General features: G+C 34.7%; 5 protein-coding genes across 5 annotated transcripts; 3 read left to right on the forward strand and 2 right to left on the reverse strand.

Annotated features, from left to right (window-relative positions):
- The first annotated feature begins 1,721 nt into the window (after window positions 1-1,721).
- Window positions 1,722-27,343, forward strand: LOC133327879 (uncharacterized). Its single transcript, XM_061536413.1, has 6 exons — window positions 1,722-1,950; window positions 20,769-21,001; window positions 21,348-21,570; window positions 23,077-23,221; window positions 23,360-23,791; window positions 26,066-27,343. Exons 1-6 carry the CDS (start codon window positions 1,737-1,739, stop codon window positions 27,324-27,326), a joined length of 2,508 nt encoding a protein of 835 aa, XP_061392397.1. The 5' UTR covers window positions 1,722-1,736; the 3' UTR covers window positions 27,327-27,343.
- A 9,968-nt stretch (window positions 27,344-37,311) lies between these two features.
- LOC133327880 (putative odorant receptor 85e) lies at window positions 37,312-39,024 on the reverse strand. Its single transcript, XM_061536414.1, has 5 exons — window positions 38,443-39,024; window positions 38,186-38,385; window positions 37,750-38,032; window positions 37,431-37,691; window positions 37,312-37,374 (listed from the first exon to the last, which is right to left on the reverse strand). The coding sequence occupies exons 1-5, from the start codon at window positions 39,022-39,024 to the stop codon at window positions 37,312-37,314; spliced, it is 1,389 nt and encodes a 462-aa protein (XP_061392398.1).
- A 4,808-nt stretch (window positions 39,025-43,832) lies between these two features.
- LOC133327881 (probable cytochrome P450 313b1) lies at window positions 43,833-46,931 on the forward strand. The gene is given in 7 exon segments (XM_061536415.1): window positions 43,833-43,989; window positions 44,057-44,254; window positions 44,372-44,554; window positions 44,818-44,887; window positions 45,855-46,030; window positions 46,131-46,249; window positions 46,308-46,931. Coding segments are annotated over 7 exon segments (1,527 nt in total).
- A 14,715-nt stretch (window positions 46,932-61,646) lies between these two features.
- On the reverse strand, window positions 61,647-64,131 carry LOC133327876 (dual specificity mitogen-activated protein kinase kinase 4). The gene is made up of 5 exons (XM_061536410.1): window positions 64,053-64,131; window positions 63,240-63,991; window positions 63,033-63,173; window positions 62,894-62,970; window positions 61,647-61,846 (listed from the first exon to the last, which is right to left on the reverse strand). Exons 1-5 carry the CDS (start codon window positions 64,081-64,083, stop codon window positions 61,672-61,674), a joined length of 1,176 nt encoding a protein of 391 aa, XP_061392394.1. The 5' UTR covers window positions 64,084-64,131; the 3' UTR covers window positions 61,647-61,671.
- A 1,961-nt stretch (window positions 64,132-66,092) lies between these two features.
- Window positions 66,093-69,646, forward strand: LOC133327870 (BLOC-2 complex member HPS5 homolog). Its single transcript, XM_061536404.1, has 4 exons — window positions 66,093-66,176; window positions 66,256-66,612; window positions 67,482-67,628; window positions 67,690-69,646. The coding sequence occupies exons 1-4, from the start codon at window positions 66,096-66,098 to the stop codon at window positions 69,640-69,642; spliced, it is 2,538 nt and encodes an 845-aa protein (XP_061392388.1). The 5' UTR covers window positions 66,093-66,095; the 3' UTR covers window positions 69,643-69,646.
- Window positions 69,647-72,089: the final 2,443 nt, after the last annotated feature.

Here is a 72,089-nt window from a genome sequence, read left to right on the forward strand (position 1 = left end):
ATTAGCCATACTTCGATGCATGGCGGGAAATGGTATGAGGAATATACAACCTATCATAGAATTGAAAACACTACAAATAAGTATTTTACAAATATATGTACACCTTCGTTTACGTTGTAGTGATGTAAACAAATTAAAAAATACATCAGCAGTTTCTTAGCCAGATTTGAAATTAATATTATATTATATAATAATATTATATATTTAAAAAAATAATAATAATAATAAACAAAAAATACATAATATTTACGCTAACAAATTAATTGACACAATACATGCATGAATGTTTGAAATTAATATTATATTATATAATAATATTATATATTTAAAAAAAAAACTCCATTTGAAGGCAGGGGGGCTGATAATGAAGAAAAGGTAATGATGGAAACAAATTCAGAATTCAAATATTCGACACAAAACCATTAGTCATATTATTCCCAGCATAGTCATTAAGTCGTAAAAGAACAAATATGAATGAATAGATGCAAAGGTGAAAGCACAGCTGAACCTAGCTGCCTTCCTTTCACATAGCCAGATGAGGAAAACCGCCCAGCGGTCGTTGTAAAAATAAGGAAAGCGTAACAAAACAGGGTTAAGTGTAAAACCATGCAAAACAAAAACCAAAGATGACTATGTCAAGAGAGAGGGAGTGGAGTGGAGTGCGTAGAAAATACTTGCCCGACAATGAAACATTAAAATCAAGGTACACATTTACGAGGCTATAATCGTGAATAAATTATTTATATTCCAATGTTTATTTGAAGATGAGGCTCTTCGCCCACCATCATCTTCTGAAAAACAAACATGACTCCTTCGTACTTTTGATATTTTTATTAACTTCTCATTTTGCAGATGAATATTCAAGTGTCTTGCTCGGTACTCATCACATTCCTTTCGATGGAAATCTGTTTAATTTATTTTTATTATTTATTTTGTGAAGCCTTCTTGGCACCCTAAGCGATTACTTTCTATTTTCCTCTTCCAAAATGCCAGGACAAGGAAGACGTTGATTTAATTTCATTATTTTTCGTTTGCAATTTCAGGTAAAACGTGGCTAAAGTGCCAACATTTAAATGCCCCTTCCAACGATGACAGGCAAGCATGCTTAGATTAGAAGAAGTTTGAAGAGCTCAGCACAACGGCACAATTTTCAGTGCATTGCATAACATTCTGAATGGGCATTTAGCGAGTCCTTACCGCCACAGTGCACACGATGTTAGAGCAAATCAAAAAGGTTAATTACGAAATTGCCACGACGATTACAGCAGTCAACAGCCGGAACATGGTCTTACAATATTAAACAACACACTTTCAAAATAGTTGCAAAGGTCGTTAAATAATGACGTTGCTGCGGGGATGATGTCGAATGAATTCAAACCCATTTCTACCACTCCAACCAGCGAAAGGTCACGCACGAACAATATGGCCTACAAACTTTGGTAGAGTTTACGCAAAAACTGACCTAAGCAAATAACATGGCGGAACTTTTTAAATACGAAACGAGTAAGGAAATTTATGTAATCTATAACAATAGCAATAGCCACCCGCAGCTGGATTCTGAATACAAATCGTTGCTTGACAATCTGGCCAGTTTCAATAGCAATAGCAGTTATTTTGACTTTGATTACGATTCTTACTACAGAGCGACTGAATCTGATGCGAGTATTGCGACGACCCTTGTCCCCAATGCCATCGAAGCACCGGGGGGACAGCGGACATCCATTCCGCCAGATGATATGCTCATCGACGGCCATTTCAATAATTATTGGGCATTATTGGCTCTGATATTGGTGATAGGCACAGCTGCTGGCAACATTCTCGTTTGCTTGGCAATAGCCTGGGAACGTCGTTTGCAAAATGTCACCAACTATTTTTTGATGTCGCTGGCCATAACGGATCTAATGGTGGCCGTACTGGTGATGCCCTTAGGAATATTGACTTTAGTAAAAGGTAAGCAACGTCCTGTTAGGAATGTACGGACCAATTCACTTAATATATAAATCAATTTTACTCCTCCTAAGACTGAAAAGTTAAGTTTGATCTGCAAAAATTCATTTTAAGCAAAACAAGAGAAAGAAGTCAAATGTTCATTTGCTTTCAAGTCAGTATTTCGTAAGATATGATATTAAATTATATATATATATACAGATATATATGTATATGCATACTTTCCGTTCAATTCAATAAATGTTTCCATCATAAAGCGGAATTCAGTTTAATTTGAAAAATGTACTATAAGAAGTAATGCCTAGATCTTTAGATAAATACATTTCTATTCGAGATCGAAGGAAACAAGCCATAAACATGAATGGCCAAATAATAAGTAGATTTTGGAAATCAATTAATATTAGTATATGGAATTGTTTTAGCATAGATTGTAGTTTGGGATGTTTATATTGTTATTTGAGAAGCGATATTTATTCAGTTAAATGACATGCACGTTAAATGAAGTTTCATCTATGTGAAATAAGGCCTCCCCTCTCCTTTTTGATTTATTCCGGCCTTGCAAATGAGCGATATGGGAATGTGTGTTTTGGGCCATAGTTCTGCTGACAAATCCATTTAAGAAGCTACATTTATTGGGTTACTTCTGTTGTTACTTCTGAGGATATTCCTATAATCAGTTTCTCGGTCAATATAAATATGTCTGTCCGGTCAATATAAATATGTCTATATTTTTGTAAACAAAATGGAGATCGCATATATCATGGCACAATGATAAAGGTAGAATTACTTGACGAAATTAATAAAAGTGGAATGTCTTGTAATGTCAAAGTTAAACATTACTACTTATTACTTCTATTAAAATATATCGCGAAAAATGAATATAATGTCAATTGAATTGAAATTTGACGAATTTTTATTTGAAATTTGACGAAAAATATTTTTATGCTTTGTTTTTTTATGTTTTTTGGAGTAGTTCTAATTCAATTAAATTTTTTAATGTACGTATGTATGTTTAATTTTTTTATATTTGTGATACAAATTATTTAGATAAAAACACAACTCATTTTTATATATATATATATATATATATATAATAATTTTCCATTCCATTCCTACTGGAGTAGTCATAATCCAATTAATCAAATTTTTTAATCATAATCTATAAAAATCAAAAACTTTTTTTTGTCATTTAATCGGTATAATATTCTTTAGTAGTTCAATATCCCTCCCTTTTACATTTAAGCCGCTTAATACGATAAAATTTATATTTAATTGTGAAATGTACCTTACAGCCTTAAGGTCGAAAGACTGGGCACTATGAAATATATAAATAAATAAAATAAATAAATAAAATAGATTACTGTAGATTTGCCATGTTGTGTCATAGAAATGTGAAGGTATCATAACCTGAATATGTTGCAAGTGGGAATTTCGGATTTCTGGTTACATCGATAACCAGATGTTTGTTATCGAAGTACAACTCTCCTCCAAAATATCAATTTGATTTTTGCTTGTAGATGCTCTTATACAAATTAATCACTAGTCGCCAAATATTTACGTGTATTTTATTCGGTAATGGTCAGATAATGGCGACTAACTCAATTTGTTAAATTGTCTCTCTCTAGTTCGGTACACATAATCAGAATGGGATTGTATTTGCAGTGCAAAGTGAAATGGGTAGCAAAAGGCTGCGCTGTGCCTTATTTAGCTGTGTCTGGTGTTTTTTTTTCCACCCACAGACGATTCCACTGAATTATGGTTAAGTGTTACACAAAAACGAGGCACTACCAGCACTGTCAATGTGAAGAAGCCAGTCCGTGCGAAGGACAATGCTCTGGAAATGTAGATGGGTGTGTTTCTTGTGTGAACCAACATCAGAAATACGAATATTTTTCATACGTCACTTTAATTTCGTAAAGAGTCCTTCAAAAGCCGTCAATTGTTAGCATTTTGCCTCTTTTGTGCGAATTGGATTGAAAACGGGCTACCTTTTTATGTTGCTTCCATTCACAGTTTCATAAATCATTCAGCCGCTTTTTGTGTGCGACTTTGTGCCACAATATATTCCCTTCGCATGCCCTCTCTACGTCTGGGCATTTTGTTCGTATTTGTTGTTTGTTTGTAAGGCAAGCTGACGACGAAACCCTTTTGTTGCAACACGAGATTTGGAGGCTGTTCCTCTTTCCTAGTTACCGATACAAGCATTGAGATCAACGAGGTTTGTTGGCTTCGGTGAAACATCTTAGGCATTCATCTTGGCTAAGTCATCAATTATCTGTGTTTTTGTAAGATTTTTTTTATAATCCCCCAAAAGCAAACCCAGCTCTCCTCAGCATTGTCTGCTTAATGTGTGACGTCTAAGGAGTTTTCATTTGACACCGCAGCCTGTATCTGTGATTCGAATACCCGCTTTTCATTAAGTGTGTCATTTGTATTGGTGACGCTAACCACCAACATAAAGAATATTGTGCCCGTTGTTGAAGTAAATAAAAACGTCAATTTTATTTTGACAGTTCTTCGTCTGGTAATTGATGACGATATCTAACAATGCAAACTTTCCATATAGACCCTTGAATTCTCCTTATTACTAAAATGGGTTTAATGATTGTTGCCGGATCAACCGGGAAATCTGGTGAAACTGGACTTCAAAAAAGTTATACGTCACTTTGAACAGTTATACGTTACTAAACTAAATCACAAAAACAACAGCTGCCCTACAATAGAGCTGATCCCATTTCCTACATCACGATAGTAGAAAAAGCCAAGTCGCCAAATTGACGAAGTTTATATTTATGGCTAGAAATACAATTTATTTGAAAAACCATTAATGTTGTACAAAAAAAGCCAATGAATACACACCACGAATAAATAAATTTCAGCTAACAAAACTTAAGTGCTTGCTGCCAAACAGACTCTAATTTTCGAGAAACAATTTGATTGTCTTCTTACTTTGGATATATTAAACATAAAACATTGTATTATTCCAACCATATGTATTATTCTGACAAATTATTATTCCAACAAATAAGAATTACTATTTTTATCCAGTTATTCTTTTAGTTTATTTTGTTTGATTCTGATTTAGTTTTTACTGATTAATTTCTACTGGAAACCGGTCACGAGAACGGCAATGGATTATTTAGTAGCCATACGAGATAAAATCAGGCCTTAAATAATGTAGGTGTCACCTAAAATTATCCAATGTGTACCCTAACCTTTAATTAAGAAATGCTTTACGGTTTCTATGTCTTCGATACATGTCAATAGAAGTAATTCTTTCCAACTATTTCTTTCTTGCTTTATATCCAAGTTTGAAATTAATCACGCGCCTGAAAATTAAAAATTTTCTCTCTTTCTCCTGGTAATAGTATGAACTTATAGCTAAATACTTTACATTGATGTTTTTAATTTTTACAAACATTTTTGTTGTTTTAAATATATTTTTATTTATATTTTGTGTCACATATCAAAAAAATGTTATTATATATTTTATTTTTATCCATGTTTTATACACTAATTTTGTTTATCCTAATTTTGTTTATCCTTGTTTTATACACTAATTAGAATCGAATATAAAATGAATGCATGTTAAATAAGGTAGATAACAAAATGTACTACCCTTGTACCCTTGCATCTAACATTGTGAATGATATTAATTTGCTCACGCTGCCAAAATTATTATTATTTTATTTATTTTTTTGATATTGTTAGGAATGTACTATAGGTAATTTGACCTCTTTCTGAGCGGCGGAGTGAACAGGTTTATTAACTTATTAAATGATTTATATATCAGTGAGAGAAAACACAAATTTCCACAGTGGATAGAACGAACCATTTTTTATATTACACGTTTGCATTTCTAAGCAATGCTGGAAATTTCACGGGCAAATCTGTAACATGACAAATATTTTTTGACAGAATCTCATTATCTTTTCTTCTCATAATCTTTGCATGGACAACCGACTTGGAAGTTACGAGTAACACTATGTGTTTTGTAGTCAAAATTCGAGTTTAGAATGTTCTTGGTTTTTTTCATGAAAATGTTCTATCTTTCTATGACATTTGATCTATTTTGATGACAAATGCATGTAGACAACAATGTGTATGTTTCTTTGATTTATTTCTTTTCTCAAACCAAATATATATGCAAATTTATTAAGATCTTTCTATCTGTTGCAAAGACAAAGACAAAACACAAGACTCGACAAAATACATTTTGACAAAATAGTTTATGAAATCATATCTAGCGAACATTTGTGAATTGTTTTTTGCCTAATCAACTGCCCAAATTATGGGGCGAATTTCGTTGTTATTTATCAATGCTGTTAACTGTTGACAAGTCCGTTATAGTCAGCTAATTGGGTAGAAACAAAGTATTTAGCCAAAAGCCTAGTTAAATGTGTTAGCATGTTACACGTTAACTTGTATAAAGATTTGGAAAAGTGAAAATATTTTATAAACCCAGTTGTGTTCAGGTATATTTATTTTTTCAATGATATTTATTATTAGAAATAACATGTTTGATCCATCTGAGAATTAGATAACACTGCTATTCCGTAGAATGTGTATCTTTGGTCTCCCTATTGCTTTTTTAGAATTATCTGGACTAGTGGATTTCAAAATAACTAAGGCTTGAAGTCCTTTAGAAAGCCCTCTTATTATATGTGTTCAAAACCTCTTGGCATATACATATATGTATTGTGTTGCAACATTAAAACATACCTTCGATTCATTATATGGAGATGGAGATTTTCTCTTTAATTGTTCTTAGATATGTGAAGTTACGCCTAGAAGTACAAAGAAAGACAACATTTGTAATGTTTTCTACTTGTTCTTATCATAAAAACTAATTTGGCGCAGAAATAAAAGCTGCAAAACCAAAAATGTCGCTTGAGTGACCCAGCAAAATCCTTCTCAAAAAGGCCATATTCTGAAAGTTTGAACAAGGCTTGGCATTTTTGTACGGCACTGTTTTTTACAGTATGTCCAATAATATCTTAAGTATATATATATATTATATACATACAAACAAACAAAATAAGAGATGGATCATAGAATCGTTGAACATTTGACGTTTTTATTTACAATTCATTTTGAATCGATTGCATTTCTTTGTATTGAATGCTGATACCTTTTATGATTTTCTTAATTCTGGTTAATTGCTTAAAATGACTTTTTTTTTCAAAAATTCGTATAAATTCATAAATAAAAAATATTCAAATGATTTTGGTTTTTATAGACGTTTTCATAGAATCTCCTAATCATTAAGATCTTGTCATATGTAAAAACTCTTAAACTATCATACTTTCTTTTGTTCGTTTTTGTTTCTTCCAAAATTTGTCTTTGAGAGTATGTGCAGATAGATTACTCGAAAAACAATCGGAAATAAATAATATCGAAAATGCAGAGATAACCCTTTCAGTGTTAAAAAAAAAAATTGTCGGAATAAAAATCTAAAATTTTGTATTTAAATTCATATAAAGGCATAGAATTTAGGAAAAAAAGTATTTGTCATTTTAAACCTCGGACAGTTTTGCCTGTTTTTCAGCAAAAACAAAAAAAAAAAACAATATTAACGGTACATAGGATAACCGAAAAATCGCAAAGAAAGAGAGTACTTTTAAATGTCGAATATATTCGACAAAAACACTGAAAGGGTTAAAGTTCAGCTGACATAAAATTTTTGACATAATAATAGTTTTTGTAATTTTGATTGGAGATAGATTGAAGAGTCTACTAGACACTACTTACTCTCACACGTACACAAGGGTTCATAAGGCCCGCCCATGCCTAAGGTGTATGCGTCAATCGATACCAAGAGTGTAATACCTCAAAGCGACTCAGTGTGGGTCAGTGTTATTGCAACTTGCAATTTGCCATCGATTACTCGAAGGCGTCTGTATTGTTCTCGGTTGTTTGATGCACACCCACACATACTTTGTTGAGGGTTGTAAGTGCTATTCCCCTCATACGATTTTCCTGGCATTGCTAATAACGGTAGTTACTTTGGAGCACAGACAGTGTTCTTGAAAACGTGGCGAATGACATTCAGCCAAGTTGAAATACAAGGACATTGCAATTATTTGTATATCGATTGAACGAAAGCAAAACCCTGTGTCAATGCATAATTCGACTGTCTGTGCGAACGAGGACAGTTCGGGTTAATCCCTCCTGAACTTGATAATAGGTTGTACTAACGCGTAAGTGGCGCAGTTAGATTGAGCGATAGGACATGATTTTATGTCGAACATTTTCCCCGCAGTAGGATAATGAATGACGACGAACTATTGGGTGCACACATCGGAACATAAAGTGAAATACTTTTTTATATTTATTTATCGGGTATGTTCTGGAATACACGGCGTGTTCTTTACAGTTCACACATACACTTCACCTATAGTAGTAAGCTCTTTAATCTGTACTTGCTTTTCAAGAATGGCCTATAAAATTATTTGAGGACTTACATAATGGGTCATTTATTCTCTGATTCCTTTGACTGTATTATTAAACTAGCATTTTTTAATTCGTTTAAAAGTTGATTTAATCGAAATAGGGGACACATGTTGTATCATGCTCACCTGTTTTGTAGTACATTATATGTGTTGATGCGCTGGTGGTTGAAGCTGAACATTTAGTACCAGGGGAATAATGAGAATTTGTTCAAAGAACGAACATGATTTTTTAATTGTTGTTGGTTAAGTCCCAACATTCGACAGTACCCACAGAAGCTGCAGTTGCTCAACAACATATTCACATAAAAACAGACAGACAGACAGGTTTCTGCCCTGGAAGTCCTAACAGTGTTTCAGATGTCATTGTCATTACAGTGCTTAGGAATGCTTGCTGTGGAAAGCCGTTGGATTAAGCTACGCAATGGAACCTTGAATGGAATTTCAGTTATGTCTAGCATTCATTTAGTTCAGTAGGTTGGGTCTGGAAACAAGAATGGCATTCTTAATAAAAAGAAAAGTAGCTATAAGTGCGGGCAAAGTGCCTCTACCGTAATGTTTTCAAGAAGCACAGTGGATGGTATTGAACGAATTACAAATAAACAGTTCATATTTAAACTTTTTCCTATACATTAATAACATTAATTTCGAAGGACATTGCATGCATAATTGTATATATTGGTGCTGCATTGGAACTTTCCTATTTTTTGTTTTAATGTTTGGCAACTTGCTCTACGCTGTACTGTAGTGGCAATAACGGCATACGCTTACTTTCAAGCAACACTCCGTGTACAATTTTCACTGTTTAGATGAGAAAAGAATTTGCCCTTGAAAATGCTAAAGTGACAGGATATTAAGGGGACCCCCCCCATTCTCGGTGTCAAAATTTTTGTTGATATAATTCGAATCTACACTGATTAAGGAATGTCTCTACAAAATTTCAAGTGAAAATCTCAAGAAGTCTTGAAGATATATCCGATTTATTGTATCAACATTAAGTGACGGCTAAAGGGCTTCTCAAACTTTAAACGCGTTTTACTCTAAACATTTTTTTGTGAATGGCGGGCACGATAACTCAAAAACCAATAATCCAATCGGTTCCAAATTTTGCAGCGTTTCTCTGAGAGTGTATAGCTCTCGTATGAACTAGGATAAAGCCAATCGGTGAAGATCTTCCTTATTTTTTAACATGGTTTTTGGTAAAAAATCGGCGATTTTCCAAAAAAAATTTTTCAAAGGTCCACCATTTTGTTAATTTTAGAGCGAAGTCAATAATCCTAGTTCATACGAGAGCCAGACATGCCCTCTTTCTAACACAGTTGGAATTTTCGGATTCCGATGTTCCAGTGAGGAGTTATCATGCCCGCCATCGAAAATGTGGACTTTTCTTTGCACCCAAAAAACAACAACAAAACAACAACAACAAATTTTTGTAAATTATTTTTCTTCCTTTTTAAATCTTCAAATATATATGTGCCAAGTTACAAACCTTAACAAGCATTGGTATTCATTTACCAGCCCATTTAAAATCTTAAAAATAAAAAATCGAGAATGGGGGGGGTTATTAAATGATAACGACGAAGATGGAATAACACCGAATAACTTCTTCGCCTTTGCCTTTGTCTGTTGACAGCAATTCCTGTATCCGCAAAACCGAAACAATGTTGGTAATAAAGTTTCACCTTCAAAGTATTAAAATGCTAAGCGGGGGATGAAAAGGAAAAGTCACGCTGCCTTAGTCACACTCATACAACATATACAGACACACTCATAGAACGTATGCCCGAAATCAAACGTTATTGCTGAACATTTTCTTTGGCTTGATTCGATACATATTTCAACATTGTAACAGGGATAGTCGTACGTATGTGCATGGTTCACCATGAAAGTATCTGCACCTGCTAATAAGGTCAATCAGTATACATACGAACATAGTCGAATGCCGAAATGTAGACCACTAAACACAAATACATACAAGAGAGTTCTCATCATCAATTTCTTCACTCTACGGCACATTTCCCACCCGGGGTGTTTTGTAATACGTCAGTCAAGTACTAAGGGAGAAGCACGCACGACGTCAACGTCTGACAAAGGAACAAACATTTATTGTATTCCGTATGCCGTATTCACATTTCCATAATTACGTCGGTTCCATCCGCATCTCCCAATCCCTTCACGCGTCTGTTCAACGACCCTGAGACCTAAAATAGACAAGTAAATGCCGTGACTGGATTTTTGGAACACATCTCGTTCCACGAATTCGACAAGTACTAATTCAAGAGTGTTGTCGCTATGAACAATTGTGAATAGAAATTGCACATTTGATTTGTTCAAAGGCAGAACTCTGAAGAGGCAATTGCATGAAATTCAAATTCGGGTTTCTACGAAAGCGTTCTCAAGCCCTTATTGGCAATAGGTACATGCTGCATATTAGTTGGTAATTACACCCGTCTATATTTAGGTCCAAGACGGGTATTAGTTCGATACAACCACTCAATATGATAATTATGACATGGCAAGAAAGAAAGTTATTGAAGCAAAACAAAAATCCTAAAAGTTCAAAATTTATATCAAATGATGTGAAAAAATATAAAAAATAAAGGGCAATATTGAAGATATTTTCGGCGCAACAACAACATTTTGATAGAAAATGTAGATGCAGAGTTGGTCAGGGAGACCTGCTATTTAGATCATGCTTTTTAAATGTCAATAGCTTCTCTTTCACAACGTTTCATAATTGATCAATTGTATTGATCAATGTTTATTTAAGGGATATATTAAAATCAGTACTGCCACACTACAGGATCCAAATATGGGACAATATCACGATTTTTTCTGCAGAAAATTAAATGCCAGACTAATACACTACGATTGTTGGTTTTGCCTCCTGCAACACCTCTTAACTGTTTAGACCCAGCATAATATCTACAACATAAGGATAAATAGGGTCAGCGAATCAAATGGAAATAAAAGGTCTATCGTTACAGGTCGACTAAATCGAATCGTATTATTGAATATTCCAGACATTTTCAAACAATGGCCGATCATAAAGCCAAAATACTGATTCGTAATATTCGAACAGAAATTCGACCACGCTTTGTAAAAATACATAATTATTGCAGAAGTATAATTTTGGTGATGCAATGGGTCTAGGTTTGACTTATGAAAAGCCTACTTTACTTGCACGAACATTATAACGAATTGAGCTAAAATAGGTTAAATTGGTGACACGCGTCGTTTCTTAATACATTTTTTTACTTTTTTAGATTGCAACACTTCAGGCGGTTTAAAATAAAAGTTTTACCTATGACCTCCCACATCACCAAGGACACTCACTGTAAATTATAATTTCATCCCACAAATTTGTTGTGTCTCAGCGTATTTTGGTAATACATGGACGTAATTCACGGGCCACCACAAGCGTTACTGTGCGCTCCGTCTGTATGAATATTTTATTTATATTTAGACATGATTTGGTTAAACGACAATTTTATTAACTCAAATTTAGTACCTGGCGTGCACGCAACATCCTTTCAAAGCCTTAACATTAATACACTTGATTAATTACCACCTGTATATATGTTTTTTTCAGTAACAATGTATGTCTTATGATGACGTTATGCTCGCAAATGAAATTCAAATTTTTGTCGTTTTACTTCCTGCTTCTGCCATTACGTATCCGATTACATGTCGCCATGTTAGTCTATTTAGAATTAAACGTCGGATTTGACAACTTCTCTGATAGTTACAAACATATTTGCCAAAGACAATATTTATTAGTATGACTTATCAATGAAGTCACATGTTCTGATTTTCGAGTTGTGCTCAAAATCCAGACTAAATTCGAAACGGAGTATCCGATTTTGTAAAAACCCTGCACATCGTAATGTCTTTGTTTCTTTGTTATCCTGTCAACATAGTTTACAAATGGTTTAACAACTTAGTCTGACAGATTACGAATGACAGTCCCATACTTTTGAAACTACGAAATCGATAACCCTATACAAAATATAAAATTGAATATTTTCAAGATTGACAGTGCGTATTTTAAATGTTTTGAGTTTCTATGCGTGCGTAACTAGGCAGAGTAGATTAGTAGGTAACTACTGACGGTTTCAAAGAACCAGGGAAATCGTTAATTTGGAACTAGTTACTCGAACCTCTGATAAATGCGTCTATTTTTTATTTGTGTGTGTATGTGAACAACTTGACACACACCCACAGCCCATATGACCCATACATTCCGCCCTATAGTGTGGTAATGATAACACTAAACAATATCAGCATAGTTAGACCCCTGTAAATATTAACGTGTTACTCCCACATCCGAGTAAGTAGAACAATAGAACAACAAATTTGTATCAATCTAAAAGTCAACTCCACTCCTCTTGGATACGTTGTCCACTTATTCAATTTATGTCCTTCTGGGGTAAATATATACGCCATAAAATTCAAATTTTGGCACTTTTCAAACAAAAGTCAGGGTCCATTTGATCCGCTAAATATTTATCGATCCTTATCAAAACAGACATGCTTATTCTTTGGCCTTATCCCCTTCTACATGTTTAGATTAACTCAGCTAGTCGAGATATTACTAAAAGCTGGGCCAAGGACCACACGAAGCTATAATACCCTCACAACATAGTCGGGTATGGTATAAAAATGAAATAAAAAGCTATGTAAAATAAGTATTCTACAAAAAATATTACATTTAATTCTTTAAAATTCATTGCTTTTGTTGGCGACTGTCATGATGATACAATTGTCATATCGGTGACATCTGTGAACATGAGCTACTCTTTACAGTCACAATTTAAAAATGATGCCGGACGACATTCACGAAAAAGCAACTTTCTTTCAGAAGGCAGTGACGACAAGTGTTTGAATTCATAGCCGTTCAAACAGGCTTCTTAATGTTCATTGCTGTCACATCAAAGAATTCCTTTAGATATTGATTGGATGTGACTGATTCCAAGTTCTCTATGTGAGCTACAAATGTATCTCATGTGCAGTCTATTGAAGTTCGTATTGTACTTCGATTGCATAGTTTACCGAGTTGAGTATAGAGCGAGTCAAAATCAGTATGAAAGAATTTGTGTAAAGTTTGTTCCAAACATATAAATATTATATATGTGAACAGCGGTGGTCACACAATTAAAATCCCCTGCAGTCAAAATGGCAACAAAACGGTGCATATTTTGCCCAAACCGGACATTCCGAAGCATGTTAAATTAATTCTTATAGTTCATATAAAAATAATGGATTTAGTTTTCCCCAACCTAATATATATTTTGATATACTTTAGTCACTACATAGATTACTGGTTTATCATTTATCAGATTTTCATAACATACATCAGGAATATTAAAATACTGTTTTCTAGAATGTAAGATATAATATCTTCCATGTGATAATTTCGGGCCGTTATTTTAGGGTTGTTCAAGGATATAACAGGGTCGGATTGTGATATAAAATGCGGAAACAAATGCTAATTTGACTTAGCTCTACCAGAATACCGGGTTGTTCCTAATACAGTCGAGAATGCTAATAATACCGGTTATAACTAATTTTGTTTATAGCGAACACATTTCCTGGTCCCGAAGTTTTAAGACTTAATGTTCATACAAATTTTTAGTCTTATATCGAACTTTTTTATAACGAACTATTTACTCGGCCCAAACATTCAGTTTTCATATATTTTAATTTGGTTATGACGAACTTGCTACAAATTTACTGAACGATGACAATATTTTTCTGCTTATCCTATGTTAGGACTGCCCGTGGATATAAGGAACAAATATGCTGGGTCCCTACTAGTTCGCTATAACCGTACTTTACTGTAATTTACTGTTAGCATCTTGTGAAAGTTCTCCAAAGATAAAGTACGGTACTGTACATATCCAATGTGATGAATGAACAATTTTTGAACGACCTTTCCACAAAAGTAATACGTGTTCGTACTCTATGTCACATTACAATTTTCCTAAAGAAGTCCCAAATAATTCGTTAAATAAGTATAATCTTCAAACTTACCATATGTAATTCTATGTAGCCATGTAAAGCAATATTTAAAAACAAATTCTACTTATTTTTGCTTTTGATAACATTTTTCCAAGTAGAAAATGTACATATCTATTCTAATTGGAATATTTTCTATAAATTCCCATCAATAAATATTGACTCGGTCGCGACACTGTGCGTAGTCGGGCAGCTACCGCTTGCACCCCATAGTTTGCACTTTAGTAAAAACTAGCCATTGGAAAACGTAGTTTATGAATAGAAGTATCCTAAATCTATATTCTGCATAACATTACATATGTGTGTCCGTAGCGTATGACATTCATTGAGGATATTACGCACGTTTTGTGTTTGAAAGATAAACGATTATCGTGTAATGTAAATTTTGTGAATGTTGTTATGGTTTCAATAAAACTGTACATTGACACACGGCGTAACGACATTTCTACGAAAGGCATATACCGATGGTGGAAATACCATGGAATATTTTAGTAGTAGTAGTAATATTATTATATTATAATCAATTCACTATCTACACCACAACTCTATGTGTAAACGGTATTTCCAGCTTATCTCAATATACGATATTTATCCAAACAAACACTAGTCCGGAATTTCGCTCAGGACTTTAAAATATTTGTATAACCCCTGAAGGACGATTATATTTGTGTGTGCGTCGTGAGTGGTGGTCGTGTATGAGGGACGACGAAGCACACAAATGCATTTAAGCATTTGTGTTGATGACTGGGAATGTTGGAAGGGGTTTAGAATTAGTCCGAAAAAGGATTAATGACACGCAGAGAAATTGGGAGCTATTTCTCCAATAAATACAAATATATTGTTCAATAAAATTACATAATTGTTTTATGTTTTCGTTTGATGATATAAATGAAAATATGATCATCCCATTATACTTCAAAACGATCAAATACTATTAAACACTTATTTTAGTACAGCCTTCGGTCATTAAATGGTGTCGGTGTACAAGGCAAGTTTAGTATTGTCTTCAAGATCAAACGCATCAGTGTGTCGACAACACCGAACATTTATATTGCGGAACTGACCAAAACATTTACAGGCGCACAGTAAAGTATCGTTTGATTTAGTTTGAAATACGGCAATGATTATCCATAACAGGTATAAACCGGCCATCCACCGGCCAGAGTTCCGAATATGAATCAACATATACGAACGCTGTAAACAATCTTCCATAAATATGCTTGACGTACGGGTGTGTGTGTTTACCATGGCAAAACAAACATAAATGCCATGTCATTAGAACATGGGGGAGCAGCACGTGTGATGCTTCACACACTACTGGCAAATAGATATACGTATCCATTCATTCACGATACGAAAGAGAAACCGCAACACCTCTAAACTGTCGGCCAATATGATGGGAATGACATGGTAATCCTTTAGAAGAACGGGGCTCGACGAGCTTCAAATGCTATCTGTTCGGGGTAATTCTTGTGTTCGGCGTTATATAAAACGTGTTGTTATACTGCCACAGATGCAGAGAAAAAAAAAGAACTTGTACACATACATTTATACGTGTGTATGGGTAAGCACATAGAATCATCCCATTGAAGAATGCTGAGTGAAAGGGTTTTTGTATTCTATCGTTCGTATTCTCTTGGTATTCGTCGCACATTGAGGCCTGTTATAAAACGTGGACTTTCAATACACACATGTTCTCAATGTGTGGTGTATGATAACTTTGTGTATGAAGTACCACGTCAATGTGTGCCATCATTGAGCATCATAAAAGTATGTGTCAATAAATTCCTCCATGGAATACAGTATCCACTTAAAAGTACTCAGTGGACTCTTTCAGCAGACAGGATTACCAAAGATGAGTGTGTAATTGTGTACTTATTGTTTGAATAGAAGGTCCCTTTAGTGGAAGGGCAGCCGAAACATGGTAAACTGAAACATGTAAAGTGTCTACAGTTTACTGAAATTACAAAGCAATCCTGGGATAGATAGAAATCGCGGAATAAAGCACAGGTAATGAAGACAGACAAACGGTCACAATCCGAAAAAAACCACAATATGAATAAAACCTCAAATATTGAATACTTGTATTCCAGAGATGGTCCGTCGGAAACAGTGACGTAAATGACATATATTTCCGACGACTAATACATAAGAAACGTCGAAAACCCATGCAAAACCATTAGGTTTTCGACAAAAGAGTTATTTCCATTTGTAAACATAGACATCACATAAGAGTAAGCTTTAATGAATCCCATTACAAATTTCAAAGTTTTCTTCTCAAAAAAAGTTTAGTATTGTTTGTATGGACTAGTAATTGTCAGAACTATGTAAAAATATTATATATTCTGCAAACATTGTCAACGTTTGCAGAAAAAAATTTTTAATAAAGTTCCATGCATGAATGCCATGTACAGACGAGCGTTGTTCCCTCTCTCATTCGTTGTTCGACCCTTAATTATGAAGTAATTACTTAGTTCCCCATACAAAATTTGCTGAGCGAACACCGACTTTTGTAGATTGTTCAATTCGAATCACTCTCTGAATAACCAAAAAATTTGTCCCATCCCTAACAATCGAGAGTACTTATCGAAAACAAATTAATGTTGACAGTTTGAAAATATTTATGAAATTTTCAAACTTTTTCAGTAAAATTGAAAATGATGAATGAAAAGTAACAAATTGTCTAGTTTTTATAGTTGCAGTAGGATGTAAATTTTGTAATCTACATAATGCAATATGCATTTCTTTCCCTTTTGTTCTAATTAGCGTACAAAACGAAAAACAAATGTGGGGAAACCCAAACAAAATTTCTCAAATTTTTTTATATGTGACATTTGAATTGAGAAAATATAAAAATGTATTCAAAACAGCAATATTTTCAGAAAAAAATGGAAAACATGAATTAAAAGTAAATAGATGTGGGTTCATACTACAGTCAGGAGAAAGAGAATTCACGCAAATATGTTAGGATTTTGTTGTAAAACTAGAAACAAAAAGTTTTGAAAAATAAACTCCGATGACATGAGTTAAGAATAGTAATGTGAGAGCGAACTACGTTGTTCGAATGCCCGTCAGAACATGGCATTAATGCCATGTACAGACGAGCGTTGTTCGCTCTCTCATTCGTTGTTCGACCCTAAATTATGAAGTAATTACTTAGTTCCCCATACAAAATTGTCTGAGCGAACACCGACTTTTGTACGTTGTTCAATTCGAATCACTCTCTGAATCACCAAGAATTTTGTCCCATCTCTAACAATTGAGAGAATTTATCGAAAATAAATTAATTTTGACATCATGAAAAATTTTTTAAAATTTTCAAACTTTTTCAGTAAAATTGAAAATGATGAATGAAAAGTAACCACAATTCTAGTTTTTATATATGCAGAAGGATGTAAATTTTGTTGTCTACATAATGCAATGTGCATTTCTTTCCCCTTGGTTCTAATTAGCGTACAAAACGAGAAACAAAAGTGGGGAAACCCAAACAAAAATTCTCCCATTTTTTAAATGTGACATTTGAGTTGAGAAAATATAAAAATATATTGAAAACAACAACATTTTCAGAAAAAATGGAAAACATGAATTAAAAGTTAAGAGATAGGGGTTGATATTATAGTCAGGAGAAAGAGAATTATTTTTTCTATTTAGATCCATATGTGATTCACGCAAATATGTTACAATTTTGGTGTGAAACAAGAAAGAAAAAGTTTGAAATAAAAAAACTCTGATGACATGAATTAAGAATAGTGTTGTATGAACGGGTTAATTCATATACGTAATTCTGAGAGCGAACTACGTTGTTCGAATGCCCGTCAGAACATGGCATAAGAGGATAGTTTTACATGTGTGTCAATTGAAAATTGATTAAATCATTTTTTAATTAATCGAAACACGTTTATAGAAACAAAACAATGAGTGGAATTCTATTTCCAAAAAAGCAAACAATCTAAATTATGCACTGTCAATGTTCAATATGTTCAAAGCAAACCGTTTAATTGAAAAATACATTTTTGGAAATAATACTTTATTAAATTTTTCACACATTTGCGCCGCTTAATCGAAACCCCGAAACAAAAATAATATTATTTGCAATATATAATATATTTTGCAATTAACTTCATTTGGTCAATTTTATTTAAGCTGATTTGACTGTATGTACATTTTGAGGTAACGTCCGCATGAATTTACGTACGAGACTAAAAATGAACTGTTTTCAGGATTGCCATCGTTATGTATTGAGTATATCCAATTAATAAGGTATACCAGGAGGCGAATTTGCCTTAGTCTTTCCTTCCTTGCTGTAAACTTTTTTATTCGCGATGACAAAGTAACAAGAAACACCATTTGTTCCACACGACCAATATTCAGCACACTTTTGCAGAACATCATTCATTGGCCACATGTTGCGAATGATTCAAATCACAATTGTTAAATAAAGAAACAAGAAAAAAGGTATCCATATAAATACAGAAGATAAGTCATAAAACTTGAGTGAAGTTGGCGACAGTTTGCAATGCCATTGAAAGGTGGATGCAAAATATGATTTGCGTAGCCCTGATGCAATATTAAGTACTTATTTATCCCATTAAAACATATAAACAATACGTCCAGATGTATTTTCTGTCCGTTCCAATGTAGTGTTTTTTTTTTTTGTACCCATTTCCAAAAAAGTTTCTAAAACTATGCGCCCATCTGTGGTAAGATATTTGGTACCTTCTGGAACAAACCTCTAATAACACTGTGCTACAAAATAACAAAAATTTTTTTTTCAGGGGTTCTAATGTACCAATTCTGTTTAGTTGAAGTCCCTGGACCACGAAAATACCTTTGGTTTTCCTTGGTCACTTCGAAAATTAATGTTATAACGGTAAATATGAAGAAAAACGTGGTTTCATGGATTTTCTTTCGAAGAGTAGAATTTTTCCTTTCAACCAAGATATATATTTGGTACATCGGTTAAGGATTGGCTGAGTTACAGTGGTTGAAATGTAAAAAATACGCATAAAAAGACAAAATTTATTTTTCTTCGGCCTGTACGATGAAATTATGATATAAAGCCGTATAAGTTTTATTATATTACGGGAAAGAAAATTAAATAAGCATTAAGAAAATGATAAAAATCAAAAAAATCGGTTAAAAAATGGAGGATTTATACACATTTTTGTAGTGATTCTATGCATATTCTCTAAAGGAAATATGGATTTATCCCGTTTCCATTTTACTGTTACAAACATAATATGGAAATGAGGAAACGAGATAGACACATATTTCCTTTAGAGAATATGCATAGAATCACTACAAAACCGATTTTTTTATTTTTATCATTTTCGAATGCTTATTTAATTTTCTTTCCCGTAATATAATAAAACTTATACGGCTTCATATCATAATTTCATCGTAGAGGAAACTCAGGATTGGCTGAGCCGATTTACCAAATATATATATATATTGTTTGAAAGGAAAAATTCTACTCTTCGAAAGAAAAAAATAATATAAATCCGTTAGAAATAAAAGAAGTTATTCGAGTTTCAAATTGAAAATCCATGAAACCACGTTTTTCTCTATATTTACCGTTATAAAATTAATTTTCGAACTGACCCAGGAAAATCAAAGGTATTTTCGTGGTCCAGGGACTCCACCAGAATTGGTGCATTAGAACCCCTGAAAATGTTCGTGTCGCACAGTGTAATCAACTGTATATATCCGGATCGTCTTGTGTGCTAGTGCTTCCACCACACTCCTTAACACGTGCGTCTGTGTGTCGATTCATTTTTGCCACTCGAAATTAATCCTCCAAATCCCTGTTTGTATTTTTTAGGAGTGAGTGCTCCGCTGGTATGTGTGTGTATGTTCATCATAGATGTGTTCAGTTCAGTTTCATTTCCGTAGCTTTCAGTTTTGTTTTGTTCAGAACACCACCGTCAACATAAATTGTATTTTCAATTGTATTTTATGAAGGGAAATAACTTTTCACGCTATTTCGTTGTTATTGTCATAAAGGAAATCAATCATGTCGGTAATGAAATTCTAAATCCATTTGAAGAAAAAAACATTCAAACATTTCGATTGTCATCGACGGACAACCCTGCCGACAGTGACTGGCGTCTAAGATTACTCTAATGTTGTCATCAAACATGGACCAATAAAATAACGCATGTACAAATGCAACATTTGCCAAATTACATTCACGCCATCGAACATCCACTACACAGAACTGTGCCCCGTCAACACTCAACTATGCTTAACAAAAATTTATTCTTGACCCTTGGTCAAATGTCAATACACATGTACCGGAGATGGACTTTTATTAACTGGTTTTCTATTTTTTTCTTGCTTGTGTTCATTTCACAGGATACTTTCCGCTGGGCTCGGAACATTGCCTGACTTGGATTTGTTTGGATGTGCTATTTTGTACGGCCAGTATAATGCATTTGTGTACAATTTCTGTGGATCGATATCTGTCCCTACGTTATCCGATGCGCTTCGGCCGAAACAAGACACGTAGACGGGTCACTTTGAAGATAGTGTTTGTGTGGCTCCTATCAATTGCCATGAGTCTGCCACTGAGTTTGATGTATTCGAAGGTGAGTCCTTTGTGGAGGCGGTGCTGTCCTCAACTGTGAGGCTATAGCGGTTAATCAAGCATATCAGCACTATTATTTACATTGGTAGCACTGCTCAAAAAAAAAAAACCTCATAATAAGTATACAATTTTTGAAAACGCTCCACCTCGTGACATATGGGATTAAGAACAAACGTCCTCCAATATTTTTCTAAAAACGTTAACGATTGATTTGTGTTTATTTTTTCGTGACCCATCTAATGTGCTACAACCACTGTGCTTGATAAGGAAATATCAATATACAATGTTTGGCGTTTGTATAGATGTAAAAGCCACTTTTTAATCTGAGTCCTTTCTTTGGTGTCTAGAATCACGCTTCAGTTCTGGTTAATGGTACATGCCAGATACCGGATCCTGTGTACAAATTAGTTGGATCGATTGTCTGCTTCTACATACCGCTGGGCGTCATGCTGTTGACGTATTGCCTCACGGTGAGGTTGCTGGCACAGCAACGTCAGAATCTCGGTGGTCACAACCAAACAGCCGCACCCGGCTGGGCAAGTGGATGGCTAGGTCAAACACCAGCTCTAGGTAAGTTAAATCGCATACACTCAATGCCACTCATCCAATCCATTCACGTTTGTGGGACGAATAAATGTCAACTTCAGATGGGATGTGTCCTTTGTAAGAAGACAATATTGTGTGCACTAAATTCACGCTAATCGGCACACATCTCACAATGTTTGCACAGTGATGACCTGACTTGGTACGTATATGTATACATGTGTGTATGTGCCTACTATTGAAAAATGTAACTACAAACTGTTAAAAATGTATAGGAGGTAACCGGTTACATCCGTTGTATATTTTAAAGGAACGATTGTTGGAAACACAAATTCCTTGTTTATACAAAACATGGATACGAGTAAATATAAACTTGTGGAAAAGCATTTGTGGGAAACATGCAACAAATGCTGCCTTCAATGGCAATATTTTACGTACGCAACCGCTACATATGGAGTAGAACACGGTTTTAACGCACCCAAAGGAACCTGACAATTTAGTTCGTTATAGACGTAGCAGGCAATTTTGTCAAATCCATATACATATGAATGTAGTGGGAGTAAATATTTGTTTAAGTGCATAGCGTTTTAAACCTTTAAATGATACCATGTTCACATGGTTGTAGAGCACTTGTTGTATTTGGTGCAAAGAAGAAAATCTGAACAAATTCACGACGCGTTAGCATTTGTATACGTTATATTACGTTTTTCCTAGTTCGTTATAAGCGTTGAATTACAAGTCGAAATTCAATCTGTGGGTCATAAAAACTGGTTCGCTTTAAAATAGTTAGTTATAAGCGTAGTGATTTGTATGAAACATAGGTGCAAAGCTATTGGGACCGGAGACAGTGACAACAACTTTTAAGACTTGAGAAAACTCGTTTTGAAAAAGTCCCAAAACAGGGTCAATATCTCGCTCAAAAAATACATTAATAATATCATAGGAACGGGTTATCTGTTTAGATCCCAGTGTTACCCAATCTAATATTGCTACGAATTATGTGGGAATTATTTGTACCTCGCCCACAAAACTTGACATTTGTTAATCTGTTATAATGTGAGAAGCTATACAAAATACGATGCGAGTAATTTGCCAAAAAATGTCGTCAAATATTTTACTGTACAAGTGCTGAATTCAAAAGGGAATAACTGAATACCTATTGTCATTAACATAAAAGTTTAATCGAAATCTTAGTAAAAAAAGTATCCTTAAGCGATATGATGAAAATAATTTTCACATTTTATTTTTTGATTTGACTTATGATTTTTGACTTTTGCGCCGCTAAATCGATGGTTTCGGTTACTGTTGGCCGTAAAAAACAATTGTGTTGGAGAAACAGGAAATGGAAGTAGGCAAAATATGTACTTGAATATATCTTCAAATCCGCCTTTCCATTCCAGCAAAAAATGCGTTCAATAAACTACTCATTCCTTATAAAACAAATCACTAGCTTTATTTAGGTTTGCTTCAATGCGTTCTTTAAGTAGCCGAAAGTAAGTAGGTAATAAACTATGCTTATTTATTTTGGAACAGAACGTCGTTGTACCTGGCGTCGCCTATTGAAAACAGGACATAATACAAATGCAACGACAACTTCTTTGCATGGACACTCTGCAAATTCCACCGATACCGAATTGTCAACACTGGATAATCACGAGCTGTGGCTGCCAGAATCAAGGTAAGTTTCAAACCAGCATACCACATTCTTGTATAGATCCCACATTGTTCACATACCTTGAACTCAGAGGAGCTGGCGTTCATTGTGTGTGCAAGTATATGTGTGTTTCAATGCCTTCCACTTTTCTGTTTTACACAGTATACCCGAGCCGACACCAACAACTATGACGGCATTACATCAATTTGGAGCCGAGATGTTGAAACTATCCCGCGGCTTGGAGTCGGTTGTGTCATCATCGACAGGATCGCCCACTAAATCTGAATTGTCGTCCGCAAATATATTGCCCTTTATGCACAGTCCTCTGCAGAAACAAAATTCGTTGCAGTCCGCCACCAGTCAACAGAACTCTCTATACCCGTCGCACTCACAAACTCAGCATCAAGATGTGCGGTTGCCCCCCACCTCAAGTCTGCAAGCCACAAAACCCTTCTACCATCCGAGTCACCCATACATCCTTCAGTCACATCTCCCACAGTCGACGGATCTTAGTGCCTATAATAAAATTAACACATTTTCTCTGCTGAACACTCCTGCCTTTGATTTTATGAAGGACACAAAAGCTCGGAAGCGGTAAGTGTAGAAACTCCCGTTCAGTTTTCTTACAGTCTATTCCATGGTATAGTAAGGGAGGTAGTGTCGTGCACCCAGAAGTTGTATGGACCCACGTCTAATGATAAGGGAAATGAGCATTGATAAGTTTCAACATAAAAAATATGCTTCGTTAGTACTCGTCAACCTCTTAGTCGGTGGTCGGCGTGAAGGTCCCTTCCCGACATTTATTCAAAGACATAGAAACCGCAGACTCGACAAAATGAATTTTGACGAAATAGTTTATGAAAACATATCAGAGATCTGCACTCAAAATATATGCTTTCATTTTATAAGCTTGCGATATTGCGCTTAAACGTTTCACATTATTAGCTCTGTTGTGATGAATTAAAACATAAAGATACGACAACCCTAGTGTGTATACCCTGCAATACCCATCTAACTCATCCTCGTGTAGAAATGTAAATGAACATGAACGTGTCTAAAGTAGCAATGTTTGTAAATTTCCATTGCATCTGCAAATAGAATAAATTCATAATGGCGTTTTTTAAATGTTTGTTATTATATACTGGGCTGTGCCGTTCCATGCGTATTTCCGTATAACATGCAGGAGACATGAATGTGAATAATTTTCCACAGCTGTGGAACTGTGGAAAAACAAAGATTACATTCATATGCGTCACAAAACTTCGAGAACAGTGGGGGTAGTCACATGCCACCGAGAAACACTCTTGTCCTTAAGGTCTTAGTGTCCGATATTAAAATCCGTTTAGGCAAAGACAAAACACAAACAATTCGTTCATATTCTTGCGAACGTATACAAGGAATATTGTTATTTCATCTTCTACTAAAAATATTTGCACATATATTTTTAGAATAGCTACCAAGTGAGGTCAAGGTGGAATGGAAGGACACAGCTTTAAATAATGAAACTTTTTGAAAGAAATTAAGTATTCCTAATTTTATGTATTACTAGCCCCTCACTTTATTGAGAATAAAATTATCGACGATTTCGAAGGAGTGTCTTCCCAATCGCTCCTTAATGGAAATTTTGTGTCATAAATACCCGGTCATATATGACGCACATACGAACAGATTTCAGAATTTTGAAGCTTTCGTGAATCCAATGTGTACTTGGGGGTACATGTGTGGACAAAATCAGTGACTGAGCTTAACGTCCTTGAAGAAACCTACGATTGTCACTTACACCTTGCCTTCTACAGAAACAAAAATGGTACAATGATACAATTAATTTCTTCTTACAAACAAAGTATTTTAAAACGAAAGACAATGACTTCTGACTTACGAATCAAGACTAGAATTTAGCTCAATTATAATCCATTTTTAGCTGTAATGTAAAAGTCGATAAACATATTTTTGTTTTTTTTTTCATTTTCTGCAATAATATACAACTTCTTCACAATTGTAATAGCATTTCCGAATGTTATATATTTTAAAAAATTCACATTTCTTACGTGGAATCAAGGTGTATTAAATAAGGTGTATGCATCAGATACAACAACAAATATTTTACAAAAACAACATTGTTGTTATAGAAATTAAATTGTCATGCTGACAATAAATTTTTGACAAAAATAAACAAAAACAATTATTAATTTTTTTTGTCAAGAACTATTCTTCGTGGTCAGTGTTTGAGACCTGGTCGCGATTTATTTTAAGTTTCCCACATGCAGCCCATGGCTCCTTGTGATGTTGTGATGAATTACAATCTATTTTTCTATGGAGTAGTGTCTTTCAATTTTCTTGCCTTCTTAAAGAATATTGAAAGACATAAATCCCCGGCCAAAGGCTAAATCATGGAAATTGTGTTGATCGTATAAAATCTTTCCAAAGGCGTATTTAACCTTCGCCGAGAATTGTCACAAGATCCAAGGGGCCGATTCCAACATAGGCTAACATAATATCCTCGATTTTATGAGTATCAGGAATTTATGGACAGATTTCCACACATAACATAAAAATATGTGGACCATTCGGTGAGCGGGGTTATAACTGATTTCGTGAGGCGGGCGGAAAGGAACGTCCGCCTCATGAATGCAGTTTTCTCAATTTTTATATTAAAAAATTAAAGACCATTTTTGAAATCGAAATGTAATATTGAAAATGTTTTTCACAATTTGCTTTACAAACAATAAAGAAAAAAGTTTAAAACCATATGACTGTCACTTACACCTGAATATTGAACAAATCCAGTTTTGTTTATATAGTTGTGTGACATATGGGATTGTTGTTGCGGTTATTCGAGAATTAATTGATTTCTTCTAACTGTTCTAGGTCGCCGTCAGATGCCCGAGAGAGACGCAGTAGATTGTGTGTATATGCCAAGAAACGTAGAGCCTCTATGGCGGCCTGTATGCAGCCACCAAATACACCGACAACCCCATCAGAATGGCAAAGAAATCGTTTTTATAGCTTACCTCAGAACATTCTCTTTCGACGACAATCAACAATGTCCCTGTGTCGTAACTCTTCCGAGGAAAACATTGCCTGCAAAGGTTCAGGGAATTCTCCTAACAAAGCCTGCCACTCTGACACGGAAATGGATGACGGAGATGAACACCAAAATTGCTCAGAAAGTGGGACCGATGGCGAGTACCTCCAATTTCCACCCATATGCACGTGTCCCTATTTCGGAAATAGACCGCTGCCTAATTGCATAAAACCGGCAGATGTGAAAATTATTTCAACGACTTTCAAATTAACCACTAGCACACCATGTGATGTTGCCCCAACAATTGTGGGAGAGAACAAACTAAATATGATCAAGGCCCACACGTCATCCAGCCTGAGTCCACACACTGTGTCCATTTTGAACAGCAACCATTCGTCAAGTACCCTGACATTTGAGTCTAGCAGCGATGGCTGTTATCTCGCAGCGCCGCAGACACCAAAGAGGAAACTCAGCATTTCAAAAACTGCCTCCATTGTGACTTGGGATTCCGGCAGACACAGGCGACGCGGATCAAGTTTCGGTGGGGCGCGCACCTCTCTACTGCTTACGCCTACCAAGACTGGCGGTTTAACTACGTCAACTTCGGCGACGCCTCTAAGAAGATCGGCCACACTAAGGAGCCACAATAATATGAACTATGCCGGAGGCGATGTCACAAGCGCGACTGGCATGAAAATAAAATCAAAATCACCACATTCATCGCCGTGTTTGTTACAACGCAATCAAACTGTCCGTTCCCACCATTCGCGCAACTCCAGTGTAATCTCAAGAAACTCTTCGCGCCACGGACGTATAATTAGGCTGGAACAAAAGGCAACCAAAGTGCTGGGTGTCGTGTTCTTCACGTTCGTCATTCTTTGGTCGCCATTCTTTGTGCTCAACCTGCTGCCCACAGTGTGCGGTGATTGTGAGGAGCGAATAGACCACTGGGTGTTCGATGTCGTAACCTGGTTAGGTTATGCCAGTTCCATGGTCAACCCAATTTTCTACACAATCTTCAATAAAGTATTCAGACAGGCTTTTAAGAAAGTTCTTTTGTGTAGATACTCGGGCACTTCGTCCAGTTGGCGACCTCACAGGTAGCACACCCCACGTACGTTGCCCATACATATGCCATTGGGAAATAAGGGTATGGTAATGACACTAGGTCCAATTGAACGCAGTTGCCGCAAGACAAAGACACACAAGCGTTCAACAAGATCATTTAAATGGCACACATTTTCCAAAAGTTTTAACAGTCGTGGCAGATGAAAGGGATGGTAAGTACACCAACTATCGGAAGCGGTAAACGGAACGGTTGCCGCGCGTACGATACGCTCTTAGTGACACGTTTGTATGCAAAACTAAATCACAAGTTGATCAGATTTCCTTAATATCACATCCGACCAAATGCCAGCTCAACAGCAAAAGGTTTCATGGTACCTTGTATTATGGTAACTGCAAAACCCAACTGATTTACGATTTGAGAACTATTTTTTTTTTTTTTTTGAGTACGACTTGAATTCGAAATTGTGCAGCTGACGCGATTTCCACACACTGAAACGTCCAAACTCAAAAAATCCCAAGCGATTAGAAATAGTACATATCTGGCCCTGGCATGCACTAGGTTTATTAACACTGACCATTTTAATAGAAACGGTTTGTTTGGCAACGTCAAGGTATGGTAACATCTTAAACTTGGAATCGATTGTGTAATCGCGTTTGCCAGTTTCGAATGTATTAACCCTGCTACTATGTTAGAAAAAACACATATGTTACGTTGGGGTCATATTTTGACCCCCACTTTTTTATTGATGAAATTTAAATCTGTTAATTTTAAAGAAGTTTTTTTAAGGCTTGTGATTTTTGCAATATGTCTTTGTTGCAGTAATTTTTTGTCGGTGAGACGGACATACTGGTTTTTTGCAAGTTATGCACTCAGTGAACGTTTTTCGTTCCTTCCTCGATGGACAAAATTTACACCTTTTCCGGTTACTAAAGCGTTGTCGTTCTAGAGAAGGCGAACTCGTAGATGGTGATTCTTCTCGAATTCTTTGTACTATAGTTGCAGGGGCTTCTGCGCGGGGAAGTCGACAACGTCTTTTGATGTGCTCTAAAAATAGGCGCCTTTTGTCCAATTTATTTCTTTGCGTTGAGAGCAGAAATATCTACTAAATTAGAGAACAGAGCAACAGGCCACCGATTGGTTTTTCTTTTGCATGAGTATGTAAGAACCATTTGGTCCAAAGTGTCGACTCCTCCTTTTGTCGAGTTGTAATATTCAATTATTTCCGGTATTTTTTTGGATGATTTTCCAAAATTTTGCTGTTATGGTGAAGAGTGCTAAGCAAATAAACCATTTTGTATTTTTTAGGTATATACAAAAAAATTACTTGAATGTACTGGAAGCTTACGCAATTGTTGTGTTGTAGCATGATCCGGTAAAAAGCGTTTATTTTTTCTGACTGTGCCAACAATAGTAATTTTATGCTTTAGCAGTTCTATTGCAAGTTTCTGACTTGTAAAAAAATTGTCGGTTGTCACATTGCGTCCACGATATTGAGTAACCAAGTCTAGAACAACGCGTTCTCGTTGATTCCTTTCAGCATTGTCTCCCAATTTGCACAAGTAAATTTGGAACTGTAAGCAAAACGCAGTATCAGAATCGGCTGCTATCCAGGCTTTCATGCCATATTTCCCAGGCTTACTTGATATATATACTTCGAATGGGCATCTACCTCTGAAAGGAATAAGCTGTTCATCAACCGTTATATTAGCGTTTGGAACGTAAAGCAGTTGCAAGTTTTGAGTCCATTGTTCATAAAAGTTTCGAATAGGGGCAAGTTTATCTCCTCTTTGTGCTGATCTTCTTCTTTGTCTATCGTCAAATGCAAGAACGCGTGAAATATTGCTAAATCGTTCCAAAGACATGATTGCTCTCAAAAAAGGGCGCCCATGAAATTCATCCCACAGAGAGTTCAAACTTTCTCCGTATGACCTGTAGGCTCCTAAAAGAATAATATATCCATTATACAATTATAATAGACAACACAAATTGAACACAAATACCAATGAGTATAAGAAGTCCCAAGTAAGCATCGAACTCAAAATCATATATATCTTCAAAATGTTCGAAAATAGAATTTCCTTCCAAGTTACTATAGTGAATTATTTCCCTTTTCATAGCTTCGGTTAGACATAAATCAAAGCCATCACGAATTTTAGAAATTCGATGAATAGCGTAAGCAGTCACTCCAGGTTTTGTGTGAAGAATATTTCCACTGGGTGCACGACTTAGACGTTGTGATGGAGGAACTGTCAGTGCCATTATTTACGGCTGATGAACTGCTGGATCCTATATCACTCGAAATTGATTGCTCTGAAGATAAACATTCTTCTTCCTCAATTACAAAGTTAGGATCGAAGTCATCACTTGCTTCATCTTCAATGCCACTCAAGAGTTCTTCCATTTCATGCTCGCTCATTTGTTCTCTCTGGCATTATATTCACGAAATAAAAATTGTCGTACATAAACTATGAATTTGGAAAATGTAGTAGCAGGGTTAAATAAAATCGAGAAATGATTGCCTACCCTTAAAATCACGACACATTCATATATTTGCGAAACTGGTTAACATTTGTGTTGAATTCAAACGAGAAAAATGAAAAAAATTGGCAAAAAGGAACTGTGAACTGTTGTGAATGAGGGAATCGATTGATAACTTACTACATATTTTTTTATATCTTTATGTGTGTACGTTTGGGTATTCGGAGATATAATTCCTAATTTCGAAAAACACACACACACACGCATTTCTTCACTACGAATATGTATGGAATAACTTTAACTCACCCTTACAGCTTTCCGACTAAAGAAAGAAATCAAAAAGTGTGTAATAGGAAAAGTTTCTTTTCGTTTCTTGGGTAAGCAAAAGTTCGAAAAGAATTTATGGCCTCATAAAGGCGTAAAAAGGAAATCGATCGTTTTATTGAGAACCAAGTTAAATATAAAGCAATTTTAATATATATATATATATATATATGAAATTACAGTTTTTAAATTGGTTAATATTTTATTAAACTAATAATAATTTAAATACTTTTATGTTATTATTAAAAAATAAAATTATCATTGAAAAAATATGAAATAATACAGTACAATTTTCACTAAAAAAGATAAAGTTTTGTGTGGCCTCTTTAGTGAAAGCGCCGTGCAAAACTAATTCTACGTAGTTTCGTGTCATGTTACAATTTCTCTATCCATAAAAATATGGCATCTACAATGTACACAATCCATATTATAGAACGCGCAATGAGTTGTGAGGATTCATTCAAAACTCTTCCAAATTTTGGTTTCTTGCCATAAAAAAATGTTCATCGAAAATTATCTCTAACAAAATTATGTGGTTTGAATTATTTTAACAATTTTATATATCTTTTGCATTTGTAATTTCAGTAATCCCGTGTCGGCTGTTCAACCGATTTTTGTGCGAGCGCCCAGTGCTCTATCTATGAAACAGGGACAAAATGAGCGATAGACAATGACAACTCTGAGGACTCTGAGGAATCCTTGTAAATACCTACTAATATTAGTGTACCTTTTTGGAGAATATACATAAATATATACCAAATACATCTGCTGTGTACATACATAAATATACGATTTTATAGATTAAGTAATTTTATACTTCCTACGACTCATAATGTTAGAACGTACAATCAGAACCTGCCCCTTATTTCTTACCTGGAAAAATGAAGAGTGTGAAAATGAAAATTACAATCGAAAAAATATGCATATTTTCCGTAAGAAGTTCGCTAGTAATTTCCAGCTCAACCCTCCTTTTTCACACACAGACACACACCATGGCAGACACATTAAAAGTGTGTCCAATTAGTTATCAAGAAATCATTGATTGTGACTCGGTTTTGGGTAGTTGCCCGAATCTAATCAATAATGTCATCAAAGTTTTTGATTCCACCAGGGAGTAAATGGAATACTTCAATAGGATAAGGAATTGAAAATCCATAACGTTGTTGTACCTTGAGTTTCAGTGGATGTCATATGTTCTCTACGGTCGAGTGCCAGGCATCTACACATATACATACATATCTGTCCGTAGTTCCTGTTGTTCCTAGCGTTACACCATTCGCCACACGCCATCATTTATTATTTCAAAATATTTTTATTTTGTTTTCCCCTTGTACAGTCTGGTTTCGATATGGGGGGTTGGGGCTGTGTTTGCGTTTGTGTTTTTTTTTTAAAGCACTTTGATTATAAAACAGAAAAATGTGTATTTATATATGATTGTTATTGTATTTATGTATGTAGCGAAACTCTTTTTGTTTTTTGATATTTTGTTGTAGACGTTTGTTTTCCAAAAACAAAAGAACTCATTGAACAATACAATAAATGTTTATATAGAAGTGAATGGAAAAAGTAGAATAAAAAGTAATAGACGAAAAAGAGAAAAATAAATATAATTGTCGCTGGTCGTTTTATTCCCGGGTCTCATCCAGATAATTGTCAGGTAAGTACGCGTCAAGTAATGAAGTTGAGATGGGAATTTAATGACACCAATTTGTTTGTTTTGGTCATGACATACTCTCTAGAGGGTTCGGGATTGATTCAAATTGGGTTAGTTTCCATTGTGACTAGAGGAAAGTGGCGTTTGGCGATATACATATGTATGTCTAATATGTTGTGTGAACATGTAGTTTGATAAAACGAACAATAATAGAACAACAACTCAATTTCGAATTCGTATGTAGTTACAACTGTTTGCATTTTAGGTGACGTAATACAGCCATTATTAAAAATGTATACAATTCTTATACATTTTTGGCAACATGTTTGAGCAGAAAATGCTGACATATAATAGTTACTTTTGCATTGTGGCAATTTCCATCAAAAGGAAAGGAAAAGGAACTGGCTCTTTTGCCCGTTCAATCTCAGCTCTACTATTTTTGACATTGTTATCAATAAAAGCATCGAAAATGCATTCAGCTGTGGTTTTTCTATTTTCTTTGTGGCACAGTGTTATTGGTGCATAATGCGGTGTGATCTACAATACCTATATTCGTTTTACTTTCTTTTATGGAAAACGTCAATATTATACTAATACATACATATATAGTTAATCGGGATGAAAAACTATATTATTGTCGTTTTATTATCGAGACACAAGGACGTACGACCCCATACGAAGCAAACTAGGAGGTTTTAAAATTCAATTTGCCACATCACCATGAGCGAAATAAATTTGCTGAGTTGATATTTCTGGCAAGTTTTTACAGACAAAGGCAAATCCGAAGTGATGCGGCACTTTTTATGGGAACACAAAATGCCGGACGTGAAAATATTAATTTGCCAAACTTTTTGTATGTCTCTTTTTTGTTCGTCCATTAAGCCAATCACTGCTCCTGCAATGGAAAATGCTACATCATTTCTGTATTGTTTTTGTTAATGCTCGGTCATAATGACTTCCTTTCAATTGTATTTCATGAAAAGTGTGTTGTTGTTGTTATCGTTGATTAAGCAACTCCAGATCTGAACGAAGCCATATCTAATTGACAGGAATATTATAACTCTTTTATTTGTTATCTGGCTGCCGCATTGAAGCACATCGTACTTTCACACTTAACAAAGCGTATGCTTTCTTTACGAAGTTATGTGGGTCAAATGAATTTCGAAAAAGCATGCCATATAATGCCGGCAATGTTGAACAACTCTGCAGTAGTGAAGGACTTTCGCGCACACATTCCAATGGATGTGCCTTTGTATGTTCGAGGAAGGAATTGCCTGCCAAACTAGTTTGCTAATGTCGCGGTCACATCTCAACGGTGTAGTTTTATTCACTGGCATAGCATTGTTGATTAGTTCAACAACTTTGCCCACAAATGTGAGAATGCTGGCGAATATTGCCAATTAAAATGGCTACAGCGCGGAATGCCATGGACGAATGGCCTATCTACAACAACCAACGACAAACACTGTAAACTGTTGGCTGGCGTAAATCAAATTCCTAAGTATTTCAAGCGAAACATAACACTTTATTGATTGTTTCCAATTAAAACTTCCCTCCACGTCGGTGGTTTAATCATCCAAGCATGTAAAGCATTACTGCTGGTCATAGCACTGTTATTTCATTAAATTCTTAGCATTCTGATCATGATTAATAAATAAGGCGAAACACATTTTTTTTAGTTTTAAGTGGCATCAGCTCAAATTTTGCTCAGTCTGGATATGGGCATTTCCGGGAAAAGATCAACCAAAGCCGTAAAAAGACGTCTATCATTATTTTGTCTTATTCTTTGTATAAATATTAAAAAAAAAATCCTAATGAAAAGGTCGCGCAACATCAATGATGTCTAATGTCACGTATATTTTAAGTCGCGCGAGTGACCGCTCTTGTGATTTTTATGCCAAAAGATAAAAACCGGTGGCTTTCAATTTATTTACCACTATTAAAAAATACTACAAAATAGTATTAAGAGCGAATTTAAAAATATAATTGTGTTTGATTTACTTAACATTTAAATTTTTATTTTGCTTCCGGAAGTCGACTTTCGCCCGTATGGTATTGTGCGTATGAGTGATAAAACGCCATAATAATTATAAATCATTCGCCGCCAATACTTTTTTTAATGATTTTGGAATAAATGTGTACAGGTGTTCACATACGAATATGCCTCAAAAATCGGGAAATGCAGACAACGCCCGGTATAACGAGTGATCGATTGCCAACGAGTGATCGATTTCGCCTGTTTGAAATGACAACACGAAGTTCGTCGAGTCTGCTAGTTATCCGTCTACCCTTTGACCTCACAGTATCTAGCAAACTTGTTCACATATATGGACACTTCCGCAAAAAGGTAAACCAAAGTCGAAGAATTTGTTTCTTTAATTGTGCTTAAATACGCAAAATAAAGCCAAAAAATACAAGGAAAGGTCACTTTTATTATTTTTTCCTCTAATTTAATGGCTATAAATGCAGACACTGCAGAAATAATAACAGCAAAATCTAAAATGTCACGTGAGTTACGTCGCGTGAGTGACCGAGAAAAATCCTTCGCAAATAAAGGATATGTCAGATTTTGAAATTTTGAGAGTTCAATAAAAATGCTTGGTATCTCTTATTCATGTAAAGAATATTAAAAGTTCAAAATATTCACACAATTCGCAGAGTTTTCCCATTATTAGTAGTGATGTTTAAAGTCATGTATATTTGAAGTCGTTAAAAACTAGAGGCTCTCAAATTTTTTACCACTGATAGTACTCCTAAAGTTCTACAAAAAAGTATTAAGGGGGGATTGTAAAAAAAATTAATTGTTTTCGATTTATTTATGATTTAAAATTTGATTTTGCCTCTGAAAGTAGTGTAAGTGACTGCGCAAGTGCCCATATATTAAGATGAAATGTTGTTCATTTTGCCTTCATACAGTCGGCCCAAAACCTAAGCACCACCAGTACTTTTTTATTTCATAATGTTTTTATGTGGAATTTGTTTATAAGAATGCTATTAACTGGTTCGGTCATAACATAACAACACAACCCACAATAAGGAAGTGTTCACGCGCTGAATTCCTTACTGATTGCCATGGGATCAAAACCAGTTACAAAACAACACATAAGTGAACAACCAATGGATCTTAATGACTTCAAAAGTTTGGCTATTTCTGAGAGTTCCGTTGTTAGGGTACATGACATTAAAACTTTTCCATTTCGTATACGTGCATAAGAAATAGGACTGCGTGACCGCACACACACACACACATTTATTTGCGAAAACTTTGGAACTCACGTGATTGGCTAATCGACCGCTTTAACAAAGTGGTTATGTCTTTTTTGCAACCCCGTCTCCCAGTATCATTTTTGATGAGTTTCTACATAAAATTTGCCAAAATCTTAATGATTAGGACATTCAATAAAATCCCCACATAAAAAGTCATTTGAATTTCTATTTCCAATGTCTCATTTTATTCGTGAGTTCTGTGACTTTTCGTGGAAGTTAAAAATGTATACCTCTTTCGCTATATTTTTTACAATCACGTAATATTTTTTAGAATAAATAAATAGTACAATCCTTATTTTAGTCATTCATAGGCAAAAGTTCATTCATTATTAAGATTTGAGATCGGTTTTGGGGAAAACGAATTCAAAAGTCATAATGTACAATATGTGCGATAAAGCAAATTGAAATTGGGAAACCACATTGCAACATGAGAATTTCGTGGTTAGCGGACAAGCAATATAAAATTCCAATCGCAGGTTGAAAATTATAAATAAAATTATTAAAATTTTATGGTTACGCAATTAGGGTTTATGTTTTATATTGAACTCGCATATATTTGATTATTCTAAGTTCGAAATGAACGACTAAAGTTTCGTGACAAATCGGCGCAAGTTGTTATACCCTGAAACAGAAAATACACGACTATTTTCTATCCAAAGGAGAAATTCCAAAACTATGCTCTTAAGGGAAACCCCCCCCCCAATTCACGATTTTAGTTTTTCAAGATTTTCAATGGGCTAGTAAATCAATACCAATGCTTCTTAAGGTTTGTAACTTTGCACATATATATTTGAAGATTTAAAAGAGAAGAAAAAAAATTTACACAAAAATTTTGTAATTGTTTTGTTGTTGTTTTTTATAATTAAAAAGAAGTCGTTATTTTTGATGGCGGGCATAATAACGCCTCACTGGAACATCGGTATCCGAAAATCCCAACGGTGTTAGAAAGAGTATATGTCTGGATCTCGTATGAACTAGGATTATTGACTTCGCTCTAAAATTAACAAAATGGCGGACCTTTGAAAAAATATTTTTGGAAAATCGCCAATTTTTGGCCAAAAACCAAGTTAAAAAATAAGAAAGATCATCGAAAGATTGGCCTTATCCTAGATCATACGATAGCTATACACTCAAAGAGAAACGTGTACAAATTTGAAATCGATTGAGTTATTAGTTTTTGAGTTATCGTGCCCGCCATTCGCAAAAGAGAAAAACGCGTTCAAAGTTTGAAAAGCCCTTTAGCCTTCACTTGAAGTTGACACAATAAATCGGCTATATGTTCACGAATTCTTGAAATGTTCACTTGAAATTTTGTAGGGACATTCTTGAATTAGAGTAGATTAGAATTAAATCAAAAACAATTTTTGACCCCAAGAATGGGTGGGGTCCCCTTAAATAAGAAAATTGCTAATAGGTCCTTCTTTAACTCAATAAAAATTCGGTGATACCGTCATGTGTGTGCCTGATATATCACCAATCATATCAAACACACAACAACACCCGCAATATGGCAATGGAATTAAGTGTCTTGAAAATTGAAATTCGTATCTTCAGTTTGAAAGTTGGTTGCTTTAATGTGTACCTGAATGTCACAGAATCCTATTTCACATTCTCATTTCCACTGATATGAGATGCCATGAATGCTGAGCAGGTAATATAACTATGGGAAAATGCACCTGAACAAGCTGTAAACTTTGCTTGTTTACCTTTCGTCTATTTGCTGTTAACGCTCCCAGTTTATTTCTGTTTGCCAACAATTTAATGCTTTGCGATACACCAAAGTAAAGTCTCGATGGTGAGTTTTTTCCTGATAAATTATTCCGTTTGGATGGGGGAAGGGCAACTGCTTATCCACACAAATCGCAATCGCTTTTCTTCTGCAAACATTCAACATTTAATTTTAATTTTAATTTAATTTGGATACCTAAATTACACCGTGATTTGTGTAACTATCCATTTCAGAGTTCTGATATCTATTTCCTTTGAACGGTGACTAGGTCGACTACAGGTCTCTGATATCGCTACTTGTCAAGACTTAAGTAGTTGCTTGTTTCAAAATATCCCTAAATTGAAAATATGAAATGAAAACACTTTGAATGTCTGACAGAGCACTGTGCCACCCGAATAATTTATTGATATTTGTATTGGTATAATTTGCGTATAATTAATTTTGAGCGTTCAGTGAAATACTATGCTAATAAAGAGGATGCTGCTGCGGCTTCGCGTGGAGGGATGATGCCTAGAAGTGTGATTTACATAAAATTAATAAATGCTTGTGAAAAAGAACGATTAGTTGATTATTGGTTCTTTTCTGCCAACTTTTGCAGTAATGTAAGGAACGAGAAGGCCTGCGTTATTACCTGCAAAATGAAACGAAATTTGAATTTGAATCCACAGCCACAGAGGCACATGTTACCGAACGAAGTCTCTGCACATCCATACGATAAAATTTACCGGCTGTGACAGTTACAATTCGCTTGCTGTTGACTAGAAATATTAAAATATCCCGCTTGACGAGATGACCGTTGGACCACCACTGAGAACGCCAGAATGCTTCGCCAACACGAATGCTGTGGCTGCTGAGCAGTTCGCCGCAATATGTAAACATAAGCAGTTCCGGTAGGGTCAGCGCCAGGTACTGAACCAAGTTGATGATTCTCATGGTGGAACGTTCACCCTTAAATGATACCGCATTAAAACCAGCATACAAAAGCTTGGTCGCGAGGGTTTCTTACCGCCACACCCACAAATGCCAGTAGGCACAGCTGGAGAGTAATCTGAAGTGATTTGATAAGGCAATATGGACTGAACAGTTCCTCCAAAGTATCGCAACTCCTCAGAATAAATTGGTGCAAAAGAACGCACTCGACAAGAGAGCTATGTAGCGCATCCTTTAGGTTGGGTCGGCAATTCGGTTTCGATGCCTTAAGAGCTTTTAAATTCGTTAAATGTTCCTCCAGAAGGGCATACTGATTCAATTCGTTATCTTCGCGCCTTGGTAGGTCCCATTGCAGTTTGCTATTTCAAGTATTATATTGCATATTTTACATATTTCTTACATATATGAACTTAAGTTGTTGTTCGATATTATTGAATACAAAGGAAGAAAGTCGAATTCATTCTAAAATATATTCAAGTTCTTCGCCAACTTTAATTTACACTTTGTCTTACCGCAATTCATTGAGATCTTCCCCTGTTAACAGTTGTGCATTATAATCCACGTTCTTTAGGCTGCAATAGAGGACGTCGAATTGACCCAGCATTATTAAAACCACCGACACAAAAAGGGCTGAACCATTGCCAAAAATGCAACCCATTAGAATTTGACACCACAGTTGGGTGGCATACACGATTTCGTAAACTCTGGGCTTCTAAAAGGGGCAGCATCAAAACAACATGCAAATCGAAGGACAACTTGTAATACAAACCAAAGCATCGAAGGGATACCAACAACGAAGCGGCAGTGTGTGGGAGCGCAGCAAAAGAGGTGCTAATGCCCAACAAATTACTCCAACATTGCAAGCAATAAGCCAATACAAAGTCACTTTGTGGGCCAGACGAATCGAATAATGGGCGCTGACAAAAGTCAGGCCAGCCATCGAGTGATGCCGATAGTTGGTATTTATGTCGGCAATAAATCTCTTCAGCGTCCCAGACTTAAAAAACCAGTAACAGGTTGCGTAGGTCGAGAAGGAAAATATAATAACCATGGTCAATGCATCCGTAATCTCTTCTAGTTCACCATTTTGCAGCATATCAAATGTTGTCTTTACGTACAGGAGCGCCAAATGCAAATTTGAAACAACACAAAATATGCAGTAGCCCTTGGCCAAGGCGTTGGCGATGTTCTTCCAACTGGAGGGCAGGTGTCGGTCCAACTGCACTGGCACTTGACCCATAAACTTCATAAAAAATATTTGAAGCTCGAAAACATCCTTCTCTCGTTTGCTATCATGTTCCGAGTACAAAACATCCGAATCGCCAACGTAAACATTTGACGAAGGCATCATCTTTTTCCGATTCAGGTTGACTCACGTTTGAATTAATTGTTATCCAAGGACCATTTATATATGTTCGCATTGCGTCTGTGTCTTTGTGCATGTGGGTCGCCTGGTGAGCAATCAATTAGTAAACTTTACATACGATTCACTAACTCGGTTTAATATTTAATAGAATACTAAAGTGACCCTGTACGAACGGATTCATTAAGCCAGGTGTAGTGTTGTGGCACGTCTATAATTGTTTAATTGTCACACACTGGTACACTTGCCCACATCATCCACCAATCTTTAGAGGGAGAGAAAGAGAGAGTGGAAATGAATTGTTGGCCCAAAGTTTAATTGATAAAGGAAAAGTTTCGGTCAACACCCACTGCATCCTAAATCAGAAAGCGCAAATTTAATCATACACCACCCTAATTTACCAAACGAAAGCTAACAGCATTCAACCAATTCTCAGTGGAAATAGTTCCAAACAGGAATAACAAATTAAAAGTTGTTGATCATGTGGTGAAGAATAGGCTTAAATATTTGGTAGACTATGGGTGAGCCAATGTATAAACGGACCTATTTTATTAAGCTTTCCAACCTTTTGCAAAACATTGTTTTTCGGTTACACGGTAACTCTTAAAATATTTTGCAAAATAAAGCCAGATATGCCGCCCGATAATCCATTTCTTAATGAATTACAGAGCTAGCTTTGGGTGGGTACAAATATACCACGGCTATTGATCTACGCATACTTTTTGGTTATTGACCGTAGGGTTAATTAACAAAAATGTTCGGAAAATTAACGACAAATATAAAGTAGTTGCTATTTATTTTATTTAAACACGAAAGCTGTTTATCGATATTTGACGATAACGACAAAAATGTTACACAATCACAAAAGTGGCCATTTTGAGAAAAAAAAATTGTACTCAGGTGGTAGCTGTGCCGTACCATGTAATAATTATACCATGATTTATAAGTACGTATTTGCTATAAATTCTCATAAATAAAAAAAGATGATTTTGTGCGTGAAATTTTATATATAATAACCTAATCATTTGATTCTGTATAATTTAATTTAAAAACTAATCAAAATATGATACAGAATATTTCGGTTAATTGACCCTACGGTTAATTGGTTTCCCCGCTTAATTGAACCACATGATGGGGCAAAAAAAATATTGAATACGAAAACACATGTAAATTTCCTCGGATAATTAAGCCCTGTTTATTGATTTTCCCGTTTAATTGGTTCAAAATTCATGTCATCAAAAATAAACTTCCTCTTATTTTTCACCGGTTAATTGCATTATTATTGAAAAATAATCTGGCATTTTCATAGACCCATGGTTCCTTTTGAGAATTTGCAAAGAATCACTTTCTGAGTCGATTTATGCATGTTCGTCCGTCTGTTGAATTTAAATTGCAAAGAAAGTGCAGGTCGCATTTATAATCCGATTTAGATGCAATTTGGTACACCTAATTTATTCGGCCCAAGGACGAACCCTTTGAAATCGAGAAAAACGCTTCAAATTTAGATATAGCTCCCATATATATTTTCATCCGATTTGGTGTAAATGGTGCACCGAAGTCCCTATATATTTTTCGATTTTTACAAAATTTGGCATAGCATACTGAATTATGACTAGCATATTGTGTGCTCAATTTCGTGAAAATGGGTACAGATTTAGATATGGCTCCCATATATATTTCGTCCGATTTGATGTAAATGGTGCAGCAAAGCCACTATATATTTTTCGATTTGCACGAAATTTTGCATAGCGTTTTGATTTAAGTCTAGCATGACGCGTGTTATGTTTCGTGAAAACCGGTTCAGATTTAGATATATCACAGACTTGTGTACCATGTACTGAAGTTAACATAAATTAATTTCTGACAAGTTTCGTTGAAATTGCTTCAAAGTTAGATATAGCGCCCGTATATATTTTTGTCCGGTTGTAGGTAAATGGTGCACCGAAGTTCCAATTTGAAAATTAGCCTAGGTTGTAGAATGGCATACGTATAGATTGATGTTAGTCGGTTCACATAAATACAGATAGATAAAGATCACATATTAAAGTTGTGCAATTTCATGTCAATGTTCTTTCAAACTGCGACGTCTGTTAGGATGCATATGTAGAATACATCGAAGTGGTGAAGGGTATCATATAGTCGGCCCAGTCCGGCTTTATTACCTTTCTTACTGGTTTTACAAACATATTTGACATCATTTATGAAAAACATTAGGGTACATCTCTACTAATCGAAAACATATGTTTATCGCTAAGGAATTCCTTGCAGAGGATTTAGAAATACAAGAATAAATGTTTTAGTTTGAACTTTAAATGCAAGATTGTCATTATTTGTCAGTGAATTTTTGTTCTGGCAATTCTGGCAGTTTCTACTTATCAAATATCAACGAATGAAAGTTTCACAATTGAGAGCAACCGAAATGCCGGGTAATTTATGATGATAAAATAAATGTTGAATGAAAACAAAAAATTGAAAATAATGAACAGGGAAAAAATCGTGGTTTCGAAATGCAAAACCCAATCAAGTTGGTAAGAAGTCTAAAGTCGGTGACGGAAGTGGGCATCATAATGTGCCCAAGGACAAAAAAACGTTGGTCGGGTCAGCTGGTAATATATATTGACAGAAGATTCTCAAATTATATCATATTTAATCGATTGCGTATTTGTGAATGAATGAATATGTGAAGAAAACAATTGAACATACATGGATATTTGCCGACAAATTCCATGTATTTCGTAACTGTCATCCCTAGTTTTTAGTGGACAAAAGTTGTGCGAAACAAAGCCACGCAATAGTAGAGACTAAGAGCATTCCATTGTGTGTAGTGCGGTCGATTTGTTGTCAAAACTTGCCAATTTATCTACAAATTAAGTTAACTTGTTTGTGCCCAACACGGCCATTGTTGTTAACCTAGTAGACAGCCATTCTCAAACCGTATTTTTCGTGCACAACTTTATTTTATTTAGACTTCTCTCCTTGTTCGAAGTTACAAAGAAAGTTTTACCAAAATTATACTTTGTTGAGTAGCTTGACGTTGTTTTTTTTCAATCGTCACATTCCGTTATGCCCTTCATTCTTATTTGCTTACAGTTTGGAAAAGTAATGTTATAAATTGTGCAAGCATAATATGGAATTATTAAATTGATTATTGATTTGATTGTGAGTGGCTATGATTAACCCTGAACGATGACAATCCTCAACACAGTTAGTGTTTAGGCTAACGCTGAACACTTTTACAAAAAAAAATCCAGGTTCATCAAAGAAACGGAGAAGCATCATAAGAATTGTCAAAAATGACAGAAAACCAATTTCTAACTGAATATATATTTTTTTCTGCTAAGTCTATGTTTTCCTTTACCTTGGGTATAACGAACTAATTTCCTGGTCCCTGCGAGTTCGCTATAACCGTACTTGACTGTGCGTACATACAGTTGTGTACACTGTCGGCCAACACCGAAGCACCCCTTCAGTACATTTTATAAATGATGTTTTTTTGATTGACCTTTTAATTAAGAACTCTTCACGCTGCGATGTGTTATGTTCGTATGAAACAATTGGCCGATTTTCATACAGAAAAAGTGAGAAACTTTTCAAATGCATAAGGAGGAAATTGAAACCAATTTCGATTAATATATGATTATTATAGGTTTTGGAACAGAGAACGCATCTGGTGGCATGTACAGACGGGCGTTGTTCGACCTTGAATTATGAAATAATTACATTGTTTCCCATTTGATCGAACAATGACTTTTGTACATTGTTCAACTCGAACCAATCCCTAAACTACAAGGGAGTTGGTCGCTAATAATTGAGAGAATTTATCGAAAAATAATGAATGAAAAGTAAAAAAATCTGAACGGATTTAGAAATAAAAAATTAAAACCATGAATGAGGAGTAATTAACAATAGGTTCTATCTGTAATCAGGAGAAAGAGCAAACAATGCGTTTCTTAAATCCCAAACTGAATTTATCGTCATTTAAAATTGGTTGTTTGTCACAGAATAAAACAATTGTTAAGCCTTTACGAAAACCACTATTCAGCACTAAATAAACTTTGAATTTCAATTGTTCAGAAAGTCTGTATTTCTCGAATGCCAGGATATAGTGTAGTGTTCATATCCGAACTAATTCGGGGCTCAAAGGGTTAATACACCTAACGTCGTACCTACATGCACTAACATACACATATGTATGTTTTTTGTGTTTAACAATTCAATTGCCAATTGTCAATATATTTGACATAGTGGACTGCAGCAGTCCACTAACAAAAGCTCTTAATCATAAATTGAACCTCGAGCATTTGACAAATGGACTTACGTCAGATTGTCAAATGCTTACAAATTGCTTTATTAATCTTGCCTTTGGCTAATTTTCTTGACTTTGTGAGCAATTGTGCGTACGTGAGAACTCATGGTATGGACGGAATATGGTATGTATAGGGTGTCCAACTGCATTTTAATTGAAAGCTTGTACAATTCGAATGTATATTTTCCTTGCTCACATGGAAGACGGGGAATGTTTATCCAATTTTTAGATAATACTCAACATTTGAAGACGGAATGACCAATTGCTGAACACACTAACCATTATTTACTTTATTTACTAGCATTTAGACACCCTATTATTTCCACTTTCCAGATACAAAAGCAATCTGTTTCCAAACCATTATCTACTTTATTTACAAGCATTTATACACCCTATTATTTCCAGTTTCCAGATATAAAAGCAATCTGTTCATTGAGCGCCTTAAGCAGTTCGAGTTTAGATTTTGCTTTGCCATTAACAGTTGTCGGCGATGCTGATAAGTACAGAAGTGTTGCTAACATCAATATTCTTGCTATGGATATATGTCTTGTGGTCCCGCCGAAAATTCTACAAGGTATTTCTTCAACTACGCGGTCCTTTGGGGTTGCCATTTGTGGGCGTGGCATTCAAAATGATGAAACCAGAAAGTCGGTGACAACTATTGACAATTACAATCTGCTTTAACTCACTTGTTTCCATGTCTTATTCCATTAGACTTTTTACAGAATATGGAGAACATGTCAAAACAGTACAACAGCCCTTTCATTTCTTGGATGGGTACTCAATGTTTTCTCTACGTCAATGATCCGGAAACAATGGAAACTATTTTCAATTCACCATGCTGCACAAACAAAGGCGACGTGTATAGATTTATGGCCAATGCCATAGGGGATGGTCTATTCACATCGAGCTGTAAGTTGACTGTAGCTAAGAACACACAAGAGACTGTGTTACCAATCTACAACACATCCCCTACGCCATTCGCCATCGGAATTTAATTGCAATTGTTTCATTTGCCCAAACTTATAGCCCCACGGTGGAATAAACACAGACGTCTTCTGAATCCTGCCTTCGGCCGCAAGGCCGTTCAAGCCTTCCTGCCCGTTTTCAATAGAGAAGCAAATACCCTTGTCCAAACACTGACCGTGTCTCTGGGTCAAAAGCTAGAGATTTATGGACTGTTGAAGAAAATTGTCCTGGATTTAGCATGTCGTAAGTACAAATACACGGCCATACCACCCATCTCAGCCACCCACTTCTATCTTTCAATTGAACGAAAATATTGATTGTTTGTAATCTATTAACTTTGGCCTAACGGTATTGTTTGATTCATTCATAAAAGTAATTTGTAACGTCTTGGGTGATTTCATTATTCCGGCTTATTGTTTACTTCTCGTTTTTGACATAACCGAATTCCTCCCATCCCGAATAAAAAAATCATTTATGCCGCAACAATGATGCTCTTTTTGGCTAAGAAACAACAATGGGACAAAAGACGAATATCCCAAACGATAGTTCAGATGCAGTATTCCAAGCATACAATGGGTAAGTTACTATGAACGATAACACCACCTCGTGTTTAAGGTGTATTCTATTATTTTATATTACTTGCCCATTGCATAGGGATATATGTAACTAGTCATACAAAATAGACTGCTGGATTCATTTGCCAACTGAAAAAGTTGTCTAGGTACATCATACCAACTCAGTAGTTACTGGTAAGCAATAGGTAATGAATCGACTATTTTATATTTAATGTTGTTCTCTTCGATATACATTATCAATGGAAAAACAGAAAGATTGCTTTGTCATTCGACTTTGATTTTTGTGCAATTTTGGGAGCAAAACTCGATTAGAAATTTCTTTCCCTAAAAATATATTCGTGAAATATTAAAATATGTGCTGTAGAACCTGATCATGATAAGTTCTGATATTGTAACATAATAAAGACAAATGTAATTCTTCTGCAGGCTTCATTTCCAGACAGAGAGAACACAACAAATATAGAGACGATGCAGGAAGAGATATCGCAACACATCAATAAATTATAAGAGGTATTCTACCGATTTCATATAGGCAACAAAGAAGACTTTATGTAGGACTTTTAACATTAGTTATTTCTGAATAGTCTATTCGAACTAAATTATTCGTGCACAATACTATAACTTTTTTAACAGACAGATAAACGGACATGTCTGTCCATCCGTGAATAGACACAGACCTACAGAATCTACATATAAAATTTGATACAAATTAGTCAAACTGTTTAGGAGGGGCATTTATACGAACGCTGTGCCAAGAGAATTTTATATAAAAAATATAACATAGACTATATGGTACATAAGGTATATAAGTACGAATCCTCGTGTCCCTTATACATCGTGTAGCTCGCGTTCCTTATCCACGCGATCCTTCCACATAATTATGTATCGATCGATGATAAAAATAAATATTTATAGCGATATTGGACGCCATTTGAATTGTATTATTTTATATTTTCTTGACTTTTTAGCATTACGGAAGCGTGTGTGACGCGGATGTTATCTCCCTGGTTGTATTCGGATTCAGTTTATCAATTTTCAACTTTATACAAAAGGCAGCAGCAGTTCAGCACATTCCTACAAGACTTTGTGGAGCAAGTAAGAGAGTACATATGATATACGTTATTTGTATCTTACTGCAATAGTTGTTTACCAAAAAATCTCCCTTTCCGAACAGTTCCTTCCGTTCGAAGGTAATATATCTACACAACGGTTTCTGGGCCGTATGTTTGAAATAGCCGATGAAGATGATGATATTCAAAAATCAAAACCTCACAATTTTTTATGCAAAATCCGAGAGCACATTTCAACGGGACAATTGACATATCAAGACGCAAGAGACGAAGCAAATGTTATTGTGGCAGCGGTTAGTAAAATGCTCCAGACCTAATTAACATATAGTAATTTGTATTTTTATAACTTAGACGTTCGAGACTACAGCAACTGCTCTTTATTTTGTCTGCTTGTGTCTAGCTATTCATCCCGATTGTCAGGATAAATTATATAACGAATTAGTGGAAATTTTCCCAAAATTATCCAATGGTGGTGATGCCAACATAACATTTGAGCAACTGGAACGCATGTCATACACCGAAATGGTGATAAATGAGTCAATGCGACTCTTTTCCCCCGTCCCAATGGTACTGCGACGTGTTTCCGAAGATTTCTACTTACGAAATGGGTCGGGCCATGCTATTCTATTGCCAAAAGGTATCCAGGTTGCGCTGGATATTTTTAATATGCATCGCAATGAAGTATTTTGGGGCCCTCATGCTCGTTCATTCGCGCCCGAGCTGCATTTTGGACCCACAGCAGAGAGGCATTCGTTTGCGTTTGTGCCCTTCACCAAAGGACTTCGCATGTGCATTGGTTACCGGTATGCCCTGATGCTGATGAAGGTAATGTTGGCACATCTATTCCGCAACTTTCGAATACACACGGAAGTAAAGCTGAAGGATTTGAATATAAAGGGCACGATATCGTTAAAGCTAAGTGATTACCCATTGTGTACAATAAAAGCAAGAAGTGAAAACGTATCTTCTATATAATATAGCAATGCGATGTGAAACTACATAATTGAGGCAATTAAAATTACCTGATGTAAATCATGACTAAATAAAAACATCACAACAGTAGTGCGATGGAGGAAATTAAATAAAAAAAATCACTTTTAAACCTGCTACTATATTAGAAAAAATCACATATGATATGTTTGGGTCATATTTTGACCCCCCACCTTTTTATAGGTGAAATTTTAATATGCACTTTTTTAAAATGTGCAGTGAGTAGTTAGAACGTTCAATATATTCCACCAGTAAGAAATAGTGTGATGATAAAAATCGATGCGTCACCAAATTACCCTTAAGGTAGTAACAGGGCTAACTCATTTGGCGCCACCGTCCTTTTAAAATAACGCCAAAAATAACAATAATAATAACAAAAATAATAAAACAAACGTTGGCGTTATCTGGGTTAATATTTATTTATTCCTTTATCAGATCAAAGCGTTTTGTTGGTTGTTGTGTTCGGGAACAACCTTAGTGGTTGTGTTCTTTTGTGCAACAAAATAAACCATATATTCAAATATAAATGTTTGTCACATATTAATTGATTTGAACTTTTTCCATTACCATTATCCGATGAACTGTGATAGTTTTCCAAGTTGCCTTATCGGCACTTTAAAGCATAAGTACTACCAAAACTTGGTCAAACGGAATGTGATAGACCTATTTCGTAAACGGATGGTGACTGGATATAAGAAATGGATCACATACGACAACCATGCGCGAAAACGATCGTGGTCAAAGCAGGACTAACGGCCAGGAACGTTCTGCTATGCGTTTGGGATTGGAAGGGGATTATTTATTATGAGTTGCTTCCATATGGCCCAACGCTAAATTCTGATCTCTACTGTCAACAACTGGAATGTTTGAGGAAAACAATTGACCAGAAACAGTCAGAATTGGCCAACAGGAGAGCTGTCGTGTTCCACCAGGACAAGGCTAGGCCAAACACATCTACAGTGACTCGCCAGAAACTTCGGGAGCTTGGTTGGGAAGGTTTAATGCATCCGCCATACAGTCCGGACATGGCACCAAGCGATTCCCATTTTTCTTGCATTGCAACATTTCTTTAATGATAAAAAATTGGTATATAGGAAGGATTGTGAAAATCGACTACTAGAGTTTTTTTGCAAATAGAGAGCAGGACTTCTATAAGAGAGACATTATGAAGTTATCTTTAAAACGGCAATACATTTTACGACAAAACGGTGCATATTTGACCCAAATCGGACAGCATGTTAAATAAAGTCCGTTTTTTAGTCAATTGTCTAAAAAACTGATGTTCCTACTAATAAGCATTTGAGGTTAGATCCGTAAACTAATGCAAAATGAGGTTAGAGCAAAAAACTCTGGTATGATTTTGGCTAATATTTATACCAATTATTTGCATATATAATATATGTAATAATTTAAGCGTAAATGTATTCACGTATTTGAGGATTTCGGTACGTACAAGATCTTGGCCCAATTTTCGAATAACCTGTATTTTTGATATTTCATTTTCGTGACAGTTATTTACCATGTATTAACGCCCATAAAAAATCCCGACCGATTTTATAAATCTGACTGTTCACCTCACGGTGGTGAGTATAAAAAATTTAGCCCTGTCGAACTTAACGACGTTTCATTTATTTTTATTCATATTTTTGAATAAATTATAATTTCAAAACAATATTTACTCTTCTAAATAATATTAGCATGTAAAAAACATTTATTGCAAAAATTAAGAAATGTAACAGAAAACAGAAAAAGTTCTAAATCCCAAAAAACCGGGTATGTATCTCCGCAAGTAATTAATTTTTTTTATTTTGCATTTGCACATATAATACAAAAACAAATTGCATTTACAGATTTGAAAAATCTTTACTCAAAAGAGAGTTTGATGGGTTTTTGTCTCTCCTGGAAATATGTGAAATTGGGACTTATTGCTTTTAAAAGTTAAGGCAGCGGTATATTATTTTTATAAATTGTTTTAGGTATTACCAACTAGATAAATAACCGTGTACATTTGTGCCCATCCACAGTTAGCGCTGTAAATCATTCAAAAGTAGGACTATATTTGTCTATATAGAGGTTAAAACTCATAGTCATATCAAGAAGTAATTTTGAGGATTGTGATCCAAGACACACGTCCAAAATCGTGAGAATGGCCAACATAAGTATTGATATCCATCCGAATAATAATTTGTGGTCAAACGAGCTTTGGCAGTGTATCTGCCTGCCATGATTGGAAAAATATTCCAAATGATATTGCACTGAAATTAGTTAGAAATATGCCAAAGTGCATAAAAGTGAGTGCATTGGAGTTTATTTTTTCTTAGAAATTGATTTATTAAGTTTAGGATATTTTTTTGTATTTTAACAATCATTTTTATGACGTAAAAACTGCTCAAAGTACAAACATCCACTCGCTTCTCCACTGTATATTAGTACTACTCCTAGGATACAGGTTGCAAAGCAAATGGGATTTATCGGTGTGCATTTGGACACGTTTTCAACTGAATTGGCTTCAGTTTGTGTGCTCACTTCATAGGGTAGCCTCCATATAACGATGGTCAGTATTTTTGGCAGTGGTCGGTAAATTAAGCATTTTATCCAATACTTGGTTTAATAACTCATATATCAAAGATGCAAAACCACTCATTCCTAGGACAAATTATGACAGTCGATATCGAGTGAGTTTTTATTTGACAATAAATTTCGATACGATCATACCCACTGTATGACACCATCGATCGGATTTGTTCATGAAAATTTATAAATTTTTGCTGTTATAAGGTAGACACAAAAGCAAAGATATATTGTGTAAAATATGTCAAAAACCGGGACATTTTTTATATAGCTTTTTGGTTGCTGTTGAGCCACTTTTTTGAAATATACCCACAATGATACATTTAGGGTCCAAATTTGGCTGGCGTATCCAGTCTATCGAATTTTCCATGACGAATATTAACACCACACTCTTCATAGAGGTCCCTCGCAACCGTTATGCCAAACCCTCATATTTCTTTTTTTGTTATTTGAAAAAAATTAGTTATTTTATTCCTTCAGATATGCTACCTAAAATTGTTTATCGTTAACAATATATTTTACCCTAATACATACATTAAAATACCTAAATATGCATTGTTTGTTACAATAAGTCTTTCAATATTTAAAATCCATATAATTTACCCTATTAATCCCAAAAAGGAATGACGTCCATTTTTGATCAAATTACATTGGTTTGGGCAACTCTACAATTATTTTCTCTTCAGTTGTTTTGTGTTTTCATTGAAGCCGGGCGCGATTGGTTTGTCGGGAGTTTCACGAGTCCAGTTTTCTTTAATTTCGGTAATTGTTTAATGATCCATCATCCCATGCTGTGAATCCGATATTGTTATTAAAAGTGTTAATTCTACCGCGTCTTGAATAGTTATTTGTATAGTTTTTATTTGCTTGTTGCCCGCCATGTTCTGGTCATTTGTCATTATAAATGATTAAATTCCTCCTTGCAAGTAAATCAAAGTTATTGGCAAAGTGAAAAGTGTTTGATTGAATTTGTCAAATTATTGAAAACTAGCATATAACCGCTACTTCGTTAGCGAATGTGGGATGTATTTAAAACCCTATATCGACCATTATTAAAATTTAAGAACCATTTTGTACGTATGTTCTGCCATAGTATGTTTTCAAATCTACCTCTCTATATCAACCCTACACGCCCATTCCGACCGCAACAGAAATATACCTCTATAATAAATTTGGTGTAATTTTTTACCATTTGTACTCTTGTAATACTTATTTTGGAAAAAAAATCTAATATAGCTTCACCCAAATCCAAATTGAGTATCAGTTAGTGCACATTAATATAACTCCTGCTTTAGCAATCATAAGTACGAATTTCCAACACTTCCCACATACCCCAATCTTAATTCCAAATTTCAGGATTCTATCGGTTCACCTAAATCCAATTTGTATCACATTTAGTACCACTTAGAACACATAAGTAAAAAATTTCCATTACTACCTACATCATGCAATCCAATCCAACTCTATCGCTTCACCCATAGTTTAAATTGTACCAAATTTAGTACACAGTAGTACGATTTTCAAAAAACCTCATTCTTAGCCCAAACCAACACCCCCACAGTGTTCCTAAATCCAAGTTTCAGGATTCCAACTTTATCGGTTGACCCACAATTCAAATTGTACCAAATTTAGTACACAGTAGTACGAATTTCCAAAACTTCCTACTTAACCCAAACCTTCACCCCCAGAGTGATACTAAATCCAAGTTTCAGGATTCCAACTCTATCGGTTCACCCAGAATTTAAATTGTACCAAATTTAGTACACAGTAGTACGAATTTCTAAAACATTATACACACCCCAATCATACCCCCCACACTGGGCGGTATATCGGTTCACCCACAATTCAAATTGTACTAAATTTAGTACATAGTAGTACCAATTTCCAAATCTTCCTACATACCCTAATTCTACACCTCCACGGTGATCCTAAATCAAAATTTCAGGATTCCAACTCTATCGGTTAACCAACAATTCAAATTGTACCGAATTTAGTACACAGTAGTAACAATTTCCAAAAAATCCTACATACCCCAATCCTAAACCTCCACAGTGTTCCTAAATCAAAATTTCAGGATTTCAACTCTATCAGTTCACCCACAATTGAAATTGTACCAAATTTTGTATACATTAGTACCAATTTCCAAATCTTCCTACATACCGCAACCCTACACCCCATAGTGATCCTAAATCAAAATTTCATGATTTCAAATTTATTGGTTCACCCACAATTTAAATTGTACCAAATTTAGTACACATTAGTACAATTTTCTAAAACTTCCTACATATTTCAATTTTACACCTCAACAGTGATCCTGACTCCAAATTCCATGATTCTATCTCTGTCGGTTCACCTAAAATTCAAATTGTACCAAATTTAGTACCATTTAGTACCCATAAATATTATTTTCTTAAACTGAATCCTGGCCCTAATCATACATCCCTACAATGTTCCTTACTCCAAACTTCATTGTTCCAGCTCTATCGGTTCACCCAAATCCAAATTGTACCAATTATACCACGATTTAGTACTTTTTGTACACATAAGTAAAAATTTCCAAAATTATGTACATATCCCAATCCTACACTCCAACAGTAATGTTAATTTCAATTTTCAGGATTCCAGCTCGATTTGTACCTCCAAATCAAATTTGTAACAAATATAGTACCATATAGTACTTTTCGTACACATGAGTACACACTTTCCAAACTCTCTTCATATCGACCCTACTTCTCAACGTTAATTTACATTCCAAATTTCAAGTTTTTGGCTCACCCCATTCACATGCTACGAAATTGTACCAAATTTAGTACATTTTCGTACTTTTGGAATAGTTATAGTTCGAATTTCCAAAAACCCTTTAGTACATTTATCCTACACTCAATCAACGACCACTAACCCAAATTTCAGAGTTCTAGCTCTACCGGTTCGCCAAATAAAATGGTATCACATTTAGTACTTTTTAGTACTTTTCGTACCGTTCTAGTACGAATTTCGAAAAACCCAGCCTTATCTGTCACATTTGGGCCAAGAGTGAACCTCACCCAAAATTTCAAGATTCTAGCTTCAGCCGTTTCGTCTGGGCGTTGATGAATCGTTAAATCAGTCAGTCAGTCAATCACTTTACTCTTTTATTAGTATAGATATATATAACTAAAAAAAACTTTGAAGATATTTGACATTACCAAAATGTGTACATTTTGTTGTCACATTAATTTTATCTTTATTACATATATAATTTTTATCATATAGCATATGCCTAACAAAGTAATCGTTAGCGAATGTGGGAATAATTTAAACATGTATTAACATATTATGTTATTTTCACATAATACTGCATATGTCAGAAAAATTAATCAATATGCACATTAATATCGACCATAAAGTACCAAATTTCATGATTCGACCTCTAAATCCGAATTTTACCAAATTTAGTTACATTTAGTTTAGTTGCACACATTAATATAAATGTCCATAAGTACCTACCTCAACCATCCAACAGAAATCGTATAACCGTTTCACTTTCATTGCTTTCCATTGCTATATACTTCATATAATCCAATGAAAAGCTTATTTCCCCAATTTCAGGATTGAAGACTTATCGTTTCAAACAAATCCAAATAGTATCAAATTGTGTACATGAGGATTTATTTGACATATATGCAAAGGAAATTTGAACCCCACAAAACTTCCTACTTAACCTAAACATACACTCCCACAGTGACCTAAATCCAAGATTCAGGATTCCAACTCCATAGGTTCACCCACAATTCAAAATGTACCAAATTTAGTGCATAGTAGTTTGAATTTCCAAAACTTCCTACTTAACCCAAACTCCAAAACATCCTACATATCCCAATCCTACACCCCCACAGTAATCATAAAAATAAATTTCAGGATTCCAACTCTATCGCTTCATCCACAACTTAAATTGTACCAAATTTGGTATACATTAGTACAAATCTCTAAAACTTCCTACATTTCTCAACCTTACACCTTATTGATCCTGACTCAAAATTTCATGATTCTACCTCTATTGGTTCACCTAAAATTCAAATTGTACTAAATTTAGTACCATTTAGTACGAATTTCAAAAACTTCCAACTTAACCCAAACCAGAATCTAAATTTCAGGATTCCAACTCTATCTGTTCACCCACAATTCAAATTGTACCAAATTTAGTACACAGTAGTACCAATTTCCAAAACTTCATAAATATCCAATCCCACACCACCACAGTGATCGTAAATCTAAATCTCTGGATTCCAACTCTATCGCTTCAGCCACAACATAAATTGTACAAAATTTAGTACACATTAGCACAAATTTTTGCATATCTCAATCTTACACCTCAACAATGATCCTGACTCCAAATTTCTTATCTAGCTCCATTGGTCCGCCTAAAATTCAAATTGTACAAAATTTAGTACCATTTAGTACGAAATTCAAAAATTTCCAACTTAACCCAAAGCAACACCCCAACAGTGCTCCAAAATCTAAATTTCAGGATTCGAACTCTATCGATTCACCCATAATTCAAATTGTACCAAATTTAGTACACAGTTGTACGAATTTCCAAAACTTCGTACTTAACTCAAACCAACACCCCCATAGTGATCCTAAATCCAAGTTTGAGGATTCCAATTCCATTGGTTCACCCACAATTTAAATTGTACCAAATTTAGTACACATTAGTACAAAATTGTAAAACTTCCTACATTTCTCAATCTTACACCCCCACAGTGATCCTAAATCTAAGTTTCAGGATTCCAATTCCATCGGTTCACCCACAATTTAAATTGTACCAAATTTAGTACACATTAGTACAAATTTTTAAAACTTCCTACATATCTCAATCTTACACCTCAACAATGATCCTGACTCCAAATTCCATGATTCTAGCTCTATTGGTTCACCCAAAATTCAAATTGTACCAAATTTAGTACCATTTAGTACGAATTTCAAAAACTTCCAACTGAACCAAACCAACACCCCCACAGTGCTCCAAAATCTAAATTTCAGGATTCCAACTGTATCGGTTCAACCACAATTCAAATTGTACCAAATTTAGTACACATAAGTACAAAATTTTAAAACTTCCTGCATATCTTAATCTTACACCTCGACAGTGATCCTGACTCCAAATTTTATGATTCTAGCTCAATTGGTTCACCTAAAATTCAAATTGCACCAAATTTAGTACCATTTAGTACCCATAAGTAATAATGTCTTAAACTGAGTCCTGACCCCAATCCTACACCCCTAAAATGATCCTAACTCCAAATTTCATTGTTTCAGCTCTATCGGTTCACCCAAATCCAAATTGTACCAATTATAGTACGATTTAGTACTTTTCGTACACATAAGTAACAAATTTCCAAAACTACGTACATATCACAATCCTATACTCCGACGGTAATGTTACTTTCAATTTTCAGGATTCTAGCTCCATTTGTACCTCCAAATCAAATTTGTACCAAATATAGTACCATATAGTACTTTTCGTACACATGAGTACACGGTTTCAAAACCATCTCCTTATATCGACCCTACTTCCCAACCCTAATTCGCATTCCAAATTTCAAGTTTTTAGCTCTATCCGTTCTCATGCTACAGAATTGTACCAAATTTAGTACATTTTCGTACATTTCGGATAGTTGTAGTTCGAATTTCCAAAAACCCTTAGGTACATCTATCCTACACTCCATCAGTGACCCTCAATCCAAATTTCAGAGTTCTAGCTCTACTGGTTCGCCAAATACAAATGATATCATTTTTAGTATTTTTTAGTACTTTTCGTACCCTTCTAGTACGAATTTCCAAAAACCAAGCCTTATCTGTCACATTTGGACCAAGAGTGACCCTCACCCAAAATTTCAAGATTCTAGCTTCAGCCGTTTCGTCTGGGCGTTGATGAATCGTTAAATCAGTCAGTCAGTCAATCACTTTACTCTTTTATTAGTATAGATAAACCTATTTGCCGATATGAAATGTTGTGTTAAATAAAATCGGGATATCTGTTGTTTTCTACCACTTGTTTGTCTAGTTTGGTGGATATTTCGCGTTTTCGTTTGTTTACTATACGTCGCTGTCGCCGTCGACGTTTGATCTCTATTGCTCCCGTGAGCTTAGGAGAGTAAGGAAATGGGACAGAAGCTGTTCTTCAAGGTAAGAATTTTATGTTAAGGATAGTTTTCTAATATCACTTGTATGGTTGGCATGGATGGGGAAGTTGATTTTGTAATTCAATTCAATTCTGAGTAATGGGAGAAACAAGAATTTGCACTTAAAATTCGTCCACAGCCGTGTGTGGGCATTGTCTCTAAATTTAATATTGTTTGTACACAAAAATAATAGTAAATATTCAGAAATTTATGCGAGTACACCTCTGTGTCCAGAAAAAAAATTTTGTTTTTGCGAAAATGCCATTTTAGGTATTGAGGAGAAACAAAATTATATGGAGTATGTACCAGTAGTATTTAAGCTCAAATAACTAAACAACCTTTTATAAAATTTCACCAAGCGAAGTTCATTGAATTGGTTTCGAAATTTTGTTTATTCACCGATGGAATAAAAATTTGTTTAAATAATTTCTATTAAAGTTGAGTAAATTGATAATTATGTAAAATAGTGCTGTTTTGCCAATAGTCGGCACTTTTTCCCAATAGTCGGCCTGTCGCATTTTAGTTAAACTCAAATTATATAAAGTTTTAACACCACGAAATAACGGTACCAGTCGGTATTAAATTTATAAAATCTCACATTCCATGCGGCAAATGAGGGAATATACATTTTGCTACGCAAAAATATGTTTCATCCAAATAATGGATTTAAACCCTATATTTCTTTACACCAAATGCGTTTCAGACAATGTGCAGTCATGTTCCAATCTAACAATCAATTTAAATTAAAAATGGTAGTAAAAATATTTACGGGTGGAAATTAATGTGGAATCAAACAACTGTGGAGAAAATGTTCTATATAACAACGAAATGCTTGTAATTTTGAAAGTTAATGGGGAGTATTACACCGATTTTGCCGGTTTGACTTAAGAATTAAAATTTTTTTAATTCGAACCTATTTCTAAAATTATTATTATTTTTTATTATTATTTATTTATGTTTTGACAAGCCAAAAAGTATATCATATATTGAAATAAATATTTAAATTAAAAATATATTTAAAACAAGCTCCATAAATATTCATTAAAAGCCAGGGACCGTAACGGACTTATAAAAATCATTTGAATAAGAAATAAAAAACTCTGAATTGATTTTTTACGGAAAAAATAAAGTAAAATTTTTAACTGTTAAAAATTTATTTTTATTTTTTCCGTCAAAAATAAACAAAATAAATTGTATGAAAATTTTTAAAATGGCCAAAAAATAAAGGATAGATTTAGAAGGAAATTATTATTATTATTTTTTATTAAAATCAATACAATATTGAATTTAATTAATATATTTAATATATGGCTAAAACCGGAAAAAAAAAAGGCTTAATTGTAGCCTTTTATTCAAGCGATTGAAGATAAAAGTTTATTGTGATTTTTATTTTTTCCGTCAGAAAATAAAAGTCTTTTGAACGTAAACAAAAAAAGTGGTAATGAATTATATACCCTAGAACCCTAGTGCAATATGAACGTTCCAAAATTGGAGTTAATTGTGGAAAAATAAGTTGGGGATTTCTTGTGGACCTAGAGAAATTAAAAAAATTCACAAGAAATTGTGGACACTGTATTTTAATAATCTTATAAAAATGAATTATAATTGTAGATTTATAAATTGATTAAAATTGCAACCCAAAAATTGTATTACATAATTTGAAACATGTTGTCTGATATTCAAACCATATATGTATCTTATCACTCTATTAAAAACAAGGCGTATTTTCTTCATAAATGTCCCGATGGTTCCTGAATATATTTCCACACAATAAATTAAAATTGGCATTATAAGCGCATGTGCAATCTTTAATCTAATACTAAGAGGCAAATTCAATTCCACATTATATAGTTTTCTCAGAACAAAATTAATCTTTGATATTAAAGAGTTAATATGATCTTCAAAGTTAAGATGCCTGTCAATAGTTAAACCCTATTTCTAAAATGTCTCATTAAAAGATGCCATATTTTCTGACTAACATTTTTCAATATAAGTTAATGTTTTGACAAGGTATATCATATATTGAAATTAATATTTAAATTATAATCTATATAAAACATTCATAGTAATTCCGTTATAGCTTTCGGCTAGGATTACAAGAAAAATATAATATATTCAGTTAGGTTTTGTGTATTTTTGGCAATACTTAAGCTGCTCATTATTTCATTGATGATACTGTTCTTTTTTGTAGGGGTTATCATAAAAATTAACTTTAGTGCGGATTGTTATTATCGTTAAGCGGATTATAGCAAGGCCCTTCCGATAAATGTTGGGGTTCTATAAGTAGGTATAAATCTTAAAATAAAACTATATTACGAAATATACATTTTAAATTGCGTCTAAATCGCGTAATCCTCAAAATCAGTTGATGTGCATGCGGTTTCCATGAAGTACTGAAGTTTGTCTTTCAATACATGAATATTTTGCGAAATTTAATTTGACGGCTAAGATGTGCTACATGTTGCATTGAAGTGCCCAAAAACTCGTAAAACGCGAATAATTTCCGAAAACTCCATATGACATTAACGCGCATCCGATTTCGGTGTGCACCCTAAAAAAATACATCGATCTATACCGATTTCAATGTGGTCCATAAAGAACCATGGATGTGCCAGCTCACACTATTTTTGAGATAAATTGGGTACATCCGTATGAGGTCATTTATAGAAGCGGAAATGATCCACAGAAAACGCAAATAAATCCGCGATATTTTCTAAAACACTTTTTGCCAAATTTCGTGTTTTTGGAAATCCAGTTCCCGCCGTTCTAGTAGATGGATTTTCACGAAGAAGATTTTATATCATCCGAAACGTAAAAAACCTTATTGATCGCGGGTACCCATATCATTCAGTTGACAGATCTAAAAATGTGACCCAAAAAAATGGTTTTTTAGAAATTTGATCGCGCAAAATTTTCACCATCGGATGAGTATTACTCTGAAGCTGTGCATACTACATACACAAAATACATATCAAATTACGCAGATTCGCGACTACAATAATCTTATAATCGATTTTTAGAAATTCATGTTTGCGTATATTCCCGAGTTATAAAGGGGTGAACCTCCGCTTCAGCTATGTTAAAAAATTGGCAATATTGCCCATATATATCATTTTGAGTTCCCACATCAAGAGCAGATCCGTATTTTTTAAATTACAGCGCTATTTTAGATGGGTACAAATGTACCAGGTTATTGATCTATGTGTACTTTTTTGGTTAATGACCGTAGGGCTAAATAACTTCGTCCAGAAATGTGTCTCACCGAAACGGATTTGGTTTTCTTAACCAAATTGGGGTCCTTGTGGATTGTGTGTACATTAAGCAGTAACCGATTCATAAAGTTATGGCTGAGACCGCTCAATATTTCTTATGAAGTGGTCGAAATGTATGTTTAAAAATCATTGCTTGACCTCATCTCTTTACAACAACTCGCATTACAAATTTCACAATTTTCCAGTTATACTATATATACCTCTCCTAATTCTATTTCTCTCAACGTTCTATTTTTGGTCACTTGAAAAACGAAGTTTTTCTTTGTATTCTAAATACAGTTATTTTAGTACAATTGCCCTTATTCTACTTGGCGTCGGCAACATCGTAGTCAATTCTCAGACATCACTTTAACCCAACTTCAATATTTCGCTAATAAATGAAAAGGGAGGAGACTAAAAATTTAAGTCTTAGATTTCCCTATGATAAAAATCTGCATAATCGTTATTCTATGACTATTAGGAATATTATAAAATGTTCATTTAAATTTTCAACTCAAAAACAATCATCAAACATTATCGAGGAATGTTTCTAGGCTACACCGAATATTTAAGCCGAGTTTGAATCTATTTTGTGATCGGTTACCTTGTTTTATGGTTATAAACATAAAACCCTGTTTATGTTCCCCCAAAGTTTATGATTAAAGTACAATTCGGTCACTCGATACTTATTTGTAATTTAAAACTCTTCACATAATTACAGTATGAATTTACAAAAATCAATTAGTACGACAACATTTCGACAAAACCCGCATTATCATACACCTACGCACCAATACTAACCGACATTGGAAATTTTAAGATTCTAGATTCAGACAAATGTCTCGTACAAAATTTGACGATTTCAGCTACAGCCAATTCGTCCATGCGTAGATTGTCGTGTTTACAAACTTTAAGTACGTTTTCGTACCCGTTACATCTACGCACTAATACTTTTCACCTTACTTGTTCGAATTACCGGAAATCCAACCCTAACACGCAAAGTTGGGGCAGTCCAAAGTTGATGCAAATCTCGACGATTTAAATACTTTTTCAATGAGCACATTTCTTTGAACTTGGAGTTAAAACCGTTTGAAACCACGTATACATATACTTCTCATCTATCACGAACGTGTCCAAGAAATACTTTCTTGTTGACATTTAAGACTTCTTTTTGATTCCCAGATCTTTCTCTCTGCGGGCCTGAGTGGTTGAATCCATAAGTGATGGCATGGATTATTCCAGCGATAGCACCCAAGCAAGTACTGCATCTACAACGTCCTGTTATGTTGATGTACGTTGTATTTTTAGTTCCACAAACAATTGATTTACAACCTTTACGAGTTATGCCAGCGATATGTGTTAGTTAATTAAGAAATAATCATATCCTCATTATTTTTCTCATTTCCCAAACATCCACAAATAAAAAATGAAACAAATATTTATTAATTTATATTTTAAGTTTTCTTCTAATAAGGTAAGTATTTTAAAATGAAATACGTATGACTGTATCTGTTTGCATCCGATTTTGAGTAAAGAATCAGGCAATGGTTTACTAAATTTCTTATTATTTACACACGATCAGAAGCAAACATGATCATGTAATTGCTGTATCTGTGTTGATAGATATAAAAGTTGTTCAGAATGCCATGGACGAACTGTTAGTAGTGACTTACATATTAAATTTTTGTTTGTATAATAGACAGAGCCAGATGACACACTTTCCATTGTGTGCGGGTAGTAATTTTTTTTATAAAAATTATATATTTTTGTATGTTTTTATGTTTATTATTACGCTTGTTTTTATAACTAGTCGACTTTTCTTATATATATTCATCTAAAGTGCGCTACAAATTGCTACAGAATGTTTTTATTGATCGAATATAAATTTAACAAATACTTTCTTCACTTAATTTATAAATATAAAAGCTTTTACATCAGTAATGGCAAACCGTGGTAATATTACGACTATTGTTGTTTGTTTCTTTTTTGTGTTTTATAAAATATTTAAAAATTGGACGCATGCGGGAATTGTGTTATTATTCTTGTTTTACTCTGTTTACCTTAAGTTGTATTCTAAAGGATCGACCCACTCCACACCTTGACTTAGCATAATGGACAAAGGAACCGGCAAACCGTTTCCGTTATATTAATCGGTACGATTTCAATTCTCTTTAAGGACCGCGCTCAGAATATTGCAAGTAATTCTCAGCAGTTTAGAGAATATTGGATTACTTTATTATCCGTTTTATATTATTTGCTTTTCTTTTGTTTAAGTTTCGGTTATTATTTGCATAGAAATTGGTGTCTTGGCGTTATGATTTATTTGCAATATTTAATAATATCGCTTTTTTAAGAATATGCAACTAAAAATCATATTTTATTGGTTTTTTACATATTATTAAAAAATACAAGGCAAATAATTTTTAATGGTAAGCTTCTTTCTGACCTTTAAAAGCCTAAGCTAGTTTGTGATTTACATTTTATGTGTTTTCTCTCACTGTTAGCTTAATTAATTATATGTATTATTAATTTCTTCAATTAGAGAACTACACTACGAAATTTTCCAACATGAATCTTACCTTCTACCAAGTAGACAACAATGTTTGTGTGGATGCATTTTGTATTTGTTAATTTTTCTGTTTTGTTTCCTAAGAGATGGTTGGTTTGCTTAGTTCGTTAAACTTACTTCTCAAAATATGAGGAGAGTTATTTGTGATCAATTGCAAATATATCTGTCCATTAACTTTCGGCAGGTTGGTTTGTGGTGAATTGTGTTATTCCATCACTTTCCATGGCCTCTAAAATGTCCGTTACATAGGCAGCTACATCTGTGTTACTGCGTTCTCCACGCAATATGAAAGGCATCTGAAGCAGACGATCATATTTGGGACGTTCACTTTCATTCTTTATTAGGCTGAAAAATCGGTAAATTAATGTTAGAATGTAGAAAAGCTTTCACCGATTTTGAAATTGAGATTTCGCTTGGCAATATCGTCTATTTGATACAATAAGTATGCGGATACAAATTTGTATATGCAATTGAACACGGTTATAACGTACTCAATGGGACCGGACAATTTATTTGTTACTGTTTATACATTAAATTCCACTAGTCGACTTACGGATTTTAAAAGTTGAACAAATTCAACTATGACAGAACATAATGAGAAATATTTAGATAAATTTTTGGTCTTTTCCCGTACTACAAGAACCTACTATTTTTTACTACGTTAAAAATTTTTCCTTTATGATATCGAAGAAAATAGTAAAAAGTTAATAGATTCTTGCAGTACGGGAACAGACCATTTATGTTTCAGTATCTTCCTTGAATTTGCTTAATCCACTAAGAGAAATGGATTCGACGTATTTGGGTAATACGGCCGTACAAAAAATTTTGTCAGCATTTTCTTGGTTCGTTATAAACTTTGAAATGTAAGTCAAAATTCACTGTGTGTGTAACAAAAACTATAAAAAGTACGTTATAAACGTAGTGATTTGCAGGAAAAATGGGTACAAAGTGATAGTTCGTTATAATCTTGTTTGACTGTATATTTTATAGCTTTCATTTATTTCGCTATTTGGCAACAACGCCGAAAGGCCATTGATAGTCACAAAATGCGTAAACAGAATCGGGAAATCTTTTCAATTAATCTGTCTTACACTATTGTTAGGATGTAACATGCAATACAGAGACGGAGAAGTTCACGAAATTGCTTATATATGTAGTGGTATACATATGGATTAAGAAATTATATGAATCTGTTTTACAGTAGCTATGATGAATTATGGATTCATGGTAATTATGTACAAATTGGAAAGAAAACACTCTCCCCTTATGTAACGTATATTACAACGTAGTGCATACAACTGATTTATAATTTTGTTTTAAACGAATTGGTGAAATAAAATAAATATAAATATTATCTTCCAGAAATCAGAAAAGCTGTTGTTAAATACATACCAAGTGTTTACAAACTCCACGAATTCTGTTGAAAATTCTTGACCAGGATAAAGACGTGGAGGATCCCCTTGGACAACCTGGTTTGGTACATATAGGTAAGAAAACAATTATATTTCCTGTAAACAACGTTGGAACTTACTTGACATAATTGTTCAAAAACGGAATCCCATTTTCGGTATGGAAAAGTGCCCGTGGCAACTTCCATTAAAGTGATACCTAAGGACCAAACATCACTTCGTACGTCATAACCTCTCGCACGTTCAGGGTCTATTCTTTCCGGCTACGAAGTATACAGTAATACATTACATTTCTGGTTTAAAAAAAAGGAAATTAACAATAAGCCTACCGCCATGTATGGTCTGCATCCTGCGTCCTTTGTTTTGGCAATAGAATCTACCAATTGACCAGAAATGCCGAAGTCGCATAACTTTATATCACCTCTTTTGTGAAGTAGAATATTGCTTGGTTTAACATCGCGATGAATAATTTTTAAGTTTTCCTTCAGATAGTTCAAAGCGTGTACCGTGGCCACTGTAATCTTAGCCAGTATCGACTCTGGAATCCTTTGATGTTTGTGTTCAAAAATGTATTTGTAGAATTTATCCAATGATGTATCCATTAGCTCCATGCATATCCAACAGTCTCCCTCTTTAAAAAGCGCTCCGTAAAATTGAACAATGTAATTGCAGTCATTGGATTTCATAACCACCTCGAGATCCATCAGAAGTTGCTTTTGCTCTTTTTCGTCCACAGTGGAGCGAATGCGTTTCACAGCCATAACCATATCATTCTTTTTGAATACCATCTTGTTGACGGCACCAAATGCTCCGCGACCTATTTCACCCAAATCTTCCAGATCCTCAGAAGTGAACTGATAGACATCATTGGCATTTGGGCCAACCTGCAATTTGCCACAAGCTTGCTGTCTAATTCTTTCCCTTGTTCTTTCAGTAGGCATGCTAACAGGCAATCCACCGACCACCATACTACTTGCCGACGTTGATGACGCCGATCCGGAAGATGTCGATGACAGGGACGGTGGGTGACGTTGTACTAATGGATTTATGCTCAATTCATTAGGTGGTGCCCGTGGACGTCCTTAAATTCATTGAAACATACTTGAAGTCATTATTGACACTACAAATTACAAATAGCTTACCTGCAAATAAGTTTTTTGGACGTTCCGCCATGTTATCGACTCGATGTCCAATCAATTGGAGCTCGTACGACAAAAAGGGCGCGACTAAATGCCTCACCAAATCTCCCCTTTAATTTATTGAAAATGGTCCTTGCTATGGAGCCACAGCATAAGGGATTACTAAATCGTTGCTCCTCCCGAGTTGTGATAGGGACACCAGATGAATAGCTCACAAAAAGGAATCTCTAGAAGATCTACCGACAGAAAAACTATATATGTGCGAAAGAGAAAGCTGCAGGCGATCAAAGTTATGCAGCATATAATATTTACATATCTGACATTCAGTCGGATTTTATAAAAGTTAAGTTCAATTTTTATTTTAGTTTCTGAAAATTGAGAACGGGATACGCTAGTCGACTTTCGACTACTCAATTTATCGACTATCTTTTTGGCGACTGTAAATTTAATACAGCTGTGTACATACTATTAATTTTGGATGACAGTTTGGTCCAAAAATTGTCTGTTTGTTTGTACGACCGTTCACGTTTTTTATTCATCAGCCATTCACGAAAATATTCATCAATGGAAATTATGCTGTTGTTTGATTCTTTATTTTTTTTCGAGCCATCCGTCGAGTTATGTTTTATCGAAAATACAACAACCACAAGGAAAGATAAAGGGCTAACCCATGACGCAATAACAATAATAAGGTGATGTATAATAATGATGTGTAATAATATTAAGGTGATGTATCAAAACAAAAACCTTTGTTTTTGTCTCGATTATCTGTCAAATTTTTCCATATAATATTTCACATGGTTGGCAACACTGCACATCGACTTCAAGTAGAAATTACCCACTTTGACAGTTAATCAAGACATCAGCTGAGCTAAATGGACTACCTATTCATTGTGCCATGGGCTAAGCCAAGATCTATTAATAAGGTCACCAAGGTAGCAATCGAAATTGGAAAACAGCCGTTTTTCTCAAGTCTAATGTCAAAAATTTCGACTTTGTTTACGTTTTCATAATGGAAGTCAATTCACAATAATGTATTTTGATAGCAAACTTGAGAGGTATCGAGTTCTTTGTAGCCCTTTAAAGGGGTGGCTCAACGCGAGCATTCTGCTTAGCCCTTAAAGTTGATGTGCTCTGCGCTTCGGAGTTGAATACATTTTACCCACTTGTTATAGTGCATTGATATGTCAAAATTATTTTGCAGTTCGTGAATCAAGATTACCACTAGAGTAATTTTAAAAACATATTCAAGGGAGTAACTGAATCTAAGAAATCATAACTTCATGTCATTTGTTTCTTGAAATTGCTCCAGTGTGGACTGGGACTTGGGATTTGTATTACTTATAAATGTGTCGAACAATGTGCAATAAATTTTTCAACGACAACATTCTGCAATATCCAAGAGTGGCTCCCGGCATTTATTCCTTTGCAACATATTTTGTTATTCGCCGAATGTTTTAGATAATGATTTTTTATGTTATGTGCCAATTCTACCAGATTTGACTATTTTCTTCGATATCACAAAGGAAAATTGATTGTCGTAGTAAAAAATAGTGCATACTTCATGGTTTGTAGAAAATTCAGATTAAAATCTCTTACACACTCTGATCGAGAAGCTGTAGAAGTTCCACTCCCCCCTATAAGGAGTGAGTCAATTGAAAACTTAAAACACATTTTCAGCAAAATCGATTTTTTGATTTATGTCGGTCCTGCAAGAAATCGTCGAAATGACAAAATGTTTGGCAACATGTGGCAACCCGCAAAACGGATGGAATGAAACCATTTTTTCTTTTCTTCTTCGACTTAGTTCTAAACATGACGAGTGTCACGGTGTTATGTTTCACACTCATTCGTAAACTTGGTGAGTGTCTTCCTTTTTTTTATCAGTTATTCTCTCTTGTCTCCCCTATACGCTGCGTTCGAAACGTTTTTGGATTAGGTAGGTCATTGTGAAAATATTGGAAATATAGACAAAGTCTGGACTATTGCAAAGAAGCAAATAATATATAGAATTGACGACCCAGTACGGTCTGGAAGTCGTCCACAATGAATCTGTACTGCTTAAATAATTTCGTTGATTATTCACTTGCGATACACCAACCTCTGAAGCACAGTAATCGCATCAAGGTATGTACTTTACGGTCATTAACAGTAACATCGATATAGATGAAGATGACCAATTTAAACTGCCCTTTATCCCCCACAGTATACTTGCTTTGATATATCGGAGAACTACATTGTGCTAGGAGCATCCTCGGGATCCTTATACTTGTTCAACCGTCAGGGCAAATTTTTGCATCTCATTCCAAGTAAACATGGAGCCGTGAATCATTTGTCAATATCGGCCAACGAAAAATATGTCGGATTCTCGACCCAACGTTCAGTGGTGTGTGTGTATGTCGTTAATTTATCGGCACAATCTGTACCGCAAGTGATTTTTACGAATTTGTGCAGTGATGCATCCGTCCAAGTCACTTGTATGCATTGGACGCAGGATGAAAAGCAATTCTACTATGGCGACTCTAAGGGTCAAGTTAATTTGGTGCTCCTGTCTACGTTTATTGTAAGTACTATTTACAACATCTGACCCGACCTTTATATACGTTAATATTGTGGGGAATCATGAATTTTGGTAATAATGGTTGAAAATAAATTATTGTCTATGTAAATTTTGTTACAGTGACCGCAGTTGTAAAACCCAAAACATTCCCACTTGGGGCACTATTGATTTCGAAAAAAAAACTTGTCGTATGACAACTGTTTTTGGAAATCCTAGCAAATAATCAATCAAATGAAAATACATGTATTTTACTTCATGAGCCTTGATTATTCGCGAGCCCTTTGGACTATTTTCTGTGATCAAATTTAACACAACAATCCTTTAAATAGGATATGATCAACATATAACGTCACTGTACCCTTGCTTTCGGGAGATTCAATATGAAGAAAGTAAATGCAATTTTGAGAAAAATTACTTTAAATTATTCTTTAGCATCTTTTTTTACAAAGATCAAAAATTACTTTGAAGGTACTATTCGTACAACGATTAAATAATTTTGACGGTATACACAAAATGATGCTGCACACAATTTGCTATCAAGTATTAATTGAAAAGCGTATATCATGAAGAAGTGGTTGGGGGTTTTCTTTGGATATGTGTCGTCAATATTCAATTCGAAATACATGCAATAAAAAATGTGTGTTTACTTACTGCGTATTTGGTATAAGTTTCAAAACATTTAGTTGTCTGTGTGCAACATTGGGCCCTAAAGCGTTAAATCCAATAATCAAGGTTAATCATTTAATTTTGTAAAAAGATTCTCCGAAACACATCAGTGACGTATTTATCCTACTCGTTTTTTTTTGCGTACGTATATTCACAACTGCTACGAATACTGCACATACATCACACAATAAAAATATCTTTTCAAGGGGACCACACTTATAAATATGTCCATCCATCCGATACTATTTTTGGAATCGCCCATTGTTCAAATTGATGACTTCGAATCGCTTTTACTTGTTTCGAACTGTACTAAGTGTATTTTGTGCAACACTGAATATGAGGAATACAAACAGGTATGTTGCAATGAAAGTGTACATAAAACGCAATCCCCTCACAGCTAACGTTCTTTTATAGATTGGAAATAAACCTAGAGATGGAGCATATGGTGCCTGTTTCTTTATATCTTCGAACGAAACTCAGCAGCCATCTAGAATTTATTGTGCCCGACCCGGTTCGCGCTTTTGGGAGGTAGACTTTGAAGGTGATGTCTTACAAACGCACCAATTTAAGTTTGCCTTGGCATGTCCACCAAGCAAAATACATAAGGATTCTGACAATGAAAACGATAATATTTGTGGCGATAATGAGGGCAACGATGAAATGCTTGATTACCAGCCCCAAAATCTGCAGTTCGGCAGAATTCAGAGACTCAAACAGGACTTCTTGGTTTCTTTTACTGAGCTGGGGTTGTACGTCTTTGATATGCGAAATTCCAGCGTTGCTCTTTGGTGTAACCAGTTTGAACGAATAGTAGACTGTCGTGTTGTTGGAAAGGGCGAAATTGTCGTATTCACGCAAACCGGTTCCATGTATTCGGTGCAAATGAACACATTGCAATCACAGGCATCTTCACTTGTGCGACAAAATAAATTGCTGGATTGTGCGTGGTTAATGCGTCGAAACGTAAAGTACTTTGCCGACAAGGCAAGGGAGGACTTCGAATTGGGTTTGCTGAACCAGATAAAAGATTTTCTCATGGATCGGCATCAGTACGAGCTGCTCAATGACTTGTCCGTTATTTTCGATGCAATTACACAGTGTGAAAGTAGCGGCGACAATAACAGTTCTGGTGGCAGTTCCGCAACTGCCGACAGAAGTTGTAGTGCATCGGCAATACCAATGCAAAGAAGCACAGAGGAAAGTTCACCGCAAGGAATTTACGTGTTAGAAAATGCCTTTTGTGATAACCTCAAGGCTCAGAAGGGAGAAAAACATTTTAAAGACGCCTTGTTAACGGTAACGGGCAAATTTGGGAAGAACATTATCAAATACAAGTTTAATATATTTGCCGAAGAACAACAGAAACTAGTGAGTGATCTGATACCTGCAAACGAGCGATCTCTACCTTTCAAGGATATCAAGGCCATGTATGAAAACGACGAGGAGATTGTGTGCCGTGCAAGAAAGACGTCGTCTTCGCCATCGCCCAGCACATCTCAATCTTGTCGCAATAGAGTTAAAGGCTCTGGGACAGGGCAACACATTACTGCTGAGGAGAAAACCATTTACAACTTGTATTTGATTTGTAAGAGCTCTAAATTTAGTAATACGAATTTTGTCGAACGTTATCGTTCATTGTTCGACGAATATTCGGCACCAGAATTAATCTCATTGCTTGACAAACTGTCCAAAGTAATGGTCGAGCATGGTGATGACCCGGAGCAAGCTCAACGGCACTGCTACGAAATGTACTTTCATTATTTGAACCCCGAGCTAATATGGGAAATGGACGATGCTTCTAGGGACTACATAACGCAAGGATTCGTTTTGTTGAATTCCTCGGATGATATTGTACGTTGTGACAATTGCATGTTCCCGCTGAGATTCGACAATTCTTGCGTGTTCCATGAACTTGGTTCAGTGTTGTTGCGCTACTACTGGTCACGCAATGAGCAAGTCAAATGTTTCGATGTTTTGACCCGTGTCCCAGCCCTATTTGACATTCTAGCCAAATTGTACTTGGCCGAGTACAATATGGATAAAGTCTTGCCAATTATTTTAAACTATGGACAGCCGGACTTACTCATTGATATGGGGAAAAGTTTCTCACCGAACGCTTGGGCAAAATGTTTCGAGCACTTTGTGGATTTGCATCGTGGCAGATTAACGTGCATAAATTGCGAGTGCATTACAACAGTTGAAAATGTCAATCGTCACTTCTTCTACACATGGAATTGTTTCCTGGGCATTGCCTTGGAATACATGCAGCCCGAGGAAATTCTTTCACTTATTTTTAAATGGTCAAATTCTATACCTAGTGATGCCATAGATCGTGAGTTTTACTTACGTTGCCTACTGAAAGGTTGACCATCCAAACAGTATCTACAAATGTCATGTGTCGGAACTTCTCTGATTTTTGCTGTAACATTCAAACACAAATCGGCATATTCGATCCAATTGTTCTCAATAAAAAGTACTTAGCCTATAAGTACTCTATATTACAGCCAAACTATAGCATTTACACATTAGAGTATGTACCAAATATAAAAATAATTATTTGCTAACTCATAACCCTTTATGTAGTACTTCATCGCATTTAGTCAGATGGCAAAGTCTCAGTTTTATAATATTGGAAAAGACCAGCGATCAGTTTACCCCACAAGCTTTAATATTATTTATACACTTACATATATAACGCATCGATCGTTTCACTTCACAGTACGTTTCAGTTTTGTGGCAATATTTAAATCTAGTTTAAAAAATAATATATATATATATATATATATATATATAAGAATGTGTATGTAATCAGTATTATTTTGCAACGTAAGAGATACGAGTTTTTTTTTTCAATGAAAATTTCCGCATAAAATATGACATAAAACATAATTGTATTGTATTTGCATTGAACAACGTTTTATTTCAATCGTAATTTAAGAATTCCAATTGTAATTCATTTGGAAATCCAACATTGTATTAAAATTTCTTATCGTTTCCGCTGTACTTTAAGTAAGTATTAAAAATATACAACATTGAATTTTTGGTGAACACCAAATTTAAAAAAAATGCTTTTATTTACAAATAGAATTTTCGAATTACAAATTATTTCATAATAATTTAAACTGAAAAGTTTCGAATAAAATCATAAAAATGTGTACGAAGGATAAGTGAATATAGAAGTGCCTTTAACGTGGCATGATCAGAAAATGTTTAATATAATATTCCGTATACTGTTCGAATTTAATTATAGTATGACAATGACATATGCATAATTATAAATTTTATTAGGAAAATGAACAGTTTTGAATACTTATGCTAAATGTTGCAACCAACAGAGCTATATTCTATCTAATTTATTTCAGTGTATGTTGTTGATTATTAATAATACAAGCTAATGCAAATCACATATACTCTTATTTGACAGTATCAAATTCAAAATGTTAAAACTACTAATGCATAATGTATACGCCTCCTGGTAGACCTTATAAGGTATATTAACATATTATTAGGTCATTAATATTGTGTCAAATTTAATTGAAATATTTTCAAATGTTATTGATATGAAAAAAAAAAACATTAGTTAGATAAACCTTGGGACGAACTTATTTATATTATTATTGACTCTTTATTATTTATATATTTAATTAAATATAATTAATAATTAAATATAAAACAAAATTAAAATTTTGAGTGAGAATAATAAATACCTTATAATTTTTTTATGTTAATTTTATTTTCCTTTCCTCCATGAACAAAGATTGAGAAACATATAGGAACAGAGTTGTCTTTTTGAATAAATTCCCCTTTTGGATAACCTATTATGAATAAACCTTTTTGTCAATATAATATTGATATTTCGGTGAATGTAACGGACCGACATGCATGTTTGTAGCCCCTTTTATTTGCGTTTTGTAATACTACATCATTAGTAGTTTTGACATTTTAATTGGTTTGTGATATAGTCATCATTCAATTTAGACATTCATTTATTAAGAATTTGAAAAACGATACATATATATTGAAATGTTATACTCTAATAATAAATATTTATGGATATCTACAAACAAAATGTTCCCATTGTTTTTATTTGAATCAAAATATGTATTATTAATAATTTAAATTTTTTGTGTATTTTTTGTAACACTACCTACAAATGTCTTCGCTTAGACTAAAGGGCTAAACAAGGGTGCTTCTTGTGTGTGAAAAAAACGTCCAACTCTCATATCAGGACTAATAATTTTGGGTGTGTTTTCTGTACACAACAACTGATAAATAGATGATTATTAAATCAAAATAAATTAAAATTAATTGTGTTCGATTACTTTTCCAGTAACACTCAGGAAGAAGTTACTGAGAGTAAGTACAAAAAGAGAAAATTGCAAAGAGTAAACGAACAAACATCCAGAAAAAGGTTTTACCGATACAGTTGATTGCATGCAACAGCAAACAATGTCGCTTACGACACTCATAGACTCAATGTTTGTGTTATCTTGTTATTTTACAAAGTCCAAAAATCGTTGGTTTTGTCATCATTTCTTAATGGCTATTTTAACCTGGCTCTTTTTGTTTTATCGATCAATTCCAACATTTTCTAGGTTGATGTAAGAGGTATATGTTCTTGCAGCACCCTACACCCTTACAGGGTGCATAACTGATTTTTAAATTTAGAGCACTCTCAATGCTTTCAAAATCTGGTTCTAACAGCACATTCCCCAGAGATTCGTGAATATTTCTCCTGTTTAGGCGTTAAGCAGTCTTTCAACCTCTGTTATGAAATCGTTTACCTAGACTTTGGCATGTTTCTCGGTGAGTGT

Source organism: Musca vetustissima, unplaced genomic scaffold, assembly GCF_032173495.1.
Source record: "Musca vetustissima isolate MV318-11 ecotype Yass unplaced genomic scaffold, APGP_CSIRO_Mvet_v1 utg19638, whole genome shotgun sequence".
NCBI classification, from domain to species: domain Eukaryota; kingdom Metazoa; phylum Arthropoda; class Insecta; order Diptera; family Muscidae; genus Musca; species Musca vetustissima.

Coding starts and splice junctions, on each gene's coding strand:
- LOC133327880 (XM_061536414.1), bottom strand. CDS start 39,024: ATGATGCCTTCGTCAAATGTTTACGTTGGCGATTCGGATGTTTTGTAC. Junction 38,386..38,442: donor GGTATCCCTTCGATGCTTTG/GTTTGTATTACA, acceptor TGCCCCTTTTAG/AAGCCCAGAGTTTACGAAAT. Junction 37,375..37,430: donor ATGTGCAGAGACTTCGTTCG/GTAACATGTGCC, acceptor TTCATTTTGCAG/GTAATAACGCAGGCCTTCTC.
- LOC133327876 (XM_061536410.1), bottom strand. CDS start 64,083: ATGGCGGAACGTCCAAAAAACTTATTTGCAG. Junction 63,992..64,052: donor TCCAAAAAACTTATTTGCAG/GTAAGCTATTTG, acceptor AATGAATTTAAG/GACGTCCACGGGCACCACCT. Junction 63,174..63,239: donor GATGCAGACCATACATGGCG/GTAGGCTTATTG, acceptor TATACTTCGTAG/CCGGAAAGAATAGACCCTGA.
- LOC133327879 (XM_061536413.1), top strand. CDS start 1,737: ATGCTCATCGACGGCCATTTCAATAATTATTGGGCATTATTGGCTCTG. Junction 21,002..21,347: donor TGAGTTTGATGTATTCGAAG/GTGAGTCCTTTG, acceptor TTTGGTGTCTAG/AATCACGCTTCAGTTCTGGT. Junction 21,571..23,076: donor AGGTCAAACACCAGCTCTAG/GTAAGTTAAATC, acceptor ATTTTGGAACAG/AACGTCGTTGTACCTGGCGT.
- LOC133327870 (XM_061536404.1), top strand. CDS start 66,096: ATGAATCTGTACTGCTTAAATAATTTCGTTGATTATTCACTTGCGATA. Junction 66,613..67,481: donor TGCTCCTGTCTACGTTTATT/GTAAGTACTATT, acceptor TATCTTTTCAAG/GGGACCACACTTATAAATAT. Junction 67,629..67,689: donor AATATGAGGAATACAAACAG/GTATGTTGCAAT, acceptor GTTCTTTTATAG/ATTGGAAATAAACCTAGAGA.